This window comes from Urocitellus parryii, chromosome 3 (genome assembly GCF_045843805.1).
Source record: "Urocitellus parryii isolate mUroPar1 chromosome 3, mUroPar1.hap1, whole genome shotgun sequence".
NCBI lineage: Eukaryota > Metazoa > Chordata > Mammalia > Rodentia > Sciuridae > Urocitellus > Urocitellus parryii.
In genome coordinates, this window is record NC_135533.1 from 115,736,792 (window position 1) to 115,808,880 (window position 72,089).

General features: G+C 39.0%; 1 protein-coding gene and 1 pseudogene across 1 annotated transcript; one reads left to right on the plus strand and one right to left on the minus strand.

Moving 5' to 3' along the window:
• Positions 1-19,432: 19,432 nt before the first annotated feature.
• LOC144254010 (UMP-CMP kinase pseudogene) lies at positions 19,433-20,248 on the plus strand (annotated as a pseudogene).
• Positions 20,249-34,104: 13,856 nt separating this feature from the next.
• Positions 34,105-59,220, minus strand: LOC144253734 (testis-expressed protein 38-like). The gene is made up of 5 exons (XM_077796446.1): positions 59,186-59,220; positions 58,007-58,297; positions 48,233-48,453; positions 35,277-35,398; positions 34,105-34,476 (listed from the first exon to the last, which is right to left on the minus strand). The coding sequence occupies exons 1-5, from the start codon at positions 59,218-59,220 to the stop codon at positions 34,105-34,107; spliced, it is 1,041 nt and encodes a 346-aa protein (XP_077652572.1).
• Positions 59,221-72,089: the final 12,869 nt, after the last annotated feature.

The window sequence follows — 72,089 nt, forward strand, 5'->3', positions numbered from 1 at the left end:
CGAGTTTTAAGGCGACAGAGAAGCCACAAACAAAGCACAACACTGAAGCAACACATTGCACCAAAAATGCCCACTCCCACCCATTCCTTAAAAAAGGAAAAGGCAGAGGATAGCCAACTGGTGAATTGACCCAGAGTCACTGGTTCGACACGGGTGCTATTCAAAACAGCAATCTGAGTTAGTTGAGACTGGATCAGGTTTTCTGCTTCCATGGACCAGGTTCCGGACAAATACTCTCCGATGATGTGGGAGGCATTTCTGGAATCATTAAATCTGACAGAGGTTATACATAAATGTGCACGTTGATCAATACAACCCAAATGTACTAGGTCAGACAATTCCTCAACTTGAGCTTGAAGTAGATCTATCCTTTGATTAGCAGCCAAAATCCCAGATAGAATGTGTTGATTAATTCTACTTTGAGATTCAAGTATGGTGGATGTTTGTTGAATAACCTGATTAATAGTGGCAGCAGTTTGTACCTGGCTGGCCATGGCTACTCCAGCTGTAACTGCTGCAGCAGCAGCAAGGCCTGCATTAGTTAACAGCCCACCTATTTCTCTACAGACTTTCATCCAGGCCTCTATGCCTTTGTTTTTATAAGGAGTAATGGCTGCCTTACATTCTTTAGTACATTGTTCAAAAACAAGTTGTTTAATCAAGGGCATTGCTCTATCGGGGTCACCAAAGATTTTTCCTGCGGCGTCCACCATCCTAGCAACAAAGTCTGAGAAAGGTTCTGTGGGGCCTTGTATAATTTTAGTCAAATTGCCAGACACTTCTCCTCTATTTGGGAGTGATTTCCATGCACGGATACAAATGTTATTAATCTGTTCATATGCTTCAGGGGGGTATCCTGTTTGTTGATTAGCAAACCTGCCTTGTCCCAGAAGCATATCCTTATCCCAAGTGGGGCGTCCCGCTGCATGATTTTGGGCAGCCTGCTCTACTGCACCCTCTAGCACAAATGCTCTCCAGTCCAAATATTTGCCTGGGGAAACACAAGCGTGCACCAGACTAGCCCAATCTGAGGGAGTCATGTAAAATCTAGTAAGTCCCTCCACCTGAGTAAGGGTGAAAGCAGCATCTATGCCATAAGTGCGGACGGATTCTGCCAAGGTTTTAATTATCTTAAAGTCTAAAGGCTCATGATACCTTCCCCTGTTATTGTCCTGAAACACCGGGTACGCAAGTCCCATATCTGTATTGACTGTCCTCCAAACTTGCGTATGAAAAGATCTCCCGGAACTTTGGCTCCCCCCCACATACGGGGGTGGGGCAACAGGCATCATATCTTCTTCTAGATTTTCAACCTCCTCCTCCTCAGAATTCTGCTGACCAATATTAGATCCCTCCCCCTTCTTACAGTAGGTTTGTGTGCCTTGTGTCTCCTTTTTCTTCTTTTTCATTTTTATCTTATGTAGTTGCTGCAACAATGTATCAAGGTCCTCAGAACACTCTGAGCCGCTTGTGTCCTCTGGTGTTTTGAATTTGGTCAAGTCTGGATAGCGCCTTCTCCTATTTTTATTTTCAGGCTCTTTTGCCTTCTCACTAATCTTACTCATAATACTCTCTGCCACTTCGCTATGTGACCCTTCAGATTTTTCCTCATGTAGTTGTTCAAGAACGGCCTGACCTTCACTCACAGCTTCCTGGCATTTACCATCTGTTATACACCCTCTAACTAAATTCCAAAGTGGTATAACTCCACCCTGCAAGGTACCTTGCTCATGAGCAAAATCCAGATCTTTTCCTAATTTGTCCCAGCTGGGAATCATAAGACTCCCTGAAAAGGCAAACCAAGGAGCCGCTGTATCAGCCTCCCTCAAAAACCTTTGCAAAGTGCTCTGCTTTACCTTAAGTCCTTTTGAACGTAGCAACCCATCCAGGGCCAACAAAACTGGGCTTGAAGAGGTAGCGCCCATAATGTTTTTCTAAGTGATAAAGAAAGTGAAAGTACAAAAACCACGCTCTCTCTTTATCTACAGAGGAGTGTCCCGCTATTTGCTTGCGGATTCCCACTTACCTGGGAACTTACTGGTGCACCTGACTGCGGAAAGTTCTGGATCCTGGGTTCGAGGAATATTCAGTTCCCCATACGGGCCACCAATTGTCGCGACCCCCAGCCGACAAAGGAGGACACGACTCAGGATTCTTCTTTCAGCAGTTTATTCAGGCCTTGATTCATGTATCATTTGCTAGCGCCCGCACCCCACACACCCAAGCACAGCCTAATAAAGCTCCCCGCATCCCAATCCCAAGCCGCCATGTGGACCTTTCTCATAGGGTGATAAGGAATTGCGCGCCAACTCCCCATATCAGGAGTTGTTTATCACAGGCTACAGTGGAAGCCGGCGCCATCTTCTTCTACAGCTCACCACATGTAGATACTAATTTTGCACAAGTTATAGGAAGAATATAGGGCACTGAAACTTTAAAACTTGCTTATCAGTCTCCTTGAAGACAAGTTCAGGAAAATCCCCCAAGAGAACAACAACTTAATGATGGACTGATGTGCACAGAAGGTAAGAGCAAGTGTGATAAAGGAAATGTAAGCTCAGGTTCCTCTCCCTGGGCAGCCTGCTCTCACTTCCTATCCTTTGGGAAGCATAGTTTCAGTGTAATCTTGAATTTAGGTGTCCTAAAATTTTTGAAAATACAGCAATAAAGAAAAATGGAGAGATGAAAAAATTGTATATGACCCCAAGAAAGCAACAGATATTTTTTTCTCTAATCTTTTATCAGGTAAGACAATTTGTTTTGGAAAAAAATGAAACCCCAATACAGTGTGTTTAAACCATAAAACCAAATCATCATCTCTGAGATCAAGAAGTCCAGAGGTAAAGTTATATAATTTAACTTTTAACTCAACATCTCAACACCATCACTGGGACCTGGACTCTTCTCATCTATCTCCTCTCTCCCCATAGCACGTTGCCCTCTCCTCTCTTCCTTTGCAAGAAGGCAGCAGCAGCTCCATTTACCAATTTGCTCTATATACCTGTTTATACAGATGGAATTCTGCCAAAACTAGAGCTCCATCTATCTTCCTTGATTCTCTTCCAGAGCCCCAACAGAATCATCCCTCTAATGTATCACTAGATAAAATTTGATTGCATGCTTATCCTAAAACAAACAGCAAGAAAAATCAAACATTCATGGCTAGCTAAATTAATCAAAATTCATTTCCTTGCTTGGGGAATTGAACTCCCCTTCTCTGAACCCCAAGGCGTCATAAACAAATGTGGTTTTTCTGAACATAATTAGCATTCTCTCAACAAGGAATAAGAAGAATGTCAATTGAATGGACAACTCTATAGGGTCTGATATCACCATCATATTTTACTATATATACTTCTGTATTTTCCTATCTTTTGTATTCCTAAGGTGAAAATAAATATATTTAATTGGCATTAATTTTAAACATATCTTAATAAAAATTTCACAGAACAAAATGAAGGAAAGTCCAGTAGATTCTGTGGCACTACTGACCTGAATTTTCTCCTAACATAATTCTGACTATGACTCACAACCCATTTTGAAAAAAAAAAATATAGGCATTACACAAGATTCATTAATAAGACTCAATGACATTTGTCTGATGTGCATGATCCTCTACATGTCAATCAATGTGAACATTTCAGCATACGCACAACATAAACCCTATCTTAGTACATACTCATTTCAGGAGTCTATTCTCTTTAATATACCACTTACATTTTGATTTATTGATTTTTTTTAGCATAGCAGTTTTGGTGGAGCTGGTGTTGGTGTGCTTGTGTGTATGCATATACATGTGTACATATGTTATATGTACATATGTAACTATATATGTACAAACAGTGAAATGGAGACCCCTCTCACCTTCTGCATGGGTTATATCAAATATTATGAAGGATCACTTGGTTTTCACAACACCAATAAGCACTCCCCTTCTATGACATGGAAAGATATTATTTGCACAGTTGTTATTGTGCTGTGAGTGCTATAGCTATTTGGTGATTATATTGCTCCTTCTTCTATACTAAGATAATAAACATACAACTAACATTTACATAATGTATAATTTCTTTAGGATTTTCCATGGCACAATAACTTCCTACAGTAATAATAGGTAATAATATTAATAATGGGTAAGAGAAAGAATTTCAATAAAATTTCAAGAATGCTAATTTAAACAAAATCATTGAGCTTGTAAAAGTTTATATATAACATGCCACTCAAAGTGGAATAGATATAATATGATAATAGATACACTATGTTTCTCAAAAAAATATTTGACCAATTATCACTTTTCTTGGAAGTCTTAGCAGGACTAGTATATGATGAAATACATTCCATTCATAATAATATTGTGGATTGTATTGCAAAAAATACACAAAATATATTTGATTTTCACAAAATATTCTATGTAGCTACCTACTTACAATAATACAAAATATCAAGAATTGATATTACCTACTCATCAGATGACAAAACTCATGTTTAATATGTGACACATAATTTTCATGCAAATTCAAAATTAAATGGGTTCAAATTCTACTAAATCTTGTGCTATCATCATTACACTATTAGAAATACAAGCTTATATTTCAATTTTCTTTGTATCTCTTTCTGCAAGTGGGATAGTAATGTGTGCCTTGTAACATACTATAAAAAAAAGAGAGTTACAAGGGTTGGGGTTGTGGCTCAGCAGAAGAGTGCTTGCCTAGCATGTACAAGGCCCTGGGTTTGATCCTCAGCACCATATGAAAATAAATAAATAAAATAAAAGGTATTGTGTCTAACTACAACTAAAAAATAAATATTTTTTTAAAAATAGTGTTACTTCAAATTCACCTGATTTAGTAGTAAATCGCCATTAAATCAATAAGCTTGTAAGCAAGATTTATAGCTATTTACCTAATATTTGGGGCACACATTGATATAATAAATTAATTTTATTCAATGATTTAAAGATCCTATGGCATTTTCAAAAGCCTGTTAAAACTGAAATTAATTCTGTCTTCTTTTCTATGAAATAAATGAACCTAAAATATAGTGAAAATCAGGTATAATTGATGAACTGGAAAATTTGTTCCGACATCACTCTACGTATGAAATGGAATGATTAATACAGACCATAACAAATATAAATGAAGTTTTACTTGTTCTATTAAATCAACCACAGGAATGAGTCAATACCATTTGTCTTGAAGATAAATAAAGATTGAGCCAATATACACTAAAAAAGGGCTATTTATGTTTATAATGTTATTAATTATAAATGTTCTATGTCTACTAACCCATAATTAAATTAAAAATTTCAGCAAAAAATCAAATAAAATATAAAATCTAATCATTAAATATAAGCAATATACTAACTTATGTGATGAAAAAGGAAATATTGCAACAGATACTACAGAAATACAGAAGATAATTAGAAATTATTTTGAAAACTTGTACTCCAATAAAAATATCAAAGGTATTGACAAATTTCTAGAGTCATATAATTTGCCCAAATTGAATCAGGATGATATATACAATTTAAACACATCAATTTCAAGTGACAAAATACCAGATGCCATCAAAAGTCTACCAACCAGTAAAGCCCAGGACTGGACAGATACACAGCCAAGTTCTACAAGACCATTAAAGAAGAACTAATACCCCAATACTCTCCAATTTATTTCAGGAAATAGAAAAAGAGGTAGAACTCCCAAACTCATTCTATGAGGCAATATCACTCTGATTCCAAAAAGACACATCAAAAAAAAAAAACTTCAGACTAATATCTCTAATGAACATAGATGAAAAATTCTCAATAAAATTCTAGAAAGTCAAATACAAAAATGTATCAAAAAGACCACATACCATAATCAAGTGGGTTTCATCAAGGGATGCAAGGTTGGTTCAACATATGGAAATCAATAAATGTAATTCATCACATCAATAGACTTAAAGATAAGAATCATATGATCATGTTAATAGACACAGAAAAAGCTTTTGAAAAAACACAGCACCCCTTTATGCTCAAAATTCTAGAAAAACTAAGGATAATAGAAACATATCTCAACATCATAAAGGCTACCTATGCTAAGGCCTAGGCCAACATCATTCTAAATGGAGAAAAATTGAAGGCATTCCCTGTAAAAACTGAAACAAGACAGGGATGCCCTCTTTCACCACTCTGTATAACATAGTTCTTGAAACACTAGCCAGAGAAATTAGATGAAAGAAATTAAAGGGATATATAGAGAAAAAGAAGAACTCAAACTGGCATATTTGCTGATGATATGATTATATACCTGGAAGAACATAAAACTTCCACAAGAAAACTTCTAGAACTAGTAAATGAATTCAGCAAAGTAGCAGTATATAAAATCAACACCCATAAATCAAAGATATTTATGTATATCAGTGACAAATCCTCAGAAAGGGAAATGAGGAAAACTACCCCATTCTCAATAGCCTCAAAAAATAAAATACTTAACAAAAGTGGTGAAAGATCTATATCAGAACCCTAAAAAAAGAAATCAAAAAAGACCTTAGAAGATGGAAAGATGTACCTTGTTCTTCAATAGGCAGAATTAATATTATCAAAATGACCATACTTCCAAAAGCACTACACAGTTTAATGCAATTCTGATCAAAATTCCAATGACATTCCTCATATAAATAGAAAAAGCAATCATGAAATTCATTTGGGAAAAATAAGAGACCCAGAATAGCTAAAGCAATCCTTAGTAGGAAGAGTGAAGCAGGTGGCATCACTGTACCATACCTTAAACTATACTACAGAGCAATAGTTACAAAAACAGCACAGTATTGGCTCCAAAACAGACTGGTAAACAAATGGTACAAAATAGAGGACACAGACACTAACCCAAAAAGCTACAATTATCTTATATTAGACAAAGGTGCCAAGAACATGCATTGGAGAAAAGATGGCCTCTTCAACAAATGGTGCTGGGAAAACTGGAAATCCATATGCAACAAAATGAGATTGAACCCCTATCTCTCATCATGAACAAAACTCAACTCAAAATGGATCAAGGACTTAGAAATACAATCAGAGACCCTGTGTCTAATAGAAGAAAAAGTAGGCCTTAGTCTCCAAAATGTGGGATAGGCTCCAACTTCCTTAATAAGACTCCTGTGGTGCAAGAATTCAAATCAAGAATCAATAAATAGGATAGATTCAAACTACCCTTGACACATAAGATAGAGCACTAAACACTAGGGTACATAAAGAACTCAAAACCTAGACACCAACAAATCAAATAACCCAATCAATAAATGGGCCAAGGACTTTGAGAGACACTTCTTAGAAGATGATGTGCAATCAACAAACACATGAAAAAATGTTCATCATTACTAGCAATTAGAGAAATACAAATCAAAAGCACTCCAAGTTTCACTACATTCTCACGACAGTCAGAATGGCAGGTATTATGAAGACAAACAACAATAAGTGTTGGCAAGAATGTGGGGGGAAAAGTACACTCGTACACTGCTGTTGGGACTGCAAATTGGTGCAGCCAATATGGAAAGAAGCAGTATGGAGATTTCTTAGAAAATTGGGAATGGAACCATCATTTGACCCAGCTATTCCTCTCCTTGGTCTATACCCAAAGGACTTAAAAATAGCATACTACGGGGACACAGCCACATCAATGTTTATAGCAGCACAATTCACAATAGCTAAATCATGGAACTAAACTAGATGCCCTTCAATAGATGAATGGATAAAAAAATGTGGCATATATACAAAATGGAATATTACTCAGCAATAAAAGAGAATAAAATCATGGCATTTGCAGGTAAATAGATAGCTTTGGAGAAGATAATGCTAAGTGAAGTTAGCCAATCCCCCAAAAAACAAATGCCAAATGTTTTCTTTAATATAAGGAGACTGATTTATAGTGGAATAGGAAGAGGGAGCATCAGAGGAATAGACAAACTCTACATAGAGCAGAGGGGTGGGAGGGGAAGGGAGAGGGTATGGGGTAATTAATGATGGTTGAATGTGATGATCATTTTTATCCAAAGTACATGTATGATGACACAAATTGGTGTAAATATACTATGTACACATCAGAGATATGAAAAAAATGTGTTCTATATATGTAATAAGAATTGTAATGCATTCCACTATTATATATCAATAAAAAATAGAACATTATATCATTTATAGGAAAATGAATGAAATAGAGAGCATAGTGTTAAACAGAGTGAACTAGACCATAAAAGATTGCATGCATATACTGTATGTTTTCTTTAATATGTGGAAGCTAGTAAAAAAGAGAGATAAAATAAAAGGACCTCATGAAAGCCAAAGGGAGACTAGTAAGGTAGAAGAAAGGGATCAGAGGAGGGAGCAGGGAAGGGTAAGAGGTAGCATTGGGGAATGAATCTTATCAAATTATGTTATGTATGTGCACACACCAATATGCAACAATGAAAGTCACTATTAGGTATAGCTAATATGGACCAATAAACAATAAGAAAGTTGAAAAGATTAAAAAAATAAAAACAACAAAACAATAACAACAAAAACAAACCACAAGTATTCCCCTATACTTCCCTCTGTTCCCCTATGGTGATGTTCAAATGATGGCAACAACTGTCAGAAACATACCAGAGCTGTAATAGTTCCAATTCAGTCTTATTTGTTTAAATCTTTTTAAAAAGTTTCACCTTACACTTTGTTTTATTTCATTCCCAGGAAGATCTAGAGTAGTACATAAAAATAAATTGGATTAAAAAAAGAGAGAAGTCTGCTTTGTAAAAGGCTAGGTTCTAAGTGCTTATGCTACTGTGGAGAGGCCTAATCTCAGGGGTATTAGTACATCAGTTCATCTCACATTTCTTTTATTAAATATGTATTGATATTTTTCTCTTCTAATCACTATTTCTGCACTAATAGTTACTGTACAGGAGGTCACTGTTTATTTAGGTAGTTCCAATATGAACCCATGTAATGAAAACAAGGTATTAAATGATTGAAGAATAGTAAGGATAATTGTATCCGTTTAGAATGCTTAGATAAGGTAGGATAAAGTGACTGGTACACTGGGATGGCAGTTAAAAAACATAAAAGGTATGAAGTAAAGTCAACAAATTTAGGCAAAAGTGTATACTTGGTGTTGTGGTCTATATTTTATGTTAAACTGAACTATTGCTGAAACCACTACTACTTTCTAACAGAAACCAACTATTACCGTTTTGTGCTCAATTCTACTAGCTGGCTCTTAAATTTTCTTATTCTTTAAGTAAGGTTTAAAAAGAATTGTCAGAGGCAGAAAATTCTAAAAGATACTAGCTTACAATGCTTCAGAATGTTACATATATGACTTTCAATGATATCAAAGTGCTAAGGATGAAAAAATAAGATGAAAAAGCATTACATCCAAAACTGCACCACGGTTCAACTCCAAGTTCATTTCCTCTGAACCTCATATCCTCTGAACTTCTCAAATGTAAGGTGCATTTCATATGACATTGTAGTATTTGAGTAATCATCTTCCTGGTTTTTCCTTTATCTTAGCCCAGGACTTATAATATTAAACAGCACTCTAATCACAGAATGCTGTGATCAAACTTTCCTGGGATATCAATGCATATCATAGGTTGCTTATTTTACCTTGAAAATACATCTGGGTGAAGAAAAAAGGGAAAGATACAAGGTGAAGGGAACTGGCAGACATGAGGGCATTAATGTGCAAATGTATTAAGACTGCAATCAAAACACAGGACAGGAATTTGAGACTGGACACTATTTAAGATGATCTATACCTTTGTCCTCCCCATCATTAGCATAGATAAGAGACTGTTTTAGGTTATTTTCCTAGGGAATCCTTCCCGATCTCTTAGAACCCCCTTAATATACTATATATATATATATATATATGTATATTTCCTTTATAGCATTTATCAGATTTGTGATTAGTTATCTCTGCACATATATGTGAAAGATTTTTTGAATGATGGACTTTGAACTTCACTAGAATAAGGGTCCCAAATCTATCCTGCTCACTGTGGCCCTCCCTGCTTGGCACAAGGTATGTAACTGATACAAATATTCATTTATTCACTGATTTCCTGATAGCTTTGTCTTAAACCTTTAGCATGTGAGACCAAAGAGCTTCTTTTGAGGAGAAAGTAGCATGTCACAAGCAGAGAGATGCTGATACATTCATTTTTACTTCACGGTACACCTCCTATTATTTGCCCTTATGTTTTGGGTTTTAATGGTGCCCGTTCTATTGGCCACTTGATCCAAAGAGTCTCTACAGAACGGCAGCTCTATCACTCATCTTAGAGGGCAAAAAGAAAAAGAAGAAAAGATAAAAGATAAATAAACTTAAAACTTGAATGATATCAAGTACTTTTTTAAAAAATGGTCAAACTCATTTATAGGGAATCAGAATACTTTCAAGAGAAATAGTGGAGGAGTACAAAAATAGGAAGACCTGAGGGAGGAAGTTTACAGAAAGACCAAGTGGATACTGGTGCTTCTACTTGTTTCAGTTACATGGGAGTATTAGATGAACTCTAGATAGAGCAAAGGGGAGAGGGGATGGGAGGAGGCATGGGGGTAGGAAAGATGGCGGAATGAGATGGACATCATTACCCTAAGTATATGTATGAAGATGTAAATTGAGTAATCATCTTCCTGGTTTTTCCTTTATCATTTTTCCTTTATCTTTACCAATTATCAATTTGTGTACAACCAGAGATATGAAAAATTGTGATGTATATGTATAATATGAATTATAATGCATTCTGCTGTCATATACAACAAATGAGAATAAAAACAATTTTTAAAAGTAGGGCTCCTTTTATCTTCATAGGTTTGTAGTAAATTATACACCCCTGTAAAGCAGGAAGTGGAGGTGGAAGACAGGTCTTCATATTCCACCTTTCAAAGCCATATCAAGGCAACTTGCCAAGGCTCCACTGTGACAGAGCCAGTTTAAACACTTCTTGCCACCTGCCAGAGTTATTTGCCTTTATGTTTTGGGTTTTAATGGTATGTGTGGGCTTGCCTGTGGCTTTGGTGGTTACTTGAATTTATAGTATAATTTCCTGTATTTGGTTTCATATTTTTATGAAAATATGTATGAAATCTTTTAAGGGTAGGGCCTACAGCTATTAAGAAAATAATATACAGGGATTCCAGCACAATGTATGTAAAAGTTAATTAAAACAAAACACACAACAACAACAGCAAAACAAAAACAAGACACATTCTATTCATTGAGAACATGAAAACTGCAGAGTCAGGGGGCATCAGTGATTTAGTAGGTTACTTGGTTTCTTTACATGTAAAATCAGGGACTGGACTCAATGACCTCATAAGTTGAGCTGGTCTGGCTGAACTGTTTTACATGGATTTTCTGACATTATATGCAAAAGATTCCTCCAAACATGCAGAGAGAAGTAATATACATCTGAAAGCCAAATACAGGCTTATACACATAGCAAAAGACAGGTGTGATGGCCCATACCTGGAATCCTAGTGGCTCCGGAGGCTGAAGCAGGAGGATACCAAGTTCAAAGCCAGCCTCAGCAACTTAGTGAGGTACTAAGTTATTGAGTGAGACCCTGTCTCTAAATTAAACACAAAAAGGGCTGGGGATGTGGCTCAGTAGTTGAGTGCCCCTGGATTCACCCCTCATCCCCAGAAAAGAAATAACAAAAGATTTTTAGTTACTGTCAATGTTACTGTTCCTGCTTTATGACTTAGAAAAGATCAACAATAGCTTCTATGAAAGCATGTGCCAGAACTTCCTACCAGATGGGGTACTGGTAGCATAATGAGCTTGTCATCTCCTCCAACAACTTGTGGTGAGGCCTTGACAGACAACCTTACTCCTCCACATCTCCCTTTCCAAATCTGGTCTAGCTGTGCCATTAACATCAAAGACCTAGTGCAAAAACTAATGGAGACATAGAATAAGCACAGTACAAATGTGCAGCCTCTCAAATATGCCAGAAGAGACTGTTCTCAAAAGTGATGGAATGCCATCTAGGTACAAATAAAACACAGTGCAACACAAAAGATGTCATGAAAGATCTGAAAAGGCTTTCCATGCTGGAGGTCAGGTTTGCTGTGTTTTCTACCTCACCTAGAGCAACCACATTACTTTCTATCAGGTTGATTCTCTCAATGAGATTACTGAATGTCTCATTCATACCCTCCAGTGTAAGATGACTCTGTCTGTGGTATGCCACAAGGGCACTGTTTACCTCTTCTGAAGAATTATGAAGGTACAGGATATCCTGGAGTGGAAATAAAGCAAGTTGCAGAATCCAACTACAGATGAAGATTAGGCAAAGTAGAAGAGGAGCACCACCAAATAACCACTGTTATGGAAAGTTACCGAAGTAAACTCCTTTTCCTGGTAGTGACCACCAATTGTCTGTCTCTGCTTTGTCCTTCCCACTCTAAATTGTTCTTAGTTTACTCCTTCTGGAATTGTTTGATCTCAGCTCAACAGGAGGGGAAAGGAATGAGAACTACTTACATACTTTATTCTCTGGTCCTAGAAAGCAGAGCTTTGAGAATTAATTTCTCAATGTTCACCTCACCTGCTGGCAGGAAAACCTGCTGGGGAATTAACTGAAAGTTCCATTAACCTAATTTGTCAGTACAAAACTACTCTAGAAACAATACCAAATACTGAATTGGCTTGTAATAAATAAATAAATAAACAAATAACAGGTAGTGCATTATTTAGTACAAAATTCAATTATTTTTATTGACATCCTATAGAACTGACTGCTACTTAAAACAGTATGATGACTATAGGTTCTAAATGGCATTAAAATTAGGACAAAAATTCTTCTTAGTGAGCTGGGATTGTAGCTCAGCGGTAGAGCACTCACCTAGCACATGAAAGGCCCTGGATTTGATCTTCACCACCACATAAAAATAAATAAATAAAATAAAGATACTGTGTCCAGCTACAACTAAAAAAATAAATATTTTTTCAAAAAAAAAAAAACTTAGTGAAGATTTTCTTCATTCTCTTTAATGTGATTCCCAACTCAATATCCTTTTTTCTTCCCTCTTGCCTTTCATCTTCTGACTTTAGAAAATACCGATTTTCAAGGATATGCTTCCTAACAGTCTCAGAATTTACTGAGGCTTTAAAAAACCACCACTCTGTTTTAATCTGCTATCCATTCATCTAGAGTGATATTTTTATAGTTTTAGGATAATCTGATTATTCTATGTCTTTCAAGATGTGAAAAGGAATTTACTCTACTGATTGATATGCAGGGGAAAAAGCAGAGTGCCCAAGAAGAGACAAGGCATGTTCTGGATCCCAAGATTTCAACATGCATTCCCCTCTGCTTACCTCTTCAGCATGTGAACAGAGTTTTGATGTGCCTGCAGAGGCACCATGGAGCTATGCCCAAATTCCAGGCTTCCAACACAACCCACTGTGGTCCTTAGATAAAAAGTACCTGTTTCAAATTCTCACTCTGGGTTTTATTATCAATTTCTGATGTAGCTGAAGGTGATGGAATGATTTGGTTGCTTCTATTGGTCGTCTTTGAAAAGTGCCAAATCTATTAACACAAACAGAGGGTAGTGTAGACAATAATTACTAGGTCTACTTAACTTTCTGGGAATGTCTTGGAACATTCTAGCCTTCCCCAGAGTGCACCCACAAATTAATATACAGGCATCTCCTAAGAACATATAGTGTGACTAGTCTCATGCTAGGTTCTGAAGGCATCATGGACTTTTGAGGATCTCCAGCAAAAAGCATGGGTTAGAGCAGTAATACCCAGATTTCCTCAAGAAAATAAGATCCTCCTAGTCTACTTTTCAATCTCTTAATGGAATAAACTTTCCTCCCTCATCACCATGCTCCCAGAGAAACTACATAATCACAAGAACATTCCTGAGACCAACTCAGTCTAAACCTGGGAGGGAGTGGTCATTTCCACTGGACTAAAGGGGGTTGGATATTATCAGCCAGCCACATACCCACAGACCTCAGGTGTTGAGTATAACCACTGATCAGAACATTTTTAGTTGATCAGAACATTTTCCTGTTCCCTCCCCACTGCACTAGTCTCTCTCTGCAGAGACTGAAGTATACATGCTTAAATACATGTTTTCCTATTAGTAGGAAAAACTGAGCAGCTTAATCCTTCACAGCTTGTAACTATGACTTAGTATAAATTAGGTCATTAGGAGGATCACTACTGGCAGCTATGGAACTTTATAAAGAGGCAGACTTATTTACAATAGAATGTAATTGGTGAAAGTAAATTGTTTTTCTTGAAATCCGACAACCAGGCATTTATCAACCCTGGTTTTATGAGGAAAAGAAAGCAACATTAAAGAAAAAAGGAAGTAAAACCAATAGTTCTAGAAAGGAGGAATTTTTCAATTAGGAAAAAGTATTTCAGAAAATGATGAGTTACTTAGAAACATTTTCAAGATAAAAGAACTGCTAAGTGGGTGTGGGGTCTATATTATCATAGGTCAGAGAGTTCCTCGGTGGCAGATCCAACTAGAAGTCAACTGTCTAACCCCTTGGATTAGCTCCACTAAATAACAATGATTTTTGTATCTGAAGAAAATTTAAAATCCTTCCTCCTAAGCTCTCTGACAGAGCGCTGGTCCCTTTGGTACAAACTGCCCAATTTAAACTCAGAACTCTGAACTTTGTAGAGAGCATATGGGGCAGATCTAGAAATTAGTGGACAGGCTAGAAAACTTGTCTGTGTTTTGAATAGTCCTGCTTCCATACATATAACTCATCTCCTTAACAACACTGCAAGAGCTGTACCATCCTTTTTGGCCCTTCATAAATCTTTCATGAAGCTGTTACCCACTAAGTGATCAGTTTAGGTCTCTGAATGACTGCAGGCATACACAGCAGCATTAGGAGACCCAGACACATTTGAAAACAATCCCTGGGCACTGAAGAAAAGGGTTTAATTCCACCTCAGCTATTTGTTGCTGCATAACAGTCATCCCCAAACTTTGTAGCTTAAAATAATAATGAAGAACAACTTATTACATCTTGCAATTATGTGCCTATGCTTACTGAGGTGGACTACTACATGATTCTGTTCTATGCATTGTGAACTGGAGATCACACATATGGCCACATTCCATCAATACCAGGCTGAAGCTGAAACATCCAAGATGGGTTTTCATCCTCTAGATGAACTCTTCCTTTGGCCTCTCAGTGCTTGGGAGTTTAAGAGCCCTGCCCAAATTCCTGGTACTCAGAATATTGAGAAGTAAAAACGGAGATGGTTTGTTATGTAGCAATAAACTGAGACAATTCTCCACACATCTTTTTCCTTCTTTTTTCTATTTTCTAACCTACCCATTCTATTCTCAGGAACTGTTTTTTGTCATTATCTCCACCAGCACTATGTTTGCAAGACTCAGCTTTCAATTCTCTTTTCCTTAACTGCTTACTTTACAAACTGTAGAAGAGTAAGTACATGTTGTTTATTAGATATTTTTAAAAGGTATGTAGAGGACCCATTCAAATAGGGAAAGTTGGCATCATGACTCTTATACAGAAAAGTGTGAAAGCCTGCTACCTTTCTGTAGTATCTGCTGATCTCCTTACCATATCACTTTTCAGAAATTCCATGGTTTCCTTGTGTTCATCCAGAGTTTTCTGTATTGCCTCCACAGATAGATGAACACTGTTTAAAGTATTGTTGACGGAAGCCAGGTACAACACTGTGGACTGTTACTGGGTCAGAAGCAGATGATGACCTTTGAACAAAAATAGCTATAAACAATTTTTAGCTCTAAGAAACCCAGCATTGAAGAAATGAAGGAAAAACTCCATTTTTGTATAATCCTGTCAGCAACTATTGGGAATGCTCTGCTCAGGTTCTCTGCACATTTGTTTGTGTCACAGATGATTGCAAAAAGATGCATGGGGCTTTGAAAAAAATGAGATAAACTTTCAAAGCCAGAAAATAGCAAAGGATAATGAGACTCTGCTCCAGGAAAGTGACAGATCCTGGCCTGCAATCACTATATCTCTTGGAGAGGGAGATGGAGCCTGATGGTGGATAAAGTTCAAAGGACAGCAGGGTGGTCATGAGGCAGGGCTGGAATTCAAACAGCCTGGGCTGAACTCCCTCCACACTGATCCTTAGCACATCATCTCATCTCTTGGTTCATCTGTTTCCTGTTCTGCACAAAGAGGATAATCAAAACACCCTTCTTGGAAGGTACTAGATGGTCTGAAAAGGAAGCAGCATTTGCAAAGTGCTGAGCATAAGCTCTTTGTCATATGTGGGGTCATGAAGAACAGCTTTCTGTGCATGCAGAGAAGTAGAAGCAAGTAATTTAATTTACTTGATGTCTGCAAGTAAAATGGTGTGTAAGTTTGAGAATTCTTTTTTAAATTTTCAAATATTTTTAAAATTTTTATTTGATTCCTAATAATTGGGCATATCGATGGGGACGGTGTGACCTGTCAATACATGTATGCATTGTGTAATGATCAGATCCAAGCCATCAGCATGTCCATCACCTCCAACATTTGTCATTTCTATGTATTAGGCATGTTCAAACTCCTCTCCATGAACTACTTTGAAGTGTAGAGTTAATTGCTGTCAATCATATTTACCTTATTGTCCTACAGAACATTAGGAGTTAATCCTCCTATCCATCGGCACTCCAGTACATGTTATCCATCTTTTCTCTGTCCCTGTGTCCCCTACCCCTTCCCATGCTGCAGTGTGGTTCAGGAATTCTTGAATATAAGAGTTCAGGATAGATTCAAGCGAAGAGGTAGTACCCCTGTGGCTTACTCATCTGTCTCCCCAGCTCAACTGTGAGATCCCCGGCACACAGTAGATGGCCCCAGGAACTCTGCCAGATCCATGAGTAACCAGCAACAGTGACAGCTTCAGGACAACATTTGTGTCAGCATTTAACCTCCATCAAATCCCAGTCACTGCCAACATTCCAGGTTGCAAAAGAGACCCACATGCAGGATGCCTTCAATTCTGTACAAAATGGACAGCAAATTTATTCCTCCCTGTCCCTCTTTCTTTTGCAGGCTTTTAGCAGGAAGATACATTTCTACTGTTTTGGCCAAACAGAAATTGTGGTCCCATTTGTTTGCAGACACTAAACAGCTGTTTGCTATGGTATCAACATTGTTACAAGAAATCACGGGGTAACTGCTTTTCTTTATACCAACCAATGGCACAGAAGCACTCCTGTCCCCATTTTATAGATGATAAAGCTGTATGAGGTCCCGTTGTGAGGTGAGGGGACTACTCTCTTCTCCAGTGATAGATGTTTTCAGATCTACATCTTTCCTGCCATCCTGCTTGGTCAAGGTCCTCTAGAACCTCTATATGGGAGATATGAGTTCTGTCCCAATTCTACAGAGGTGGGAGTTGAGGCTTGGAGATACAGAAAACATGGCAGGGGTGGGATTTGGAAGTGGAGTTTTTGACTCCAGAGAGCCTTGGATACTGACTGTGGGCACTGCCTTCAGGAAGATTGGCATGCCCATCTTTAATCAAGAACAGTAAAGAATTAGTCAAGACTATCCAATACTCTAGTAGCAGCACTCTCAATGAAGCAGATGAATATATTTTATTTGTCTGGTTGCTTATGTCTATGTCTATGTCTATGCCTACCTCATTCCAACAAGCATATGAGACAACTTCTAAGAATATGCATAATAACAATACAATTCTAAGTAAAACAGTCTGGACCAGAAAAGTACAAATGAAAATAGACACTAGAGACAGCGAACCAATATGAGATAGGCGAAGCATATATTCTTACACACATAACAGTTTTATCTCTAAAATTCCTGGTGGCCAGAGAGAAAAAGGAAATGTTAGGTCTATACTTTTTGCTTATCCCCATGACAAAAAACAGAAACAAGATAAAACAGATTTTCAAGAAGTGACTTCTGAGGCTCAGTGCTAATGGAATTTGTCATGCACAGTTTGCAAAAGTTGATTATGTTTAAAAAGGCTGGGAGCCTCTTATGCAAGAAAATGTGACTGGGCAACATGAACATGTAAAGCAATTTAATTCTAAGAAGCACTTCTACATTATGGAATAGTTTGGGGAGCTTTGGTGTAATTGAGAGAAGTCCAATAGGAAGATGGAATGATGCTAACTGCTTGAAACCCTGACACTCCCCAGATCCCAACAGACTTCCACTCCCTCAGCTGGAGCTTCTTGGGCCAAATGCATAGTGGCATTTGGGGAGAATGTAGCAGTTAGAAAGGGGGATGGATTCCCTGGGGCCTGGGCTTCTCCTCTTGGATCTGGATCTCAGGATTTCCCTGAGATCTGCCTGACAACTACCAGCATTGGGCATGAGAAAACTTGGCTGTCCCTGAGTGATTTGGGCAGGACCTTTAAACATCTTCCTTCTATTTTGCCTTCTTATTCCTTTTATCATTCTCTTTCCATTCTTTTCCCTCCTTCCTTCCCTCATTCCCTCCTTCCTTTTTTTTCTACCAGGGGTTAAACCCAGGTACACTGAGCCACTGAGCCACATCCCCAGCCAGAGAAAGGGTGTTGCTAAGTTGCTTTGGACCTTACTAGGTCACTGAGGCTGGCTTCCAATTTGAAATCCTCCTGCCTCAACCTACTGAACCACTGGTGTGCACCATCATGCCCCTCTCCTTTTTTTCTTGGTCTTCTCTTACATCTTTTCTATTTCCTCTCTCCCCAAAATTACATTTTCCCTCTCTCTTTCCTCCTTTTCATTTTCTCTCCTTCTTTCTTATCTCTCAAGCTCTCCACCACCAGCAGCTATTTTGCTCATCTCATTTTTCCCTCTTTAGTCTCTGTTCTATTCTCTCTTCCCTCTTTCCATGTGTTCCTCTATTTGCTTTGCCTGCTTTTGCTACCTCCTCAGCTCCCTGCTCTCTCTCTCTCTCTCTCTCTCTCTCTCTCTCTCTCTCTCTCTCTCTCTCTCTCACACACACACACACACACACACACACGTTTCCTTGAGGACCCAGAAGATCAGTTTGTGACTTTGCTCTGTATTGAAGGCACAGTGTCCTTAGCAACCTGACAGCAACCAAACCAAACCAACAGGGATGACAGAAAATGAAAGTCACTCACCAGGTGAGACTCCAGGTCTCTGCTGCTTCAAGCCTGGAGTTGTCACAGGTGCGAGGTAACTTGAGGCCCTCATTTTGGTTAGCTGCAGGGGACTCACTCCTCTCCCAGAACCTGCCAGTGTTACCCACATTTCTGAAAATGTTAGGAGACTGGAAAAAGCTGCTGCCTCTGTGGGCCTCCTGATATCCTCTTAGGCTAAACTTGTCCTGTTGGATTTTCTGGAGGCCAAGACTCTGCAAAATCTGGCCCGGGCAGCTACCTTTCTCCACCGGCTCCCGCCCTGCCCGGTTCCGCCCTGCCCTCGCCGCGCTGTCGTCAGAGACTCGGTGTATGTTGAGGCACTGCTGAGGCCGGTTGCTGCACGTCCTGGGCCCAAGCTCCCCGCTGCTGGCCCGCCTGCCACTTCTCTGCCCTCGCAGCCTCATGAAGCCGCTGGTCGTGTTCGTCCTCGGCGGTCCCGGCGCGGGCAAGGGGACCCAGTGCGCCCGCATCGCCGAGAAATATGGCTACACCCACCTCTCTGCAGGAGAACTTCTTCGTGAAGGAAGGAAGAACCCAGATTCACAGTATGGTGAACTCATTGAAAAGTACATTAAAGATGGAAAGATTGTGCCAGTTGAGATAACCATCAGTTTATTAAAGAGGGAAATGGATCAAACAATGGCTGCCAATGCCGAGAAGAATAAGTTCTTGATTGATGGATTTCCAAGAAATCAAGACAATCTTCAAGGTTGGAACAAGACCATGGATGGGAAGGCAGATGTATCTTTTGTTCTGTTTTTTGACTGTGACAATGAGATCTGTATCGAACGATGTCTTGAGAGGGGAAAGAGTAGTGGTAGGAGTGATAACAACAGAGAGAGCTTGGAAAAGAGAATTCAGACTTACCTTCAGTCAACAAAGCCAATTGTTGACTTATATGAAGAAATGGGGAAAGTCAAGAAAATAGACGCTTCTAAGTCTGTTGATGAAGTTTTTGATGAAGTTGTGAAGATTTTTGACAAAGAAGGCTAACTCTAAACCTGAAAGCATCCTTGAAATCATGCTTGAATATTGCTTTGATAGCTGCTATTACAACCCCTTTTAAAGGCAATTTTAATCTTCAAAATTACATCTCAATTAATGACTAGAAAATACATAGCAAGACAAGACAAAGTAAATTTTTATGGTGTTTTTTCTTTTTGATTTGTTTTTGGTCACAGGAGTAGACAGTGAATTCAGGTTTAATTACTTCTTAGTTATTATGGTGCTCACAAAACAAAGAAGGATATCGGCTAGTTCTTTGTTTTTATTAATGACTGTCCTTTTTATAGTTTGTGCCTTCTGTGAGCAAAATTTTTTAGTATGCATGTACATCCCTTTAGAAATTACAACATATTAGAATTAAGGATTCCCACTTCTTTTCTTGCAGGTTTTAAATTTCTAACCTCTTAATTGAATTTGTGGACCAAATTTCAAAGGAATTATTTTGTGTAGTCAGTTCTTGTACAAGGTGTTTGGTAAACAAACTCATAAAATGGATTCAAACAACGTTTTAGTATTTATGAAATAACTGACCATTTCCTACAGTAAGATGGGAAAACTTAGGCTTTGATTTACTTCAACTTACACAAAGTTGTATGTCAGGGCTTCCAGGGTTTGGGTTGGGGGCAGGAGGGGTTCAGAGCCTGGAGGAATTGTCAGTTTTATTCTGACATAATCTGAGGATATGGAGCAAGGATCACATCTATTGGCTTGTGTTCCTTATGCTCAATTGTACAGTGCTGTTCATTTAGTAAACTGATCTTAAAACAATTCCTAGCAATGGAACCTTGAAATGCATGTGCTAGATTTATACTAAAATGATTCAGTTCTCATTTTAGCAATGCTTCCAAGTCTTTGGGGTTTTTTTGAGACTAAATATAGGGATAAGATAAATTGTAAAACAACCTAATGATTAAAGTTTCCATTTGCATTTTATTTTCTGAAATACTTTTTCATAGTTACTTGTTTTAAAAGATTTTAAAAATCATTGCACTTTGGTCAGAAAAATAATAAATTTATCTTACAAATGTTTGATTCCCTTCCTGGCTAATTTTGATTAGTAAATTTTGGGGTGGGGAAGGTACATCACATTGAAGCATTGAAACGCACAAAATTTTTAAAAGGCTCGAGTCCATTCTTCCTTTAAAATCTCTGAGAAATTTTTTTTCTCTTTCTCTCACTAATGCTAAGTAGTAACCATGGTTCTCTCTCTCTCTCTCTCTCTCTCTCTCTCTCTCTCTCTCTCTCTCTCTCTCTTTTGGGGGGGTGGTAGTACAACTTGGGATTAAACCCAGGGGTACTCTACCACTGAGCTACATCCCAGCCCTTTGTATTTTTTATTTTGAGACACAATTGGTGCCCTGGCTGGCCTTGAATTTGCAGTCCTCCTGTGGCAGCCTCCTTAGTAGCTGGGATTACAGGTGTGTGGCACCATGCCTGGCTCCTTAGTTCTTAATAGAGAGTTCTTAAATGTTTTTCATTTTCAAGACTTAAATTACTTGGTATCCAGGGTTAAATAAGGCATGGAATTTTTTAATAATTAAATTTTATATTTAAAGTTATTGGGAATAGTGAGAACGAGTTAATGGCTATTCTTATAATAGAATCATTTATTTCTATGCACATTATGAAACTGACTTACTGATGAGAAATTTTTCAATATATTTGCCATTAGAAAACAAAGTATCCCTTAATATAATATAATATATTGGCCACCAAAATTTATGTTGATATTAATCTTGGTTTCTTGGAAGAGATTGTAGTTTTTTCTAACACTTTAATCCATCCAATACAGAGGGCCTTTATTAATGGTTTCATCATACCACTGTATTGTGAAGCAAAGGTAAAGACTAAGGTTTTGAGAGCATTCCTAGTCACACAAGTAAATAAATCTGTCAGGTGGGAATCTAAATATTTATACCAACAATTGTGAGAACATCCATACAGTTTTGAAGACTCCTGAGACTAGGTGTTTTGCCTCCTTTCATCAGGTATCTTTCTTTGGCATTTGAGAATAGAAACCAAGAAATATGGTAATTACTAAATTATGAAGCTTTGTTTTTTGTTTGCTTTTAAGTAGAAAAATATGTTGGCAAGATTGAATTTTGTAGTTGATTGAGATACATCTGATTTCACTAGTTTGGTCATTCAATTTGTTAAAGATATAGTCACTAAGACATTCTTTAGTTTCTGGAAAGTCCCTAATTTGAGCCTTACTGTGTTGCTGTGTTTCTTTAAATTATTTCCATTCTGTGATGTTGAATGTGTATAAGTTATTTAGTAAAATAATCCCAATAAATTTTGTGCTAAGGAAAAAAAAAAGACTCTGCAAAATCTGAAGGTCACATGTTTTGATGATTTCCAAAAACAGTGGACCTGATGGAAAGGTGATGCATATGATGTCCTGGTGCTCTTTTTTCTTTCTCTCTTTCTTCTGTTTGTGTTGAAATCTATATCATACACAGGAAAAGGTACAAATTGCTTGAGAGAATTTCACATATCCTCATCGTACTCAACCCAGGCTGCCATAATGAGAGACCACAGATGGAATGGCTTACACAAGTGAGATATGTTGTTCACATGATTCTGGAGGCTGGAAGTCCAAGGTCAAAAGCCCAGGGCTTGCTTTCTGGTGCAGACTCTGGCTGGAAGATGGCTGCATTCTTGATGTATACTCAAATGGACATGCCTTTCCCTCCTGTGTCATGTGGCAAGAGAGAGAGTGTGAGCCCAAGAGAGTGGACATATGAGTCCTCTGCTGTCACCTCTTATAAGGACACTTATCCTATAGATCAGGCTCTAGGAACTCATTTAACCTTCATCACCTCCTAGAGGCTCTATTTCCCAACACAGTCAAATCAGAAGTTAAAGCATGAACACATGTATTTTTATAGTGTGGGAGGGAACAAAACTAGGCCATACTGTCACTCACTCACCTACACAGATCACAAGAATCTTTCAGCAGGCTTCCTATGCCCCATCAATGCTGCTTCTCCCCCAAAGTTACTTCTTTTTTCATAATACATGAGTTTTGACAGTTTTTGACCTTAGTAGAAACAAAATGATCAGCTTGGGCTATTTTCCATTTCTGGTTTCTTTTCCTCATCATGAAGACCCTGAGCTTCCTCCGTGTCCACACATTTGCCCTTCAACTCTTTCTTCTCTACTTCCTGTTCCCTCATCCTATTTTTTAAGGAGTAATACTCTATTGTGTGATATGACAATTTATCTTTTCACCTCCTGATGGGTAATTAGATGGTTCTACTTTTACGCTATTCTGAGTAGTGGTGTTATGGATATTCTTGGACAGGTATTTTGGTTAAAATGCACAGACATTTCTACATATGTATGAGTAATAAAATCAGGAAATTAAATGATCAGCTCACAGTCTATGAGCTCAGCTTTTTAAGCCACTGCCAAACAGTTTTACGAAGTGGTTGAAGCAGTCTGCACTCCCAGCAGTGTTTTGGAGTGTTCTACTGGTTCCATATCCTTCCAGCACTTGGCATCAGTTCTTTTATTTTATCCATTCTGCAGGATGTGTGGTGCTATGTCTTTGTGATTTTAACTTTCATTTCTCTGAGGACTAAAAATTTTGGGTTATTTTCATAAGCTTATTGACTACCAGAATCTCACTTTGGTGAAGCAAAAAAAGTCTCTTTCAAATGTGTTCCTCAAACTCCCACCTGCTGGATTTGCCAGGGAGTCCACTTTCTCCCTCTGGAGACTTTTTTCTCTGTAGCAAATTGTCCAAAGGGTCTATCTTGCTTTCAAAGCCAGGAAGAGAATAGGCTCATCTACAAATGATACAGTTGTACTTCTCAGTGTCCACCAGGGGTTGCTGTTGGAAAAGTGGCTGGTGCAGTTTGGTGCACACATTTTCTCTGCTAGGAGGATGATGTTCTGGGTTCTTCCCAGGCAACAGCACTGTTCCTGGTATGAGGTCTCAGATAGCCTTGTATAGGTTCCAGCTGCCCATGAAGGTGTCACTGGACAGCTGTCCACCAGGGTGTCATTAAGCACCAGAGTTTGGTGGTTGTGTTTTGACCTTGCAGTCAAATTCAGGCATTGGTACTGGAGAGTCTACCCTTTTTCCCAAGCACCCAGATATTACCAGCTCTCCAGTAAGCTCCATGCCAACCCACAAAGCAAATTTATTTATTGTTATTTATATTTATTTACTGGGTGCTGGGGACTGAAGTCAGGGGCACTCAACCACTGAGCCCTAGTTTCAGCCTTATTTTGTATTTTATTTAGAGATGGGGGTCTCAACAAGTTGCTTAGTGCATCACTTTGCTGAGGCTACCTTTGAACTTGTGATCCTCCTTCCTCAGCTCCATAGGTATGTGCCACTGCACCTAGATGACAAATTTATTTTTGCTCAATGAGAGATTTAGGTGGGAATATAAGGGCAATCTTGTGTCCACAGGTCTATGCACCTGTCCTCAAAAAATGAATGTCCACTCACCTTAATCACAGGGTCTGATTATGTGGCACTTATATGATCCAAAATTTACCCCAGGAGGTGGAGGTTAGTTCACTTAGAGAAATGACTGGTGGGTCCTTTCAGCCCCATTTTGTATTTTATTTAGAGAAGATCTAACTGAGTTGCTTAGCACCTTGCTGTTTATAAGGCTAACTTTCAAATTTCATTCCTCCTACCTCAGCCTTCCAAGTTGCTGGGATTATAGGCATGTGCCACAATGCCTAGCACTGATTAATTCTTGTACACATGTGTAACATAAGTTGTGTCTACACAGATGTTTAACAGTGCTATCTATGTATGTATCAATGTAAAATACACTTTGATAGTAAAACAATCTTTTTTATATGAATGAAATTCATAGTAAATACATGTATATTACTGTAAGTGAACTGAAGGTGTTCTCCTTTTTTATCTTTTTTTAAAACTTTTTAGTTACTGATATTAAATATTTATGTGGCATACTTATTCTCAATTATTGAAATTTTCTAAACTCAAGGAACCATACAATTAAAAAGTATTTCAAATTAGGTTTTAAGATACTGTTCAAGGGCTGGGGATGTGGCTCAAGCGGTAACATGCTCGCCGGGCGTGCGTGCGGCCCGGGTTCCATCCTCAGCACCACATACAAACAAAGATGTTGTGTCCGCCGATAAAATTAAAAAAAATAATAATAAATAAATATTAAAAATTCTCTCTCTCTCCTCTCTCTCTCTCCCTCTCTCACTCTCTCTAAAAAAAAGAGATACTGTTCAATATTTTTAAAAATAGTGTCTTTAGGGAAAGGAATCAGAAAGGTGGTGGAATAGGATTCATTCCAGTGCTCACTCCCTGGAAGAAACAATTCAAATAACTATCCATATATAACTACTATAACAAGAGCTAAGAAAACAAGCAATAGATTATACTATCTGGGTATAGTACAGATACAAGAAAAAAAAATGAGTCGATAATTCCCACAAGTATGAGAAGGATATTTTTATATTACCTGTGTCACCCCCATTTGGAGAGGAAGAACTACTTGGACTTTTCCACAGGACCCTAAACCAGACATACAGCAGCTTAACCCCGGATGAGGTAAGCCTCAATGGCCCCAGGTTGAAACACTGTACTGAGCCTCTAGACCCAGTTTCCCACCAGTCTCCAGGCCTGCATAGCAGACTTAGTATCTAGTCTAATAATGTTTAGGCCAGACAGCGATCCCAGATTCTATATTATCTTCACTGCCAGGACAGATTCAATAGTTAAGCTCTGACTGTTCCAGAATTCAAGGCAAACTCAGGAACTAAAAGCAACATCTTAGTCCCCCAAACTGGATTTGCCCACACAGTCAAAATTTTCATCAGTACTATTTTTGCTTTGTTAGATTTTCAGATTAGCACCTGTTAACCCTATGTCCATCTTAGTCCTTTTAGATACAGTATCCAAGTGTATCCAGCATCACATCAAACCAATAGACCCAGTGACCTGGATGGTTGCCATGGCACCAGGGTCCAGTTATGCTTCAGTATACCCAGGGTATAGACTCACCATAGTTCTCAATGTCAGGCTGAACTACATAGACTGAGGCTAAAAAAACCCCGTACAGACCGAGGCTCCTGGAACACTCACATAATTCTGGTGCAAGTCTTGTCCCAGTAGTATAAGGCTCTAGGCAAACTCAGTACTAAGTCAATTTCTATGGATCCAAGCTTCAGAGTGAAAACTTAAATTCTAGATCATCTTCTGTAGACTTAGACATCAAGTCCATCCTCATGACCCATCTAAGGAGATACAGTCAACAAGTCCAACCCATGGTCCTACATTCAAAACCTGCCATCTGCTAACAAAAATGAACAGAGCAGCCTGTTTAAGAAATCTAAAAACAAAATCTCTTCCCCAAACTCCCACTACACCACACAGCCTGGCAGAACCTATGCACATGCTTGTAGGTATTTTCAGGCAACATCAGTCTGTAAATTCTGAAATGAGCTTCTCCTTCAAAAATATAGATATTATATTAACAATATAAAAAAACATTAAAAATTGAAGCACTATACCACTCAAAACACAAAAATTTCACAGTAGGTGACTCAAAAGAAATCGAGATGTGCAACCTAACAAAGAATTAAAGCCAATCATTTTAAAGAAATTCAGTGTACTTCAAGAAACAATAACAATTCAATGAAATCAAGAAAATGATAAATGACTAAAATAGTATTTTAACAGAGTTCAATAAAAAATAACTGAAATGAAGCCTGGAGATGAACAATACAGTGGAATGTAAAAATACAATAGAAAAATCAATAGCAGAATTGATAAAGAAAAAAGAATTTGTGAACTCAGGTTATTTAAAAATACATTAGAGAGATAAAGAAACAGGGGTGGATAGAAAAGAAGGAAGCTTATGAAACCTATTGGAAATTATTAAATAAATATTTAAATTAGAGGAGTTTGTGAAGCAGCATAGAAAAAAAAAGGCAGAATGCTTATTTAAAGAAATAATAAGAGAATATTTTCCAAATATGGATAAAATATCCAGCTATAGGATGGTAAAAGTTGCCAATAACATGTACTTCAAATAAGACACCAAGACATTATAAGAAAACTATAAAAAGAAAAGCACAAACAGTGGATTCTGAAAGGAAGTAAAAAGAAGAAAATAACATCGAAGGGAGTATCAGTAAGAGTGGCAGCAGACTTCTCAGCAGAGACCTTACAGGCCAGGAGAGAGTAAATATCTAGAACTTGTGGCATCTTCCACAAATCAATGCCCCTAATCATAAACATAATGAAAATTAAAACTAAAGAAAGATATCTCTTCACACCATTAGAATGGCTGTTATAAAAAGATAAAAGACAAGAATTTTCAGAGAGGAAATGGAGAACAGTGAACTCTTATATGCTATTGGTAGGAATATACATACAGCCATATGAAAAACACTGTGAAGAATTCTTGTAAAATTAAAAATAAAGAGGCCATATGCTCATATGTAATTTAGCAATACTCCATGGAATCAATCAATCTACATACCTACCTACCTGTATATGGCTCATGTATTTTGAGGAGATATGTGTATTTCCAAGTTTACTGTAGCATAGTACAAAATGCTCAAGACTTGGATGAAACCAAAGTATCCACCAATTGAAGAATGAGTAAAAAATGTGGGACATATACAGAATGGATTTCTACTTGACTTTTTTTTCCTTTTTACAGAAGTCTTGTCATTTGGGACAACATGGATGGATCAGGAGGACATTTCTAATGTAAAGAAAAGCTTGCCCAGAAAGACAAATATTCACAATCTTATTTACATGTGAAATCTAAAAACATTGAATGAATAAGGAGGGGGAATTAGTTAGATGTTGGTCAAAGGACACAGATTTGTAACTATACAGGAGGAATAGGATGAAGAGGTAGGTATGTTCTACTACATAGTGACTAAATAAAATTTATTATAATCTTATAAATTGCTGTCAGGAAAATTTTTTTGGAAAATTGTGCTTTGTTAGCTTCATGGTTCATTTGCCTCTTTTGTGCAATTAATTTATTCATTTTGTTATGGCTCATCTTCCTTATGAGAATATAAACCCCAGATTATAAAGAGAATTTAATTTTCCCCCACTTTTTTTTTATTCTCAAAGACTAGAAGAGTATGTGATATAGAACAGGTACTCATCAATGTTAGATGGAATGATGAATGGAGGTAGTAAACAATGAAAAGTATGGATAGTAAGAGAAAGAACCCATGGGGGTAAAAGCACAATTCAGGATATTGTATCCATAGAAGATCATACAGAAACATTATACTTATTGAAATTTCTTTGATCATTTCATTTCATTTCTGAGCCTTATCTTTTATTTTTATAAAAATAAAGGAATTGCACTGATTTCTATGCTCTCTTTCAGTACTATAATATCATTTCTCAATTCTTTGTTCTACTACCTGGAAGGTATAATTCTTCATTTGGTGAAATGATTCTCCAATGGTAAAATAATTTAAAAACACTGAAATATTTTGTAGAGTATTGCAATAAAATTAGAAGATATGAATATAATTAAGTGTATCTAAATTAGTAGCAGTAAATGTCTAGAACTTATGGAGTCTTCCACAAATCATAGTTAATTGAAAATGTTACTGAATGAAAACATGAGTTAAGTACTTTCAAGCAGTGTTTGATGCTAATCTTATAAGAAAGATTAAATTCAGTGATGGGGTCTAAAGCCCATCCATACAAAATAGAATTGCACGAAGGTTTTCCTAAAAGATAAGAGGGAAATAAGAGGAAGAATATAAATTTGCTTCAGGTTTGATAACTCATTTCATTTCCTGAACGGAATTAAATAGCACAAGTTAATTTCATACAGTCTGATTTATTTTCAGGTAGGAAGACCCAACTCATTAAAGAGTATGCAGGAAGGAAAAAAAAGGTCAGTCCAACTTATCTTTCCTCTCTGAGAAGAATGGTGTTTCAGGAAACATGCTGAGCATTTTGTTGTTGTTGTTTGCCTTATGAAATAGTCTGGAAAAGACATAGGAGGAGTAGGGAAAATGTTATGAAATATTCAGTAGGAGTTTTCCTGAAAGATGACATCAGCGCTAGCCACACATTAAGTACTGATTTTAGGTGACACAATATCTTATGGGGGTGACCTGGGGCTATAGCTCAGTGGTAGAGTACCTGCCTCTCACGTGTGAGGCACTGGGTTTGATCCTCAGCACCACATAAAAATAAGTAAAGATATTGTGTCCATCTACAACTAAAAAAAATGTTTTAAGAAATATCCTACTGATCCAGAAGTTGGGGGAAAATGATATGGTTCATTAGGAGATGAATTCTAGATTAAGCCATCATTCATAAATTTCGCACAAGACATTCAGTTTTTTAAAACTATTTTTTTAGTTGTACATGAACACAATACCATTATTTTTATTTGTATGTGGTGCTGAGGATAGAACCCAGTGCCTTCCATATTCCAGGTCAGCACTCTACCATTGAGCTACAACCCCAGCCCAGACTTTCAGTTTTAAATAGTGTCAATTATTGGAGGTTTTCTTTATGGAGCAAATAAACATTTCTATAACAAAGTCATAATTGTTTTCATTGATTTCATTTAAATAATAATGATTTAGTTTAAAAAAATTTCAAGGATAATATTGAGGTACTGTCTTACTAATATAATATTTCTTATATCTAATGAATGGAGTGGTCAATGCCTTCTCTTTAGCTCCATATATATGCTTATAAAAGTCAAAGTACTGACATAAATGAGAACATATAAAGAGTATTATGACCGTATGTATGGTTCATATGCCAAACCTAAAGGCAGAGACTTTATAATATAATCTATTGCAGACCTTCATTGATATTTCTGTATTGCCCATAATCACATTACTAGTTTTTTATTTTATTTTGTTTTTATTTCTTCCCCTTATTTTCACATGTTCAGTGGGCACCCCTCCACTGAGCTACATCCCAAGCACTAATTTTAAAAAATTGTGACGGAAGAATAGCATCATGATGCTATTACTTACCAAATAGAGAAAAATAAATGCTAAACAAATACATGATAAATGATAATTCACTGTATATATTTTGTACTTCATTCATTTATCCATACATTAACGTGCAATTTTTTAAAATATTTAATTTTTTTAGTTGTAGTTGGACACTACCTTTATTTTATTTTATTTATTTTTATGTGGTGCTGAAGAGAGAACCCAGGGCCTCGCATGTGATAGGTGATCACTCTTATCGCTGAGCCACAACCCTAGTCCTAACATGCAATTTTTAATGTCTATATTTTTCTTTGCTAACTTGGTATAGTACCACAGTTAAATATGTACTTCTTTGTTTATTTCTGTCTCCTCCAACTTTCAACCTTACCCTCCAGCCCATGTACTTTAATTCATGCTTCAGAGTATTTAAATTTAAAATAAATGTTACCACTGAGATACAAAATATTTTAATTGCCTTTTGGCTACAGACAGCATTTCAATTTAGGCTATTTTATTATTTTATGCTTGCAGTCATCCTCAAAATGTACGTCTTACTTTTTAAATAAAATAAACAAAATTATAAACCTATGTTTTAGAACCCTATATCTGTGGTCTTGTTTCTTTTTCTACTGGTTTTACAATTATGTTTTATATCTTCCATGTCTTCATTCTGTGTTTTTTTTGTGTGTGCATGTCTGTATGAGTGTGCATGTAAATGCAGGAGCTTGTAAGTGCTAAGTATAGGAGTCATTGTACACATAGCTAGTTCATATGATTTTCCTTAAAACAGATGCATATTTAATTCTGCTATTGTGACTCAGAGTTCCAGGAATTGAAAATACAAGACTGCAATTTCAAAGGATGTAATGATTACAAGCTGAATTATGGCTTTTTTAAGGGCTTATCAATTTCTGACTTCCCACTTTCTTTAGCTTATAGCTACTTGGGTCTCAACTTAGTTTTTTTTTTTTTAATCTTAGCTGTCAAAAGCAAAGCATATCCTGTTTTTAAGTAACTCTCTCTCTAGAGTCAACATATGTCCCTAAGTGAAAAGCAAATCCGTAGAAGACTCACCACTCCAAACTTTCCTTCAGCGCTGGTATTTTATTTTCTTAAAGAGATTTTCTAGTTTTATACCTTCAAAAATAAAGTTTTCACATTTTACTGCTTTTAAAGTTTCTTTTTTCCTCAGTTGAAACTTTTCTCTGGATTTTCCATAAAGTATGTTCTAGAACCCTTTCTCTTGAAAGAATATGGGTGTGCATTATGTGTATGTTTGCAGAGAGAGAGAGAGAGAGAGAGAGAGAGAGAGAGAGAGAGAGAGAGAGACTTCTTTTAGGGTAAATCTTTAAATATTTAGAGAAAAATTGAAAAGATAGAACAAAATTCCACTCCAATGGTGAGATACTTCACTTTTACCTTTGTCTTTCATTTATTTTATGTTCCTATTCCAATATGCCTGCATAATCTTAGATTTTTTAAAAACTGTGTTAGCTTAGCAATATAGTATTATCCTTTTTACTACTGTTTTCAACTTAAATAGCAGAATGTTAGCTTCAACAGAAAAGAGTAAAAATCAAATTTTTATTTTCACACTCAATTTAAAAAAAAAATCTTCATTCTGGATACATTTGCTTCAGTTTATGTCAAACATTTACAAAATATAGAAAGGCAAATTTAGTGTCAGTATGACTGGTCATTTTACTACCATAAAATTTGAATTGTTTTAATAGTACAGACAATTCACACTATTAATAAGCATGGTCAGAAAGTAATATTAATACTTTATTTACAGATTTCAAAATTAAAAAGCTATAAAATGTTTTCCATGATACTGTAGGATAAAATAAAAACTTACTACAATAAGGATATTTCTGTATTGGCAGGCATTTAGTTAAAATCATTTATTATCTTTTGAGTAATGGGAAGAAAATCTGTATTATGAAATCACTAACCAAAAGAAGGCTAAAATATGCCTGGTAATGTGAAATAAACCTCAGAACAAAAACTACTATGTGAGATAGAAGGCATGTTACATAATGAACAGAATGATTCAATAAGTCTTAACAATCCTAAATTTGCATGTTCTCCCCAAAAGTTTTAAATATTTTAAGCATAATTGATAGATCTATAAGCAAACTATTTAAATTCAATGACAAAGATGAAGATTTCACCAGCACTTGTTCATCAACCCATAGAAAAATTACACAGAAATTCAGCAAATTCATAGAAGAAAATGACCTTTACAAAACCATCAGCTATTTACAGAAAAAAAATCCCACCAACAGAAGAAAGGGCACTTCTCAAATGCACACAGAATATTCAACAATCTAGACCACAGGTAAAACAAACCTCAAATTGTGTCATTCTGGATATCACACAAAGTATGTGTTCAATAATAAGGGGGCTGGTGTAATAGGTCAGTGGTACAGTGCTCACATTGCCTACTTGAGGCACTGGGTCTATTTGTGGGCAACACACACATGTACATACACAAGAAAGAGAGACAGTTAATGCATAAAATCCCTACAATTTGGCAATAAAAGAGCATAACTATAAATAATTCATGAATTCAAGGTACAAATAGAATTTTTAAAAATTTATACTAGGTTGAAGGTATAAGTAAAATCTATGGAGTGCTTTTATATAGTGTTGAGAGAAATACGTGTAGCCCTAATGTTTCTATTAGAATGAAAATAGTTTTAAAATAATTAACCGGAGCATTCACATTGAAAAAAAAAGAAAACATTAAATCTGTGGCAAAATATTACAAATATAAAGCTCAAATTAGTAAAACAGACAAAAGAAGATGAATAAATAAAATTCAATGTAAATCTGGATATTAAAACAACCCTCATAATTGATAAATTTCTAACCATACTGATTGAAAGGTAGGGGACAATATTTGTCAATATCTGGAATAAAAGAAGAGGCACCTTCAATGACCCCACAGATATTAATATGAAAATGATATAATACTAGATAACTCTTGATCCCTAAATTTGACAATTTATGTAAAACAGATGAATTCCTGGAAGTAGGACTTTATCTATTAGTCATTTAAAATGACAAGGTAATTTTGAACTGACAACCCTCCTTCCTCAGCCTCCCAATAACTGGGAGTACAGGTATTTGCCACCATGTATTGCCTGTGTCTAATTTTTAAATCATTTTTTTATAAATAATGTGTGAAATTATATAAAGAAAATAAAATCCCCTTTGTATTGATATATATGAATAAGTACATCTTGCTAAAAGGTCCCTGTAGTATAAGTAGAGTTTCCTGCTTGTACTGGTGGGTGAATTCCTAGTGACAGGCCTGTGCAGCCAAGGGTGCAGGTGCCTTGGGTTTAGCAGGCTCTACTCACAGGTATTCAAGCAGACCACAGAAGCTCACCACCAATTTTGTTTTGCAGGGTTCAGGGGTGCTGAGTATGCTGAATCCAAACGCCAAAATCTATCTCTGAACACTGCACAGAGGCTTGGTGCTTGAGTGTGCGCAGCTAGTGCGTACATATCTCTTGTGTCAATGCTATGGGTTCTCCTTTATGCTAATAAAAGTTTGGAAAAAGTAGCAACACTATTGGTCCAAATTTATTAACTGTCTCTGCAGTCACGTCCCCTGAGGGCAAACCGAACTTCAGGGCGGAGCACTTGAGCTAACCAATAGCAAGTGTCCATTTCCCTGCCACCATTAGCACAGCTGCTGCTGTAGCTGTGTCTTGATCACAGTAGCAGTTGTGGTCGCTCCTGCTGAGGTAGCCTCCCACCAGTCACAGCAGGGAGTCCTGCCGCCTTGTGGAGTCCCACTGCCAGCTGCCACACAGGGAGCCCGCACCCCCCCCCCCCCCCCCCCCCGCCACAGAGCCGCCACAGCAGGGAGCAAATGCCACCAGGGCAGGCCGGAAGCCACAGTCTCTGCCTCCAGAGCACAGGAACATTGGAGCTAAGGCCCTTTGGGACCCCGCCATAGCTGCCACCAGAGCACAGAGCCAATGGCACTCCTGCAGCTGCCGCTAGAGCAAAGGAACGTTGGGACCAAGGCCGCCGTCCCCTCCCCCGCCGCCGCTGCAGAACCGTTGGAGCCAACGCCTCTTCGGGAGCGCAGGAACCGTTGCCGCTTCCAGAGCCCCAGAGCACGAAGCCAACGCCACCAGAGCACAGAAACTGTTGGGAGCTAAGCGGTGTCCAGAGCGTAGGAACCGCTGACGCCACCTCACCGAGCCATCTTCGCCACCAACCCACGATACTGCTGCTGCTGCTGCCGCCGCCAGAGCCAGAGCCAGGAGCCAGTGCCACCGCGGTTGGTTGCCGCCACCATAGAAAAAGGTCCACTGGAGCCAAAACCGCCTCCAGGACGAAGGACCGGCCACTGTCGCTGCAGGCGCCTTTAGAACACAGGAGCCAAAGCCACCTGCTGCCTCCTGAGCCTCTGCCGCTCCCACCGCGTGATCACACGCTCATTCTTGCTTTGTCTCTCAGGGGTGGAGACCCAGCAGAAATTGGAGAATATCTTGAAGAAGGTGGTAGGTGTTGGGACCTACTCGAAAAGGGTGCAGGTGTATTGGGTGGGAGACTGAAGTTTCTCTAGAGGTGCCACTTGGTGACGGAGCTGCCTTGTTAGAAGCCGGCTCACCCTTTGCGGGTGTCTACCTCAGCAGGGCTGGAGGTGTGGCCTGTGAGTTTGGGGTTGGTGGGGCTAGAAGCAAGGTATACCTCTGGCATCTTTATGATCTGTGCAGGGGGCTGGGGTTGTGTCTCAGTGCTGATTCCGATCCTCAGTACCACATAAAAATTAAATAAAGGAATTGTGTCCACACCTACAGATATATATAATCTATGTAGGGTCAGATGCAGCGTGAGGATCATTCAGGTGGGAGGCATACCTTGAGGTGTTTGGGTGGGACCCCGTTTTGTGATGGAATAGGTGTGTGGATCTCAGTGAGGGAATGTTAAAGGAGAGACAAGCTCCTGGGGACAAGCAGGCCTATTGAGGGAGGATGTTTAAAGGATTTACCAAAATTGTCCCAGGCTTCAGCAAAGGAGAGAGTTTCAGTTTGGGAATATAAAGACTGCGTCCTGCACCTCCACATTCTCAGTCCTTAGAGCCATCTCCAGGAGGCCCCTACACTGAGGATCCAGGGTCAGAGTCTGTGGACTGCTCTCTTCGCAGGGAGGGTCTCCTCACCTCTGCTTCCCCACACAGGAGGATGACAGGCTTCTGCTGCTCCTCTGTTTTTTCACTCTCTCTTAGGCCAGTCCAGAGCTTAGCCTGACCTCTGGAATCATTACCAACCACCACATAGGAACCTGTAGATGTAGGGGGTGTTTATAGTTGTAGGAGCTAAGGAAAACATTTTCACGTCTGGATTGTGAGTATGTGGGTGCACACACATGGCTGTGTGTGAAAGGACATATGGGTGGAGTGAGAACATATATGCATTTGTCGGGAGATGTCCAGTGTATATCTAGATATTGTGTGTATGTGTATCTGTTTGTGTGAACTGCTTTTGTGAGTCAGTATTTGTATGAAGCATGAGTATGTGTGAATCGATAAGGTATGATTGTGTGTGTGTGTGTGTGTGTAACACTTCCCTTGTCAACTCCCCATCACTCAGCCTGGCCCACACTGCCATGTTTGCATCTTATGAATTGTCAGCCCAAGATTATGCATGGCTGCAGACCTTGTGGGCCAACCTGCTCCTTGTGTGTGCATAGGTGTGTTTGTGTGTGTGCATGTGTGCATTAGGGATTGAAGCATGTAGTGGAAGCACTGAGCACAACGAGGGAGCCACTTTCTATGTGGGGGCTGACTGCCCTCTAGGGCAGCCTGGAGACTGGAATCTGTTGCTGCCCTCTGTGCAGGGAGCATGGGTGTGTATGTGTCTCTATGTATGGATTTTCCCTTTTTTGTTATGAATCAGATCCAGGGCTGTTTGTATATCCTAGTGTTTTCCAATAAGGAAATGTACAAGATATCTGGGATCCCTCAGAATGGCCCAGATTTTTTCTGATTAGCCCTGTGTTTGTAAGGAAATTGCAGGTTAGTCCAAATGAGAAAGGCAGAGAATGGCAGAGAATTGGCACATGGGAGAGTGTCAACAAAGCTTCTGGGAGGGCGCTGGTTCAGGTTCTCCTCCAGCTTTTCTACCAGCTTCCTCAGAACTGTACCCTAATTTCTTCCCTTCTCTAGGACTCAGTTTCTTATATGCATGATGAGTTTGTCCTGTTGTCTCAGTCAGGTCCTTGCCAGTGCAGCTTGGTTTAGAGGACAGGCTGTGAGTTGTGCATTGGCCCTAGTGGCCAGAGTTCTGGGCCTCTGTCATGAGATCCAAAAGGTTTAGGATTTGAAAAAGCCTTCTGTGTGGCTATAGGCTGAGAGCTACTCATGCTCAGAGAGATCTCTTGTCACCCTGCTTGGTATCTGGGAGGGGCAAGGGCCTAACCTTGTTACTTTGGACAGATCTGTTGAACTCCAGATCTGGAATCACAGTTGCAAATTTGTGGTGCTTTCTATATGCTGAATTGCTGGGGGCCCTCATTCTAGGAATAAGAGTTTCCATTTACCAGTGAATAGTATGCACCATACCCTTGAGTGTACAATAGGCTTATGATTTGGGTAGTTTATCCCCATTTCACAGAGAGGTCAACTGAGGCTCACAGGGGGCAATGACTTGTCCAAGAGCATCTAGCCAAAAAGAGGCAGATTTAGGACTTATTTCCCAGGTTTGTCTGACATCAGAGCCAAGCTCTTACCCACTGCCCCGATACCACAAATGTTTCCATCCAAACTCACACATCACCACAACCTTGGAATGTGAGGCAGGCATAATTTGTAATGTATAGATTGGAATCCTGTGGCCCTGAGAGAGTAAGCAATGATCCATGGACACAAACTCAGTGGAGGGGAACTGATTCAAATTTGCAATCTTTAAGCTTTCTTTTGAATATGGTTTCCCTAGGGGCTTGGTTAAAAAAAAATCTATGTCCCTCAAAGCAGACCTCCTCCATTCTTTTGTTCCTTTACTTACCTCCTTGACAACAGACATCTATTCCAATGACAGAGGGCCAGTTTTCAGTGGGATAGAATTGAAAGCTCTTGTTCAGAAATCTGAGCACCAAATCAAGTCTTCCCTCTTTCCTCCCTCTAGATTTAGAGGAGCTGTTTCTCTGACTGTCAATGTCTCACCCTTTTTTTTTTCTGGAAGGTGTGTCTTAATCAGTTTCCCTAGATAAGCCAGGCAAGTTCCAAGGTTGACCTGAGCCTTTGCAGCCACTAAGGGATTGGCATAGGGTATGAGGCTAGAAAATATGTCTAGTGCGGACCTGGAAATCCATCAGGACCAGGACCAGTGAAGCAAGTTAAGAAGGTACTTCAGGATCAGCCAGAGCTGTATTCAAATTCTGGAGGTTTTTAAAAATTTTTAATTTGTTCTACTTAGTTGTACAAGTAGACAGTAGAATGCATTTAAAAAGCAGAATGCATTTTAATTTACTGTACAAAAATGGAGTGCAACAGTTCAATTCTCTGGTTGTACATGGTTTAGTGGGGTAATGATGTCCCATTTTATTCCACCATCTTTCCTACCTCATAATCCCTTCCCACTATCTCCTTTGCCCAATCTAAAGTTCTCTCATTCTTTCTATGGCCCCCTCCTCTATAACAGATCAGCAACCATTATTCAGAGAAAACACTTGGCTTTTAGTTTTGGGGGATTGGCTTACTTCGCTTAGCATAATATTCTCCAGCTTCATCCATTTAACTGCAAATGCCATAATTGTATTCTCTTTTAATGCTGTGTAATATTCCTTTGTGTATATATATACCATAGTTTCTTTATCCATTCATTTATTGATGGGCATCTAGGTCAGTTCCACAGTTTAACTATTGTGAATTCAGCTGCTATAAACATTGGTGCGGCTATGTCACTATAGTATGCTGATTTTAAGTCCTTTGGGATAGCTGGTTCCATTCCTAGTTTTCTGAGGAATCTCCATACTGCTTTACAAAGTGGTTGCACCAATTTTCAGTCCCACCAGCTATGTATGAGTGTACCTTTTTACCCACATCCTAACACTTATTATTGCTTCTATTCTTGATAACTTCCATTCTGACTGAGATGAAATTTTAGAGTAGTTTTGATTTAAATTTGTCTAACTACTAAAGATGTTGAACACGTTTTCATATATTTATTGATTGCATGTATATCTTTTGAGAAGTGTCTATTCAGTTTCTTAGCCCATTTATTGTTTGTTTGTTTTATCTTATTTTTTTAATTCTTTAAATATACTGGAGATTAGTACTCTATTTGATATATGTGTGGTAAAACTACGCTCCCAAACTGTAGGTTCTCTCTTCACCTCAATGATGGTCTCTTTTGCTGAGAAGAAGCATTTTAGTTTGAATCCATCCCATTTACTGATTCTTGCTTTTATTTCTTGTGCTTTAGGACTCTTGTTAAGGAAGTTGGGTCCTAATCCAACATGGTGAAGATTTGGGTATACTTTTTCTTATATTAGGTGTAGGGTCTCTGGTCTAATTCTAGGTCCTCGATCCACTTTGAGTTTGAGTTTTGTGTGTGGTGAGAGATAGAGGTTTAATTTTATCTTTCTACATATGGATTTCCAGTTTTCCAAGCACCGTTTGTTGAAGAGGCTATATATGTTTTTGATGCCTTTGTCTAGTATGAGATAACTGTATTTATGTGGGTTGGGTTTTGTGTCTCTATTCTGTACCATTGGTCTACATGTCCATGTTGGGGCCAATACCATGGTGTATTTGTTACTATTGCTCTATAGTATAGCTTAAGGTCTGGTATTGTGATGCCTCCTGCTTCACTTTTCTTGCTAAGGATTGTTTTGGCTATTCTGGGTCTGTTATTTTTTCCCCTATCAAATGAATTTTGTGATTTCGTTTTCAAGTTCTATGAAGAATAACATTGGGATTTTCGTAGGAATTGCATTAAATCTGTGGAACCTTTTGGTAGTGTGGCCATTTTGCCTATTCAAGAGCATAAGAGATCTTTCCATATTCTAAGGTCTTTTTCAGTTTCCTTCTTTTGTGTTCTGTAGTTTTCCTTGTAGAGGTTTTTCACCTCTTTTGTTAAATTGATTCCCAAGTATTTTATATTTTTTGAGGCTATTTTGAATGGTGTAGTTTTCTTAGTTTCTCTTTCAGTGGATCACCACTTGTTGCCACTTTGCTGATTACTTCTAGTAGTTTTCTGGTGGAGTTATTTTTTTCATCTTCAAAATATAGAATCATGTCCTCAGTAAATAGTGATAATTTTCAGTTCCTCTTTTCCTATATACATCCTTTTAATTTATCTTGTCTGTCTCATAGCATTGGCTACAATTTCAAGGACTAAATGTTGAATAGAAATGGTGATAGAGAGCATTCCTGTCTTGTTCCTGTTTTTAGAGGGAATGCTTCCAATTTTTCTCCATTTAGAATGATGTTGGCCTTGGGCTTAGCATAGATAGCTTTTACAATGTTGAGGTGTGATCCTATTATTCCCAGTTTTTCTAGGGTTTTGAACATGAAGAGGTGTTGTATTTTAGCAAATACTTTCTCAGCATCTATTGAGATAATCACATGAGTCTCATCTTTAAGTCTCTTGGTGTGTTATATTACATTTATTGATTTCCATATGTTGAACAAAGCTTCTATCTCTGTGAAGAACCCCACTTGATCGTGATGCACTATCTTTTTAATATGTTTTTCCATGTGATTGGCCAGGATTTTATTGAGAATTTTTGCATCTGTGTTCATCAGGAAGATTGGTCTGAAGTTTTCTTGTTGTGTCTTTGTCTGGTTTTGGTACCAGGGAGATGGAAGCCTCATAGGGTTTCCTTTTTGTCTATTTCATGGAATAATTTGAGGAGTATTGGGATTCATTCATTTTGGAAGGTCTTGTAAAACTCAGTTGAGAATCCATCTGGTCCTGGGCTTTTCTTGGTTGGTAGGCTTTTGACTGTGTCTTCTATTTCCTTGCTTGAAATTGATCTGTTTAAATTGTGGATGTCCTCCTGATTCAGTTTGAGTAGATCAAATGTTTATACAAAATTGTCAAAATCATCAAGATTTTCTTTTTTTATTGGAGTATCAGTTTTCAAAATAATTTCTAATTGTCTTCTGTATTTGAATTATGTTCATTTTCATATTTCCTTTTTCTTCATGAATTTTAGTAATTAGAGTTTTCTCTCTCCTCTTTATTAGTGTGGCTAAGGGTTTATCAATTTTATTTATTTTTTTCAAAGAATCAACTTTTTAAGTTTGTCAATGTTTTAATTATTTCTTTTGTTTCAATCTCATTGATTTCAGCTCTGATTTTAATTGTTTTCTGCTTTTACTAATTATGATGTTGATTTGTTCTTTTTCTAGAGCTTTGAGATGTAATGTTAGGTCTTTTATTTATTGAATTTTTATTCTGTTGAAGAATGATCCCAATGCAGTGATGTTTCCTCTTATGTTGTATTGGTGTGGTCATTTATCTCTAGGAATTTTTTTATCTCCTCCCTGATGTCTGCTATCCATTGCTGATTTAATAGCATATTATTTAGTCTCCAAGTGTTGGAGTAGCTTCTATTTTTTATTTTATCATTGATTTCTAGTTTCATTCCATTATGATCTGATAGAATACAGGGTAGTGTCTCTACTTTTTAAAATTTTCAGTGAGTTGTTTTGTGGCATTATATGTGATCTGTTTTAGAGAAGGATGCATGTGCTGTTGAGAAGAAGGTGTATTTGTTGGATGATGGATGAAATACTCTGTATGTGTTTGTTAATTCTAAATCATTGATTGTATTATTGTGTTCTATAGTTTCTTTGTTTAGTTTTTGTTTGGAAGATCTATCTCATGGTGAGAAAGGTGTGTTAAAGTCATTCATTATTATTGTGTTGTGATCTGTTTGCTTCTTAAATTGAGAAGGGTTTGTTCCATATATATAGATGCTCCATGGTTTGGGGCATAGATATTTATGATTGTTATGTCTGTTGATTTATGGTCACTTAAGTAGTATGCAATGTCTTCTTTGTCTCTTCTGACTAACTTTGGTTTGATGTCTACTTTATCTGGTACTAGGATGGAAACTCCTGCTTGTTTACTTGGCCCATGTAAGTGATATGTCTTTTCCTGTCCTTTCACCTTCAGTCTGTGGATATCTTTTCCTATGAGATGAATATCTTGAAGGCAGCATACTGTTGGATCTTTTTGTTTTGGATCCAACCTGCCAGTCTGTCTTTTAATTAATGAGTTTATGTCATTAACATTCAGGGTTATTACTGAGTCATGGTTTGTATTCCCAGTCATTTTGGTTTATTTTGGTTTTTAACTTAGGTTGGTTTCTCCTTTGATTGGATTTTTTAGTGTTGTTCCTTCCTTCTCTGATTTATATTGTTGTTTTTCATTTCCTCATCATGGAATATTTTGCCAAGAATATTCTGTAGTGCAGTCCTTTGAGTTGTAAATTGTTTTAATTTTGGTTTATCATGGAAAGATTTTATTTCATCATCAAATCTGAAGCTTACTTTTCCTGGGTATACAATTCTTGGTTGGCATACGTTTTCTTTCAGATCTTGGTACATGTTGTTCCAGGATATCTTAGCTTTGATGGTCTGGATTTAGGAAATCTGCTGAGATCTGAATTGGTTTTCCTTTATATGTAATCTGAAACTTTTCTTATGGCTTTAAAAATTCTAACCTTTTTTTATATGCTTGGTGTTTTCATTTTAATATGCTTTGGTATAGATCTGTTATAGTTTTGTCCATTTGGTGTCCTTTTAGCCTTTTGATTTTCCAATTCATCTTTATGTTTGGGAAATTTTATGTCATTGTGTATTCCTTTGGTGTGTATCTCTGTACCTTTCTCTATCTTGATAATTCTTAGATTTGGTCTTTTCACATTGTCCCATAATTCTTGGAGGTTCTCACTCATTGCCTGAGTTTCTGTCTTCCAAGTGATCTATTCTGTTTTTGAGGCTTTCTATTGATTTTTTATTTTGTTTATTATTTCCTTCATTTTAAGGATTTCCATTTTCTTTTTCTTTTTTTTTTTTCAGAGTCTCCTTTTCTTGAAGTAATCTTTTGCTACCTATATTTCTTCTTTTATCTCTTTGTTGGAGTGGTCAATTGTTGACTGTATTTGCTCTCTTAATTCATTCTTTGCTTCACAGATCATTTTAATTATCTACACTCTGAACTTCTTCTCTGACATTTCATGTACTGTGAAATCAATGGAATCTCTTATTGTATCAGCTTGGTTTGTTTTGGGAACTTTCTTCCCTTGATTCTTCGTATTGTCTGTATGTCTTCCTCTCCAGCAGTGTGGATTCCAGGGTTGCTCTGCTCCAACTGCATGGTAGGTTGGAGTTGCTGTTGTCTGCTGCTCCTCTCTCCAGGTGGTAGGCAGGCTGGGGTCATTGTCATCTGGTGCTCCTCCTGGAAACCTTTTGAATGTGTTTTTGTTTTTTTGTTTTGTTTTGTTTGTTGTTTTTGTTGTTGTTTGTTTGTTTTACTGAGGGTTTTGTGTCCAACATGAACTTTGTTCTATTGGTACAGCAGTGAATCAGACAGGCTCAGTGAATCAGAACCTGCCCTCCTGGTTCTGACATTCTCCTGGAAGTGATAGATCCTGGAAGATACTCAAGAATAATTATGACAATAATTACAGGAGACATCCTAAGACCACCAAATGGGTATAGCTGTGTAGGTTAGTGGTAGAGCATTTGCCTAGCATGAAGGAGGCCCTGGATACTATCACCAGCACAAGGAAAAGAAAGAAAGAAGGCACAAAGAGGAACACAGGAAGAACTGCACATGTATTGGACATCAGAGAAGGCTTTGCTGAGGGTGTGATAAGAAGATACATGAACGATAAGTTGGCTTTTTAGGTGGAGGTGTGAAGTAACTGGAGAAGAGGGAAATCCATTCCAGACAGGAAACTGTATGTGCCAGAGGCTTTATTGCTTGGTGGAGTGTGGTGAATTTATGGAACTGAAGAAGCTAGATCAGAGAGGAAAGGAGAACTGTGCAGGCTGTAGAAGAAGTGGGATATTTACTCTTACCCTAAAAGCAAAGGGGACAGAATTGGTAACACCTTGGGAATATGGAAGGAAGAGAGCATAAATGAGATTGATGGATCCCTAGTTGTACCATCTTGAATAAGTACCTGTCTTTACCTTCACAAGTGTCAAAATTTGGGTTTAATTGTAATGGAAGTGAAAGTTACTCCCCTACCAGGGTAGGCCATGTGAAAACACCAACCATGTTCCCCTGAGCTATTCCAGGGCAGGGTTATGGCTTTTCTCTCACACAGTGAACATTGGACAGCCCTGCCCTCAAGAAGTTTCTGACCAAGTTGTCAGGGAGTCAACAGCTCCAAAGTACCATGTGGTTCAAACCTTCTGTGGCTCCAACAATCTCTCTTTTCTTTCTTCTACCAGTGTCTCTTGGGCATCATGCATCCCTGTGGGTGCTCTCCTTTATGTGATTCTGTATCTCTTTCCAGCTTCATCTCCCTCCTCAACCTTCATACACCATTGCCTTCTGTGTATGCCAAAGTCCCCAAAGAACTGTGGACTTTGGCTAATACTGCTTCTGCACTCAGGAGTGCCTTCTACCACATTTATAGCACTGAATACATCCTCATCCTCCCACATAGTCAATACCCCAACTCAGTGGCAAATAGTGCTTTCTATGGATTTTCCAGAACTCCATGGTCTCCACTTGGAGGAGACTTGGAGACCTGTCTAATACAACTCCCATCAGATATTGGAGTAATGAGGTTAGGATTTCCCCACTCACCACCCGAGAGTTGCTGTAGCTCAGGGACTTCTTTACCATCTCCTGAGTCATCTGGATTCACATTTGACCAGCTCAGAGGAACATTTGCTCATGAAGCCAAGGGCAGCCTCCAAAGTAGCTTGTACCTCTGGTCCTAGCTTGGTGGCTTGACATTATTTAGTTTCTCCTATTTTCTTCAGTAGCCAGAATTAGCATAGATTAAGCTAGGTGCTCCAACACACCCATCATCCTTAGGTGGAAAACAAAAAAAACCTTGAACAAGCCCTCCAAGCGCCTGAAAATTCTCACCTGCCACTCCTATGTGTCTCTTCCCCCTTTCCTTTTCTCTCTCTCAGGTATTCATAAACATTCTTTGCTCACTTCCTTTAGTTTTGTGTTTGAGTGCCTCTTAATCTCTGCCTTTCTTTGCTTGCTTTGTTTTTCAACATAGCAATATTATCACCCAACATATATTTATTTCTTGTCTGTATCCACTGGAATGGAAATATTATCACCCAACATATATTTATTTATTGTCTGTATCCACTGGAAACCAGGGGAAGTAAAGAAAAGAAGGATATAAGCAATTCAGAGAGTGAAACTTCCATGAAGGGATTGAAGGAGGTAGAATGAAAGAGACAATTAAGGTGTGCAAAGAGTGATAGAGTTCATCCATAAAGTTTCCCTTGAAGTGTGGACATGAGAACAGGGCCTTATGAGATGATGAGGCAGTCATTGCAGGTGGATGCAGTGAGATTAACTGCAATGATCCCGACCCAGTTACAGGCCAGCCCACCTAAACTTATTAATGCTCTACTGTATTCCAAACAGCACAGAACAGGGCTGATCTGATCTTCATAAGTATAGGTGTGAGTGAACAAGAGTAGGAGGCTCTGTCCCTGCCTCAGGAGGAGTTTCCATCAGCTAAGGCAAGCCTAAGCCAGATTTGCACACAATGCAAACCAATGAGTGCCGCAGTCTGGCTGGGCACAATTCAGGAGCCACTTGTCAAAAGAAACAAACTTTATTTTTAAAACTACAAACGCCAAACAAAACAGCTCCTCAGGAAAAACCCTCAGAGCCCAACTGCCACCACCGGCTTCCACAAGCCTCTCCCACACACCAACCACCACCTCCCACAATCCTCCTGCTCTTGAGGCCGATTGGCTAGGTCGCGTGGGCGGAGCCAAAGAAGTCCCCCAATGAGCAGTTCCGTAGTCTGAAGGGCAGGGAAACAGCCCAATGAACATGACCGCAGAGGAGCCAATCAGCTAGATGTTGCTGGGGCCACTGTGAGCCAATCATCAGCTGGCAGCTTGAAGGGCAGGGAAACAGCCCAATGAGCATCACTGCAGAGGAGCCAATCAGCTAGATGTTGCTGGGGCCACTGTGAGCCAATCATCAGCTGGCAGTCTGAAGGGCAGGGAAACAGCCCAATGAACATGACTGCAGAGGAGCCAATCAGCTAGATGTTGCTGGGGCCACTGTGAGCCAATCATCAGCTGGCAGCTTGAAGGGCAGGGAAACAGCCCAATGAACATCACCGCAGAGGAGCCAATCAGCTAGATGTTGCTGGGGCCACTGTGAGCCAATCATCAGCCGGCAGCTGGAAGTTTTCTGGCAGCTGGAAGTTTGCTGGGGCCCCTTTGGCTGTGGCTCTCAACAAATGAGTGCCTTGACAGAGGTTCTGCTCATGCCGGGAGCAAGTGAGACAGATGTCCATGTCCATCAGATTTACCTATTTCCCCAGTGGTGAAAATGATAGTGTCATCGGGGTTGAGGGAGGCAACGTGTATTGCAGGATTCAAAAGAAGCCTGTAGAAAAACTCATCAGCCACAATTCCTGGTTACTCTGGGAAGTAGTTCCATGCGGTTGGAGCTGCCATTAGACTTTAGGAAGCACAGGGTACCTGGAGTTTGGGAGCATATTGGGAAGGACAGCCTCAGCTTTCCTCTGGGAAAGGAGGATAATGCCTACCTGATTCTGATAAATCTAGGGCACCTAGAAACCAAGGTAGACAGAAGGAGCACATGTGAGAATGGTAGAGGACTGACTGATAAGAGTGCCAAGAGAATTTTCAGAGTAGTAAGCACCCCGAGCTCCCTCAGGTTCAGCAACCCTCTAGGGAAGGGTTGGCACACAAAGAGGGTTGGTCGTGAGAGGGGAGGGTATGAATCAGGGCAGGCTCACCGCATTAGGTGGGCCATGGCACATGCAGAGCAGAGAGAGCCCACAGGCAGGGTTTGGAGTGGCCAGCCCAACCCACTAGTAGACTCTATTCCACTCTGGACACCTGCCCTTTGAAATGCTGTTCGAAATGAGAAACATTCTTCCAAAGCTATCTCTATTTCTTACCGACTCTTCAGCTCAAAGTGAAATAGGTGAAATGGCTAAGCACAAAAAACTCAAGTGAGCTCCTCCTTCCAAGGCATCCCTGCAATTCATAGTGACACATCTAGAATGGACCTTCAGTACTAGCAGATAATGGCTATTGACCAATCCTCTCTCATCTCTGCATCTCATAATCTTGGTCAGGGACAATCTCTTTCTGAATCCATAATTCTCAGCATTAGGTGTAGAAGTGTTAGAGAGAGTATAAAGAAGTGAGTTCTTAGGTGCAAAATCACTGGAGATTGTGTACCTCATACAGTTTTTCTTTGGAGTTACTTAGTTACTTAATGTAATAACTGATCCTGTTTGCACAACATTGAAACCAGGGCTTCATACATGCCAGGGCTGCATTCTAACCACTTCCTAAAACCCAGGCCACCCCTGCATACAGTTATTCATACATCTTTCCTGTGCTTCTGGAAGATCTGCTCCATTGTGCTGACAGGCTGTTTACAACAAGCCTTAGAGCAAGAATCAAGGTGTGTAGAGGGGTGTTTGTTGTTATTCTTTCTACCCTAGATGTTAATTGCTTCTTATTGTCTCTTTTTCAGCCTCTGAGTTCTGTCTTTAACATGGAGAAGGTGAAAGACCAGAGTGCAGAAGAAATCAAACAGATGAAAATGTGTTGTGTGAAACCAATCGGAATCCAGAAAGTACTGGGGACAATTGTGTCTGCAAGGACCCTCGGCTTTGCAGAAGGTGCACAGGATTGCTTCCTGTTCTCTGGGGTCCTCTCATCTCTCCGATCTATACATCATATCAATAATCTTACACTTACTCCTTCCATTTAATCAGAGTTAGTGTGAATACTGGAAGGAGACATTATATACTATCTGTACTGTAAGTGATGACTTATGATCTGTATTAATACCAGATAGTTGTTTTAGAAGCAATATGTTTGCCATACACTGATAACTGTTTAAAAAAAAAAGTGGAAGGCCTCTGTGACCTGCACACAAAGGTGAGCAGAGGACTGGCTTGGGCACAGTTCATGCAGACTTGATTGGTTTGTTCCCACACAGTGGGTGGGAGAGGGGTTTCATCAGCAGTGATGCCGCCTGCTAGGCAAACACATTAGTGACATAACATATTCCACCAGCTCTAGTTGGGTCCCAGAATTTCTGTATAAAATTGACTGAAACATCAGTTTGAGTCCTTCTGAAAGTATTCCTATTGAATGGTAGGATTTTAGGTGCAGAAGGGTGCTTGACTTTGGGAAGGGACCTAAGTCTGTAATATGAGCAGATGCATTTCTTTCCATATGGTCATAAGGAAGGCACTAGAGTATAAGGGCTTCGACCCCTCCTTTGACAAGAATGATTTGTTTTGGAAAAGCAATGTAGCCTTCCTTGAAACCTTTGTTTTAGGCAATAGAATGACAATGGGAGGCCTGGTCCTAACCTTTTGTGTTCCATAATATTGTGGTAACTCTCTTTGGGTATCAGCTTACCTAGTAACAAGTATTCCCAGACCAGGTTAATCACACATCTCTCAGGAAGTGAAAGATCTTCAATATCCACTTCCCATGCTGCTGAAGAGCAGTGCCTATGGGGACCTTTTCTAGGGGATTGCACACATGGGAGCTCCAGTGATGGGTGGAGAGAACTGAGCTCCTCCACAAGTATTGTTTCAATGTGTCTTTTCCCAGCCACCCTCCAAATCTCATTGTATTGGTGAGACCTGTTCCCCCATCCTAGAGAGGGAGGGCATTGCCCACTTAAGCCCATTGAGATGCAGTGACTCTGACTATTTCCAAAACATTTACTGTTATAACCTCTGCAGGGGCACTGATCTCTGTGTCAATGTCAATTACTTGAAGTTGCTCCCTTTTCTAATAGCCCTGGTACCTAAAGTTTTCAACTTCAGGGAGCACAGGCTAAAACTCTAAAGAAAAAAGTATGCATTGTAACCTTCACCCCAAGAACTAAAATGGGAAGGAAATGGGATTGTACATTCCATTCCACTTACAATGGAGACAGGAGTAGGTGGCAGAGTGGTTCAGCATGGGAGGAAGGTTCAGCATGCAGAGGGGTGGATCAAAAGGTATCTCCTGAAACATAATCAGGAGTGGGGATGTGGACTGGCACTGTGGCATTGAGTTAGATAAGAGCTGCTGTGTAGTCAGCAGAGTAGCTTGCAAGGGAATAGGAGCCTGTGCCTTGGCGCTGCTTCCTCTGATAGCATAGTGCCTGTCTTCACAGGTGTCCGACTGCCACAGAGAATCTGGAATCTCTACTTGAATGTCATTTTGGGAACCAGCCAGGGAAGGGCCTGTGTTGATAGTTGCATTCATGCCACATTGCCGTCCTTTGTTTCTCCAGTACAGTGGTCTTAAATGAAGGCAGTGGCTCTCAGCACTTTCATTTCTAGGCATATTTCTTCGGTTTCCCCTTCTAGCACAGAAAGAGAATTCAGCCCACAGTGATCACAGAGTACAGCCCCAGAAATCCATAGTATCCTGGCACTCCCACTGAGGTTGAAAAGAAAATAGGCAATCTTACTGACAGCTGTTGCTTAGAACCTGAATTTTTCTCATTCGTCTCTTTGACTTGGCTCATTCATTTATTCATTCCTTCCCACTCTCCTCAAAGATGTGCCTCATAGTCTTCTGATTCAGTCCAATCTATTTTGGCAGGGAGCCTGAGAACCCCCTTTCACCTTTGACAAATAAGGAATGCTAGGTGTACAGGGGGCCATGACCTACCTGGACTCTGTCAGACCTTCTTGCTTCTAGTCCCTGACCTATCCCATCTTTCAGACTGAGAAGCCTCACTAAGGGCAAGGTTTTTGAGGAAGTCAAAGCTCTCCACTTGATAAGGTCTCCTGGTATATCCAGCCTAATATCCTCTTAAGATTAGGAGCCATCTTTTTCATAATTTTTAAAGGATTTATTTCTATTTTTGTAAAATATTAGAATTTCTATTTAGCCTGGCCATATTTTAATGTTTTAAACTCTCTTGGAATGCCATTTTGTGAACTCACCAATGTCTGGCTTTCTCTGAGCAAATAACAATGGTGCCTCATAAATTCTATTTTTTTCTGGCCAGATAATGACCTCTCTGAAACTTTAGTAGTGCCTCATAAATTCTGATGTTGGGATCTAAATTTACTCCCTAAGTACTTAACCATTTAGTCCTTTAACCTACTACCTGCCTTTGGGTTACGCTTGTCAAAATTCTGTTATGTGTAAGTTCTCAATACACCCTCACTTTTTTGCAACTTTCTGTGCTATAAATATGTGCTCCTAGAGAGCTGCAGGGTTTTCTTCTACTTCCATAGTTTTGGGGAGAGACAACCCCAGCCGATTGGAATTACAAACTTGCTGTAATTTGAATTAAATTGGAGTTGGTGGTCTAGACTTTACATTCTGGTTTAACAATTGGAGGCCCCAGTAAGATCAGAATGCCAAAATCCTAAAGCCCAACCTTCACTCTGGAACTCCAGGTGCAACCCTTGAGACATTCTAAGGCCCCCAGAGTGAGCCTTTGTTTTCTCAGATTGCTGGAGTGAACTGCCACACTAAAACAATTAGCAAGCAATTGGTGGGGGAGGCCTCCATAGTTAAGTGGTGTGCTTATAATATGTGGTATTTGGATAAGAGAGATCTCTTCAGAAAATAGAGAAGTGTCTGTCAAGGCACATAAAACTCCTTTTTAGGACAGTAGTGAAATGACACTCTCCCCTCTGGTTTGGTAAAGAATTCCTCTTGAAGGACAGTGAGGTCCCTGACCCAGTACGCACACCTGTCTGGGAGCATTTTCAACACATTGCACTGCTCCCTTGGTTTTGGTACCTGATTCTTATTTTATTGTGTCTTGTTCTGTGTTCTTTATGTTTTTCTGCCTTCTGTTGTGTGTCTTCTTTTGTAAAAACTTAAGATAATTGAACATCAAAATGGGTAATAAAGGAAGTAAACCTGACACCACTTTGAGCTGTGTTTTAAAAAACTTTGATAAACATTACCCCCTTTTTGTTAAGCAAGACTGTGATTATCACATCACCAAGAATTGGCTCCGAACTTTCTGTGAGGCAGAATGGCCCTCCATTGGAGTTGGCTGGCCCCCTGAGGGCACCTTTAATCCCCAGGTGGCATGGGCTATAAATAATGCCACTCTTGGTAATCCCAGCCTCCCATATCTGATAAGTTATATTCTAACCTGGGCAGAAGCTACAACTAATCCATCCCCATGGATGAAGGTTTATATGGTCCAGAATGGACAGGGAGGGCAAGCCCTTATTGTGACTAGAAAAACTCCCTGGGAGTCCTCAACCAAGAGGGTGATTAACCTGGCTTTTGTAACTTAGTTGGCCCCAGACATCCATAAAAATATTCAAAAGATAGATAGCTTTGCCAGGAAGAACAGGTCAGAGCTATTGGAGAGAGTCCAAAAGGTGTTTGAAAATAAAGACAGCCAGGATGATCTACTGATAAAGAAAGTAAATCAGGCCACAGTGGCTGTGCTACAGTCTCCCAAAATTTTCAATCCCAGACAGATGAAGACTGCACACAGCAGAAGCTAAAGACAGACTCCCCTCTGAATAGATCAAGTGTGCTTATTGCTGGGAATATGGACACTGTAAAAATAAATGCCCCCAACATAATCAAAAATACTTTCCCCAGCTGCAGGCCAGAGCCCCTCAGCCAAAACCAGCTCTAACTTTAGAAGAATAGGGAGACCGTGGCTCTTTCAAACTAGTCTCCTGAGAGACAATGGTAACCTTCACAATTGGGAGCCAACCTGTAAATTTCTTAGTGGATACAGGGGCTTCACATTTAGTTTTGCAGAAGCCCCTAGGACTCCTCACTAATAAAACTATGGAAGTACAAGGGGAAACAGGAGAAATTAAAATTTATAAATGGACCACTGACCGAACTGTTGATGTAGGACAAGAAACGGTGACTCACCCTATCATTGTTATTTCTGAATGCTCTTTCCCATTTCTGCGACAGGACCTTCTAAGCAAACTTCAGGCAACTATACCATTTTTCAGGGGATATGCCTACACTTCAACTGGGGAGTCCTACAAGAGCCTTAACTGTAATATGCTTATTAGTGAGGAATATCTTCTCTCTCAAAATCATATCCAAGATCAGAAGTAAAATGAAAAAAAAACTATCAGTTCAAGAAATCCCTACAGTTTGGGCTGAGGATAACCCTCCTAGGTTAGCCAAGCATGTGCCACCAGTCATAATACAACTAACATCTGGAGCTATGCCAACTCAGGTTAGACAATACCCCATCAGCTCTGAAGCCAGAGAAGGAATCAAAACCCATATTAGATCTCTCCTAGAAGAGGAATTACTAATTAGATGTCAGTCAGCTAGGAACATCCCTGTGCTACCTGTCCAAAAGCCTGGGACTCATGAAGGACTTAAGGGAAGTAAACAAATGGGAAGAAACCATACATCCAACCATCCCAAACCCCTATACGTTGCTCAGTCTGTTGCCCCCAGAACATAGGATCTACACTGTATAAGATTTGAAAGATGCATTTTTCTCCATTCCTTTGTCAAAACTGAGTTGGCCCATCCTTGCATTTGAATGGACTGACCTGGAGCAGGGGATATCACGGACAACTAACCTGGACTACCTCAGGGACTTAAGAGTTCCTCCACTGTCTTTGATAAAACAAGAAAGATTTGAGCCTCTTCTGCAGTGAGTACCCCCAAGATAACCTTGCTTCAATATGTGGATGATCTTTTGCTAACACCACAGGATGAAAGGGACTGTTGAAGGGCAACGTAGGGCATATTGAGGACCTTGGCTCAATTGGGGTATTGAGTCTCCAAAAAGAAAGCACAAATCTGTTCTCCTCAAGTTACTTATTTAGGATATGAACTGATGGAAGAGAAAAGGCTGCTGTCCCAAGAGGCCATAATGAAGATCCCAATCGCAACTATTAAAAAGCAGGTTAGGGAATTCCTAGGGGCAGTCAGGTACTGCCACCTTTGGATACCTGGATTTGCTGAGATTGCCAAGCCTCTATATACTGTAACTGCAGGAGGCAGCTCACCTTTAGCTTGGACTAAAGAAAATGAAGAATCCTTTAAATATCTAAAAAAGGCTTTGGTACCGGTTCTTGCCCTAACCCTCCCTGATATCTCTAAGCACTTCCATCTGTATGTTCATGAGAAAAGGGGCATTGCAAATGGAGTTCTAACCCAAAATCTAGGGCCATGGAAAAGACAAATTGCCTACATTTCAAAAAGGCTTGATATGGTAGCATCAGGGAGGACCCATTGTTGACAAGCCATAGTGGCTACTGCACTCCTGGTGAAGGACCCAGACAAATTTACTCTGGGCCAGACTCTGTGACTGCCATGCATGCAGTGGAAGATCTATTGAGGGATGCCACAAATCACTGGATGACAAATGCCCACCTCACTCAATAACAGGCTCTCCTCCTAGATAAGGAGAGATTAACATTTAATAAATTCCTGGGCATCAATCCAGCAACCTGCTGCTGCACAACAACCTGGAAGAGCCAATTCATGGCTGCTCAGAGATGCCGGATGTCATCCAAGGTATTCGACTAGACCTGACTGACATTCTCCTCTCTGTCAGAGATGCAGACCTTTACACTGATGACAACAGCAATGTCCAGGATGGAATAAGGTATGTGGGAGCAGTAGTAGTTATGGGCCAAAAAGGAGTTATGCAGGCACAGGCTTTTCCCAAGGGCTCATCAACCCCAAAATGAGAAATCATTGTTGTAACGCAGGCAGAAGGAAAACAGGTTAACTTTACACAAACAGCCACCATGTTTTTGCTACAGCGCATGTGCATGGACAGATATATAAACAAAGGGGACTTTTAACTTCAGATGGTAAGACCATCAAAAATAAACAGGAAATTCTTCAATTACTAGAGGCTATCTGGTTGCCAGATAAGTTGGCTATCATCCACTGGCCTGGACACCAAAAATGATGTTACCCAGAGTAACAACTTGGCCAATCAAATGGCCAGGGAAATAGCCCTTGGAGAGCCAAAATACCAGACTATTCTAAAACTCTCCAATTTTCCAAAATTTTCAGTTAAAATTGGGGAGGAGGCCCTTTCATATACTACAGAAGAAATAAACTTATACTCCTCAATGGGGGCCCAAGAAAACTGTCATGGCTGGTGGAACCTCCAAGATGGAAAAATCTGCATACCTAAGCTACTAGGGAGAAAATGGTGAAGATCTTCATCAAGCCATGCATTTATCCCCCCAAGAAGATGTCACAATCTCATTCTATGGCTTCTGGGATATCGAGGGATGCTTCAAGATATCTCAAATTGTTGCATGACATGTGCACAGGTAAATGCTAAAAGGAACCAACTTCCACAAGGAAGCAGGAGTTAAAAGTATTGTACCTGGTGAATTTGTGGAATTAGACTTTACTGAAATTAAACCTGGATTATGTAGATATAAATACTTGTTAGTCTTTGTTGAAACTGTCTCTGGCTGGGCAGAAGCTTTTCTAACCTGGTTGGAAATGGCACAAACAGTAGATTAAAAAAAAACCTAGTAACTGAAATTGTTCCTAGATTTGGCCTTCCTCTAATTTGGGGGTCTGACAATGGCCCAGCCTTCATGGCCACATTATCTCAATTGATTTCAAAGGCCCCTAATATAAAATGGAAATTAGGCTGTATATACCAACCTCAAAGCTCAGAGAAGGTAGAAAGGATGAATAGAACACTGAAGGAAACAGGGAATAAATTAATCTTTGAGACTGGTGGTAACTGGGCTAATCTCCTGTCTTTTGCCCTACTGAGGGCCTATTGCACTGCTTATCGTGGAAAAATTTACTCCTTATGAAATAATTTATGGGCAGCCACCACCTATGGTTCCCAGAATACACCTAGATCTGCTGGAAGACATTCCAATCTCAGAGGCACTCAAAGGGTCACAACTATTCATGGATAAGATCTTTCTTCAGGTTCAGGCTGCTCAGCCTGTTGGACCAGATCACCTGATCATTCCAATCCAGCGATGCTGTGCTGATACAACATTTGAAAACTAACAGCCTCCAAACCAGGTGAAAATGCCCTTATATTCTGATTCTCTGCACTCCCACTGCCATTAATGTTGCTGGAATCCTGCATGGATTCATCATTCTCAGCTCAAGAAGGCACCTGCAGAACCTGGAGGAGAATCTAGCTGCCAAAGGTAGAAAGTGACTGAGCACCGACCCTTTAAAATTAAAATTTCCAAAGGTTAATGTTTTGTCATTAACTTCTTATTGCTTTTTCTTGTTATTTATTTATTTATTTTTGTTATTTTTATTTCTTAAACATTATGCTAATAATTTTTACCTGTTGGAATATATATGCATCCTTGGGTTGTAGCTATGCTAGCCTCAACCAATCTTGCTCCCCTTTGTAGCCTAGGTAGGACTTGCTGTTACAGGATCCCTACTAATATTAAATTTTACTTACTCCTGTCAGGATCCAATAATTGGCCCTATCAGATGGTACAAAGAAAACCAATAAATTTTCTGTCTGGTATTCAGGAAGGGACCATGGAAAAATTTTACAGACCAGTCTCAATGGGATATAAATTTTGGAATGTATAAATACTCAGCTCATCCTCAAGATTCAGGACAATATTCTTTTATTAAATTTAAAAAGGGGGCCACAGTGGATACTGTCTATTCAAGTGCTACTTTAAATGTGGATGTTTCTGTGAGCCCCCTAAATTCTACAAACAGTCAAACCTTTTGGTTACAATTGGCTGTTGATAATATGAACAAAAGTTTCTTCTGCATACAAGCAGGAATTTCGGTCCATCAATTGTTAGCTAATCATCTTATGGGCCTGTCTATAAAATATGATGACTATGTTAAGGTCACTGATGATAGCCTGTGTTCCACACAGAGTCAGCCTTTCCATCTTCACTAATTGCCCAAAAACATTGTTTATGCATAGATTGCACACTTCCCAAAACCCCACCAAATTGTTCTATTGAACAAACTATCTCCCTTCTCAATAGCAAACGACTTCCTATAGGATGGGCTTTTCTCTGTAATAAGATGATTTTCCAGGCTTTTCCTACCAATTTCTGTGGGATCTGCTCTATTGGACGGGTCTTTCCCTTACTGCCATCCCTGGCATCTCCCCACCAAGCCATCCGAAGTCTGCCCCCCAAATGCAAAGACAATTTAACCCACCTGGACCCCCTAGACTTTGCAATTTCAGCAGCTTTCTTTTTTGCCAGTTCTGGATCTAGTGGTAGGAATACAAAGAGAAATCATGAAATTAGCCTGTAGTTTTAGCAAAACAGCTAACCTTATGGCACAATTCTTAGTAGAAATTAATCAAGGGATGAAAGGGCTCTGAATCTCAGTACTACAAAATAGAGCAGCTATTGACTTTCTTTTTCTGAGATATCATTTGGGCTGTCAACAATTCCCAGGCATGTGCTGCTGTTTTAACATTATCAATTATTCTAATGTTATCCAACAACAGAGGGATGAAATAAAAAAGGAGATCAACAAAATTCAAATTGAAAACTCTTGTCCAGGGCTGGGGATGTGGCTCAAGTGGTAGCGTGCTCGCCTGGCATGCGTGCGGCCCGGGTTCGATCCTCAGCACCACATACCAACAAAGATGTTGTGTCCGCCGAGAACTAAAAAATAAATATTAAAAATTCTCTCTCTCCTCTCTCACTCTCTCTTAAAAAAAACAAAACCAAAAAAAAAAACAAACAAAAAAAAAACACTTGACCTCTGATCAGAAATGTGACCCAAAATAAAACCTCTTTTTTAAAAAAAAAAAAAAAAAAAGAAAAAGAAAACTCTTGTCCAGGCTTGGGAAACTGGTTTCCATAGTTAACTTCTCTTGTAGGTCCTATAATTTGTATCCTCTCCTATTAGTTAATTGTTCCATGCATTATTAACTATGTGCTCAGGCTTGCAGGACTACAACTTAATTCTATTATGCACCATCTACAGTATTAACATATAATTGACATTACTAATTCCTCCCTATCATAGGTTTGAAAAGGACACATAAGACAAGGGGGAATGATAAATCCAGCCCAATTCCCTCTTAAGATCAGGAGCAATCTTTCACAAGTTATAAAAGATTTGTTTCCATTTTCTGTAAAATATTAGGATTTCTATTTAGCTTGGCCATATTTTGATGTTTAAAACTTGCTTCGAATGCTTGCCCATGACTTGAACTCACCCATGCCTGGCTTTCACTGACCAGATAACGACCTTCTCTGAAACTTTAGTGATGACTCATAAATTCTGATGTTGGGATCTAAACTTGCTAAGTGTTGAACCATTTAGACCATTAACCTACTAACTGCCTTTGGGTTATGCTTGTCAAAATTCTGCTATCTGTAAGTTCCCAAGACACTGCCCGCCCTTTTATGGAACATTCTCTGCTATAAATATGTGCTCCTAGAGAGCTGCAGGGTTCTCTTCTATTCCCATAGGTTTCAGAAGAGACAGCACTTGACAGTCGGAATTACAAGTTTGCTTTAATCTGACATAAATTGGAGTTGGTGGTATTTTCTTTGTGTCATGGTTTAACACTCCCATGTATTTTTCTGTTTGGGCAGAATGTGATCTGTGCCATAAGCCAATTCATCCTTCAATGTCTCACCCTCAGATACCTGACCATCTATTCTTTCCCCATTTTCCACTACTGTTGCCTGTGTCTCATTCCAAGTCTTCAAGACCCTATGCCTAGATGACTGTGTTATCTTTCCAATAGTTTTCCTGCTCCCATTTCTCCCCTTCTACATATATTGTGCTCACCAGCTGAGTCCTCTTAAAGTTCTGCCCATCTTTTAGGGAAGCAGAGCATACTGGTTCAGACATAGACTCTAAAACCTGTCTGCAGTTTTCATCTTCAATGAATAAAAATAAATATTATGTTGGAACTTGCCTACAAATGCTCCAAAATTTCTCATATTTTTTTCTTTGTTCTTGATGTTAGTAATTCGTAATCCTCCAGCATTGCACAAACATGGACTAGAAGCTACCTGATCTTCTTCCTTCCAAGGGCTCATCACCTAGTCTGCCTATTAGGTCACTGTACATGCCTCTATTTTCATTGCCAATTACAATTTCATGTCCAAGTCTTTTCTAGTTCGAATATAAGAAGCTATTTTTTTTTGCATTTCATGAACTTTATTTCAGGTATGGGTACTAATTATCAAAATAAAAGTAAAAGTAGCACACTCTGTCAGATATTATACCTACTGCTTTCTATCCACTATTTCATTACACCCATACTCAAATAAACTCAAGACCAGTTTGTAAGTCTTGTGATTAGGGTTATTAATCCCTCTCAGAGAAGAACTCTTTTTGCACTGCCTCCAGCATTACTTAGTGTTTATAGGGCTGACACAAGTGTATCTCTGCCTTTATAACAAACAAACATTATTTTTCTTTTTCAATATCCATGTAGGCTGGTGATTTTAGGCTATCCTCTCCTGCCCTTTGTTTTAAGACAAAGTTGGTCCAAACTTAGCTTGTTCCTATCTATTCCTAAGAATTAGCTGAGATAACTCAGTTGTCACCTTGGGGATATTTGTGAAGACCTCTGATTTTAGCTTTCCTCTATGAGTGGTGTCCCTTGCCAGGAGGGGTCTGAGTCTGGCTGATCTTACATGGCTTCTCTTGGAAGCAATGGAGACAATTGTGTCTACAATGACCCTCCCCTTTGCAGATGGTACACTGGAATGCTTCTGTTCTCTGGGGCCTGTGCTTTGGCACTGCTTCCTCTGATGGCATAGTGCCTGCCTTCACAGGTGTCCAATTCCCACAGATAATCTGGAATCTTGACTTGAATCTCAGTTTGGGTAAAAGCCAGGGAAGGGCCTCTGTTGATAGCTGCATTCATACCACATTGCTGTTCCTTGTTTCTCCAGTACAGGAGTGGGCTATAAGTGAAGGTGTCAGCTCTCAGCACTTCCACCCATTGCTGCACAATATCCTCCAGTTTTCTCTTCCAGTGCAGAAAGAGAATGCAGCCCAGAGTGATCACAGAGCATAGCCCCAGCAATCCATAGTACAATAGCACACACATTGAGTGTTGAGAGCCACAGCCGAAGGGGCCCCAGCAAACTTCCAGCTGCCAGCAAACTTTCAGACTGCAGCTGATGATTGGCTCACAGTGGCCCCAGCAACATCTAGCTGATTGGCTCCTCTGCGGTGATGCTCATTGGGAAACTTCTTTGGCTCCACCCACGCGACCCAGCCAATTGGCCTCAAGAGCAGGAGGATTGGGGGAGGTGGTGAGGCTTGTGTTTGTGTGAGAGGCTTGTGGGAAGCCAGTGGTGGCAGTTGGGCTCTGAGGGTTTTTCCTGAGGAGCTGTTTTGTTTGGCCTGTGTGGTTCTAAAAATAAAGTTCGTTTCTTTTGACGTTTGACAAGTGGCTCCTGAATTGTGCCCAGCCAGACTGCGGCATTGAGGCTGGAAAAAAAAGCAAGCTGACTGACAGCTATAGCTTGGGACCACAACTCTTTCTTATTCCTCTCCTTGACTTGGCTCATTCATCTATTCATTCCTTCCCACTCTTTTAAGAGACATGTCTCATAATCTTCTGATTCAGTCCAAGCTAGTTTGGCCGGGAGCCTGAGAGATCAATTCACCTTTGATAAGGAATGCTAGGTGAACAGGGACCAGGACCTACCTACCCAAACTCAATCAGGCCTTCTAGCTCTCAGTCCTGGACACATCCCGTCCTTCTGACTGAGAAGCCTCACTAAGGGAAAAGTCCTTGAGGAAGTCAAACCTCCCCACTTGACAAGGACTCCCATGTATTATTTCTCTTTGGGCAATGCATGGTCTGTGTCTTCAAGGAGTCCTTCCTTTACTAGTGAAGTCTACCTCTTAAATTCTGAGCTCTTCATGCAGGCATCTCGACAAAGGGTATTCCCCTATATTCAAAGGACAGGAGGGGAGGGGTACTATGACCAGGAAAGCCAGGTTCCTGATTTGGGGAATCCATCAGTTTGAGGCTTCTTACCAGTCCTATGGCTTTGGAAAGAATAAACTCACCCACTCCTTGTTCAACAAATGGGAGTCCTCAGAAGGACCCAGTCCCATTATTACCACAAGTTGAGGTCACAAGTTCAGACACTTGGAATTACAGGATTGGCAATTGGGGAGTGGATGTCAGTTGATGGAAAGAGGAGACTCCATCTTGTGACATGTCATGAGCATAGTTGTCTTCCATCAAAGAATGGTGCCAACACAGTGCCAACTTCATAAGGAAAACTCACAGAAGAGCCCCCAGGAAAGTATCCTCACACCCTCAGGAGTTTGTATTTATGTGGTTAGAAAGCCATTTCTGGATAGCTGCTGCTGCTGCTGCTTCTCCTTTTTTTATTTTGAGTTGTTGATGGTCCCTTTTTAAATTAATTTTTTGATACATTAGGCTCAGAATCGGAACACAGTGCCACACACATACTAGGCTAGCTCTCTACCAATGAGCCACAATCCCAGTCCTCTTCATGGATTTTTCAGAAGAGAGTGGGGCAGAGAACATGGTACATATTGGACAGACATGCACTCAAGAAGTTTCTGACCGAGTTTTCAGGGTGTCAAACAGCTCTAAAGTACCACCATGTGGTCCAAACCTCCTTCTGTGGCTCCTCCAATCTCTCTTTTGTTTCTTCTAGCATGGATGATGGCATCATCCATCCCTGTGGGTGCTCTCACCTATGTTATATCTCTTTCAGCTTTATCCATTTCGCCCATCCTTCATACACCATTCACTTCTGGGCAGGCCAGAGTCCACAAAAAAACTCTGGACTTTGGCTCAGACTTCTCCTTCACTCAGGAGTGCCTCTAGCCACATTTCTACCACTGAACATATCCTCATCCTCCCACATGGTCAACATCCCAACTTGGTGGCAATTATTGGTTTCCATGGATTTCTCAGAACCCCATTGTCTCCAGCTGGAAGAGACTTGGAGACTTGTCTAATAAAACTCCCATCAGATGCTGGAGTAATGGTGTTAAGACTTACCTACTCACCACTCAATCCTCAAGGGTCGATATAACTCTGATACTTGCTTACCATCTCCTGAGGCATATGGATTCAGTTTGAACCAGCTCAGTCAGAGGGACATTTGCTCATAAAGCCTAGGGCAGCCCCCAAGTAGTTTGTACCCCTGGTCCTGGCTTGGCTCCTTGGCACCATTTAGTTCCATTTTTCTCAGCTAGCCTTGACAGCATAGATCATGCTAGTGTGCTCCGACTTCCCATCATCCTCAGGTGGAAAACCACTATTCTTGATTATGGCCTCCACATACCTGAGCATCCTCACCAACCACTCCCATGTGTCCTTAGTCTCATTTCTACTGCTCTCCCTCTCCCTCATTCTTCTAGAGAGGCCTCCTTGCCTTTCCACAAACATGGTGTATTTGTTCCTTTTTCAGGGGATTTGCAAGGGCTCTTCCCCCTTCCTGGGAATCTTTTCTCTCAGATATTCATAGAGATCTTTTACTCACTTACTTTAGTTCTCTGTTTGAGTGTCTCTTTTTCTCTTTCTTTGCCTGCTTTTTTATTATAGCATTATGATCACCCAACTTATATTTATTTCTTGTCTGTATCCACTGAAATGAAAACTAGTGAAATTAAAGAAAGATATAAGCAATTCATAGTGTGAAACTGCCATAAATAGATTAAAGGAGGTAAAATAAAAGAGACAATTAATGTGTACAAAGAATGATAGAGTTCATCTATGAAGGTTCCCTTGAGGTGTGGATATGGGACATGAGTCTTAGGAGATGATGAGTCAGCCAGTGCAGATGGATACTGTGAGAACAACTACAATGATCCTGAGTCAGATAGAGTCCAGCCACCTTGACTTTTAATCATCTACTATATTCCAAAGGTGCAAAACAGAGCTCACCTTGCTAAGCCATGAGACAAAGATCACCAACACCAATTTAAATCAAATTGAAGCAAACTTGTTATTTCGACCCTCCGGGACTGTCCCCTCCTGAAATCTGTGGTAATAGAAGACAGTGATATGGCTCTCTAAGAGCACAGTTTTATAGCACAAAAAGTGCCCAAAGAAGGGTGTCTTGAGAGATAACAGAATTTTGACAAGCATAATGCAAAGGCATTTAGTAGGTTAGTAGTGTAAATGGTTCAGTACTGAGGAAATAAATTTAGTTTCCAACATCAGAATTTATGAGGCATCACTAAGGTTTCATAGGGTTGTTATCTGGTCAGGGAAAGCCAAAATTTATGAGGTATCACTAAGGTTTGAGAGAGGGAATCCAAGGCACAGGTGATTTCAAGTCTTGGGCAGCCATTCCAAGCAAGTATAGAAATCACAGTAATTTTAGTAAAGCAGAAATGAACTTTTTATGCCTTTTTGATGAGATGGCTCCCAATCTTAAGAAGGAACTAGGCTGGGTTTATCATTCCATCCTTGTCTTATGTGTCCCTCTCAAATCTTTGGTAGGGTAGGGAAAGAGCTCTAAAGAAAATTTAATCCCTCAGGTAACAGTTCCTAATTTCTCAGACTCAACCAAAATTGGCCTTCCTGATCTGACCTGACTGGATTTATTACTATCTATTTCTGGCTTCATTGTTGTAAGAAAAGGGGCACTGATCATTCTGGCTTCTTCAAAGCTGAGAGGGGGCTATGTGGAGTGAGACAACATTGCAGTTAAGGTCAGATTGAAGTCTGGTTGGAGAAAAACAGAGTGTAAAGTCCTGTGTGAATAGGTGCTTCTATGAAAGAGAAAAAAAAACATGAGTACTGAACAAATATTGCTGCCTTTGGAACGTGTCAATGAATATCATGAAGATGTCAGAAGTTAATATTTTTTTCACGAGGAAGTGTGGAGATTGAGAAGCTGTCCCCTTAATAAGGCCAGAGTGGACAAGGCATTTTTATAGGAAAGTAAATCTTTAACATCGTTAGAGTTATCAGGAATGTAAACACAACATTTAACTTTCAATGTTGTGGATGTCCACCCCCATGAGATGTAGTTAAACTACTCAATGTCATCTGATCTTGTAAAATTTTTGCTTGTGTGACCTCTGTGTCTAGTAGAGAACCCTTTATTTCTGTTGCTTAGGGCTGGAAAATCATACTAGCAAATATCAAGCCTACATGTGTAGGTTAGGAATATCTGTAGGCCTTAAGTTAACTAAAAACTTCTGACTCTGGCAGTTCCTCTTGATAGTCTTTTTTGATAGTTATCAGGCATTCCTGCCTGAGAATCCCCCTTTTAAGCCTCCAATATTACTTATTTTGGGGGCTAACATAAGTGTATATCTTAAGTTATATTTAATTATTATTATTTATCTTTAAATACCCAGGAATGGCTATGTTCTGGTTTTAACTGTTTTTGCTAGGTGTCTAAGTTGAAGCAAGTTAAAACTGACTGTTTTTTCTATCTAAATAAGAGTAAGCTGAGTTTCCACTGGAGTCACTCTTGGGGGAACTTGAAAGCAATTTCTTAGTCCTGCTAGGACTACATTTGCACTAGGAAGGGTCCAAGTCTTATTGACCATGTGGCTTCCCTTGAAAGTACCAGGGATGTCTCCCTTCTCCAATAACCCTCTACTTCATGGCAAGTACATCTATTGGCTTTCAGTTTTCCAGGGTTATCATTAACCTCCCTTATTGGGAGGTTATGTGGCCCAAAGTTGCAAAGCTCTCTAAAGAAGTTCCCTGTTCCCTGGGTTTACACTGACTCAGAGGGAAGAACCAAATATTGTTTTTTGGTCCCTTTTAATTTAACTTTAATTTTAATTACTTGATCTTAGACATCTAGCAAGTCAGTCTCGCCAGTCTTAAATTAAGAATACTTAGCTTTAACTTTAATGTATATAACCTCATATTAATGGGGTCTGTGCTATCTTATCTGTTCCGTAAGTGATGAATAATTATCTTAAATTAACACAGGTTGTGTGTTCTTGAAGCAATACCTCTGTAAAACATTAACAGGCAACATTTAGACAGTTTATAAGGAAAATACAAAATAAAATTAACAAGAATAAAAACATATTTAGTTTGTGTAATATCTGCCTTGACCTTCAACTGGGTTATATTACAATCCCTATTTGGGATCCTAGTAATCTTAACAAGAAAAATCAATCTTTTCAATACAACTTTAAATGAAGTGAAGTCTGGCCTGATGTGGAGTCATTCTGACATGTATTAAGATGGGAGGCAGAGCCTATCTCAGATAAGGTGGGGTTCTTTATAAATCTTTATAAGTCTTAAGTAAACTGGTTAAACAACAAGACTTCATTAATAAACAATGTTGTGGGTAAATCAATGCCTTAAGAAATCTTCATTTTTAACATACATATTAAACTTTGGTTTATATCCTAAAAAGAATTATGACAGGGATTTGAAATCCAGGGCTTTAATGAGTATCTGAGTCATGTCAAGTGTGAAATCTAAGGCATGACATTTCCAAAATAGTTAACCTTCTGATCATCTGCATTGCCTGTATTACATTCATGAAGTTATTTAACTCTCATCACAGACATATTGTCAGAGGTTGTATACCCCAGGGCAGGTATTACCACACTGATAACATGGATTTCATCTTGCTTATTATGTGGAAAGCACACAAAAATTTTCAATGCTTGGGCTGGGGATATAGCTCAGTTGGTAGAGTGCTTACCTAGCCTGCACAAGGCCCTGGGTCCAATCCCCAGCACCACCAGAAAATTTTTTAAAAGCTCAATCCTTTTATTGAGATCACTGATTCTCAGAGTTGGGACATGCCATTTGGGAAAACCAAACTCTCTTAGTGCTGGGTCACTTATCAGTCCTAGTCCCAAAGCTGATTAGAAATGGGACAATCCTTTAGGGATACTTGATGCCATTTTAATTATGTTGTCTCATAATTTATATTAAATCAATTATTATTGCCATTGACTACATTGGGGATGACTACTTACCTGAAAGCCTGCAGTCTCTCAGTGGAAGTCAGATTAGTGGTGTCAGCCAAAGAGCCTGGCCAATTTCAGTCCACAGACATCACCAGACACTCCCATACTCTGTACCAAGGTAAGGGATATTAGTAAACATCCTTTGCCTCTGAGGAGCTCTGGTTGAGCAGGAGCAAGACATGGGACATAATCTGACCACAGTGTGAGAAGACTGCAAGGAAGTGAAAATGCTGAGGGCTGTGCTCTGGGACCTTCTTATGCAGGAGCTAGGCAGTGGAAAACTGTGATGTGGGAGTGAGTGAGGATGTGGTACTGTGGTCACAGGACACCATCTAAGCACATCATAGTCCATAAGAGAGACATGTTTTTCAGGAATAATTGTACTTATTAAATAGCATGATATGGTGGTGATGAGGGAGTACATCATTCACAGGAGAATCAAACAGATGAAATAAAACTGCAAGGAAATTTGCCAGTGTGTGGAGGTCCTTATATGCCACATTGAGGCAATCAGTTCCTTCCATGATTTGCAGTTGTTAGAAATTTTAAGCAGAAAATACAATCGATGCAAATTACCCTTTAGAGAAACTTCCCTGATGTCAGTTTCAGAAAAGTTTCTGAAAACATAGGGTCAACACTCAAGCTTTTAGGCAGAGACAACAAAATTCTCAATAAGATCCCTAAAGCTCAGAAAATAATACCAAGAGTCAATAATTAGGATGTCAAGATATTAAAAATCTTCACAGCAAAGGAAACACTTAGAAATGTAAAGACAGAATCTACAGAATGAGAGAAAATCTTTTCTGGTACTCTTTTGAGAGGACAAAGAGCTAAAATATAAAAAGAGCTCAGAAAACTTTACACCAAGACAATTCAAATAACCCAGCTAATGAATAGACAATAAATAAATAAATAGACACTTCTCAAAAGAAGAAATATAAATGACCAACAAATACATGAAAAAAGTGTTCTATACATTAACCATTAGGGAATTTGAATCATAATTATATGGATAATTTATCTTACCAATGAGAATGGCAGTCATCAAGAATGCAAAGAATAATTAATTCTGGAGACCATAAAAAAGTGAAAAAGGAACACTTTTACATTATTGGTTAGATTTCAAGTTAGTATATCCACTATGCAAATCAGCATGGAGTTTCATCAAAAGACTAGGCATGGAACCATCATATGATCCAGCCATTCTACTCCTCAGTATTTATCCTGAAGAAATATACTCATCATACAATAGTGCTACATGTGTACCCATGTATATGGCAGTAAAATTCACAATAGCCAAAGTATGGAACCAGTGTAGGTGTCCATCAGTGGATGAACAGATAAGTAAAATGTGGTATATATACAAAATGGAGCTTTGTTAAGCCACAAAAATGAAAATATGAAATTTGTAGAAAAATTTAATAGAACTAGAAACCATCATGTTAAGCAAAATAAGTCAAACTCAGAAGGTTCCATTCTTTCATATGTGGAAGCTAGAGAGGAAAAAGGTAAAGAAAGGTGGTGGTGGATCTTCTAAAAATAAGAGAAAAAGGACCAAAAGTGGAAGATGGAGAGGGAGGGGAGGAGTACTGAGGAATGATATTACCCAAACTGTATTGTTATATTGTGGGGATGTATAAATGTGTAACCATAAATTTCATTATTTACAATTATAATTCAGCAATAAAGGAGAAAAGCAAGCACCATGGGAAAACACAATTACTAACAAATTGCTTTGAGAATGTCATATCTTAATAACTTAGGTTTTCTACCAGGGACTCTATACATATATAAAATGTTATTGAAAATTTTCCTAAAATATGTGTTCCCCCTAAGACTCTGACACAGTGTAAGTATTTTAAGTTTTGTAAAATAAATAAGTAAACATTTTAAAGCAGAGGGGAAACTTTCCAAGTCCAGCAGAACAAGTTAGGAGGTGTTAGGAGGTTTGATCACTGACAAAGAGGTCTCTGGAGGTGGAGAGAAGTGAGAGATGCTTAGCAGAAAGAACACATAGGGGTGCCTCTGTACCTCTATGGACAACCAAGGAAGGATAGTGATGAGACAAGGAGGATTTAGACCTCATTTACCTTCATGTGTGGAGACAGGGAGGGAGAGCATACAATGAGTTATAGGGACTTTAAGAGGTTTTGAGTACACATGGTCATCCATTTGTATTGCAGTGTAGGAGCTACTGTTCAGGTTGAGCATCAGAGCATCAGTTCTGGGCAGTGTGGAGATAATAAGACCAGGAAAAGAACAGAACACAAGGAGCCACTCCTGCTGACAGAACAGGAGAAAAATCATCAAAGTCAAGTTGAGCTACATAAGGAAATTCCACATTTGTTCCTGTGTTTTTTTCAATCACATAAGTTAAATGGGTTCATTAAGCAACTACTGTTCATATTTGTGCTCCTGGTGTCATTCAGATTAAATTATTTAATCATGTTTTTTCAAATATATTTTATATGTATATGTTTTTCTCCTTATTCATTTACTTGATAAGATTATGTGCTCATATCCATAACTGTTATTGTGGACTGGTAGTTTCTTTTTTACTTCGTCCAATTTAGAAAACTTCATACAGATTCAACATATCGTTAGGTATATAATTTATGGGAATGTGCTTTTGCAGAAAATGTCCCACTCTTCTGAAGTAAAATTTCTTTCCTTTTAATTGTTTGGGATAATATCAATATAGCTACAGCAGCTTTGTGTTGGTTAATTTTCCTACTATATAATTCCTCAACAATGCTTATGGTTAGCTTCTCTACATGTTTTTTTCAGGGCATATCTTTTTATCTAATATATCAATCCATGTGCATTTCCTTGAGAAGTATTTTTTGTCACATGAGACACTTACTGAAGTTGACTTTGTAACTACATTTTTTATTTCATTTTTACTTTATTGCTTTAATCCTCCTTTCTTGCCTTTTAATTTTTTTCCTTCATGAATCAAGTCTTTGTATTGTGCCATTCTATGTTTCATTGGAATTTACTTTGTGTTCTACGGTTTAGAAAGATTCTTAGAATAAAAACATGAAACTTTGGCTTATTGCCCACATTAAGTGAACACTCTTGCTAATTTCCCTATGATTCCAGAATTTTACTAAAGTTCTAAACTGCTTTCTTCTGTGATAATTATGATTGCTACATAAAGTGTACATACTCATGATCTACAAAAATTATAATTGCTTGTATTTAAACATCAGTATCATTTTATATTTCTATTATGTCTTCCTTATCCAATATTTCCATAGTCTTGTGCCATTACTGTGTGCAACTGGCAGAGCTCCTTTAGTTTAGCACTAAGAAACTGCTGAAATTTGAATGTATCTTTTTAGCCCCAGAAATTCAATGAATGTCAGTATGGACACATAATGACAACTACATGCTGGCCTGTATATAACCTTGTTATGATGAAAACTTCCCTAGAGCCCAATCAGGCTTCTGTAACTTTCTAATGTGTAGAAAACTATCAGATTTTTTCCTTGGAGATTTTTTAATAACATTTGTTTTTTAGTTGTAGTTGAACACAATACCTTTATTTTATTTAATTTTATGTGGTGCTAAGGATCAAACACAGGGCCTCACACATACTAGTCACAATCCTAGCCCTTGGGGATTTTATTACAAAGTGACATTTTCTGTCTTAACCCCAATGCTCAAAACTGACACTGTCCTGTAACAACTCTCATTCCTCCACTGTGGGTTCTGGATTTTGATCATGCCATCACAGTTGACCTATTTATTCATGGCCTTTGAGGTTTCAGGAAAGTTGAATTTGCAGAAACTGATTTATTATTGTGGCTGAGAGGATGTGAATACATGTGTGTTCCTTTCTGAAGTCCCACCAAAACTGTTTCAAGAATTTCAAAAAGTGCTCACAACAAAGGAGAAATCAGAAATAGAATGAAGAGTGACAGAGATCTAAAGCCAGATTTCAAATGGACCATTTAATGGACTTGCTCTTAGAAAATCAAATATCCAGAGTGCACTAAGAATCATTTCGAGCTCAAGCTTCTCATAACCCACCAAGCAGCCTTGCATGTTCCACTGCCTTCAGATATCAAGAGCTACCACTCCTTATTACTGGTAGAGTGCTGGGCCAGTTCCAGAGTGGACAAAATATTGGTGAGCCCTGGCCTGGAAGAAAGAGGACCAAATGCCCCTCAGTTGGAACCAGTATCCAAGAAGGGTGCTCTTCACACCTTTTTTTTTTTTTTTTTTTTTTGCCCCTGCAGAGACTCAAGTGCCACCTTCAGGGTGGGGGTGTTGTAGTGCCCAGTGTACCTGGTGTGGTTACTCCCACCTGAGAGAACCTCCTGACCCAGGCAGGTGGTGCTGGCCAGTGGGTCACGGTAGGGTTCAGGGCCCTGGAAGGAGCAGAATAACAAATAGCCCAGATGGGTCACATGCAGCCACAGACCAGTGCTGCTCTTCATCTGGGTAAAGTTGGGGTCAGCTTGCCAAGGACACCCTCCTGGGGCTCAGTGTCTAGTTCCCCTAACCCCATGCCAGAAGAGCTGAACTGGTGCTTATCTTGAACATTCCTCTGGGGTGGCCAGGACCTGAAGCTCCTCTACTTTCCCCAGTGTAATCATAGTGCTGTTGGTTCACCTGTCTGAGACATCAAGAGTTATCTAAAGAGCAGCTGGGATGCTATAGCATGCCCTAAGGAGGACCCTTGACACCCAAGGCCCAGAAGGACCCACAGAAGAAAAATCAAATGCAGTCTTCTACTAGGGCCTGAAATCTCCAGGCCTTTGAATCCAAATTTCCTGGATGCAGCCTTTTCCACTTTGAATGTCATAGTTTTCAATTGTTTGTCATCATTTCACAGGAGCATTTGTGAAACAGGCATTTCTTTAAGAAGAATCAAAATCAGTATAGGAGGTATTTGAGCAGGAAAGAATGTTGGGGTTGTCAATAGAAGAGACTTTCTGGAAGCTAAACTCTCAGTATCTTGTTTCCTGATAGGAATTGCTGAAAGGAAAACCATCTGGATGGCTGATAATTTGATGACTTTTCTTTTCTTTTTGGCAATGAATAATGAGCACAGGGGTACACTTAAAAACTGAGCCATAGCCCCAGCCTTTTATTATTACTTTTATTTAGATACAGGTTCTGGATAGGTTTTTTTGTGCCTGCCTAAATTTATGAGGCTGGCTTTGAACTGGCCATTCTCCTATCTCATCCTCCCCAGCTGCTGTCATTAAAGACATGGTAGCACCAGAGACAGTGGTGCACACCTATAATCCCAGTGGCTCACACCATTGCTTCTCTAATACCTAAGCATTTAAACCAACCTAGATGCCCTTCAACAGATGAATGGATAAAGAAAATATGCACAATGGAATATTGCTAAGCCTTAGTCACAAGCTGAGGCAGGAGAATAATGAATTCAAAGCAAACCTCAGCAATTTAGAGAGTCTCTTAGTAACTAAGTGAGACCCTGTCTCTAAATAAAATATAAAAAAAGGACTGGGGATGTGACTCAGTGTTGACTGGGTTATTTGTTATCTTATTGTCTAATTTCCTGAGTTCTTTATATATTCTGGATATGAGGGCTCTATCTGAAGTGTGAGGAGTAAAGATTTGTTCCCATGATGTAGGCTCCCTATTTACCTCTCTTATTGTTTCTTTTGCTGAGAAAAAACTTTTTAGTTTAAGTAAGTCCCATTTGTTCATTCTTGTTATTAACTCTTGTGCTATGGGTGTCCTATTAAGGAATTTGGAGCCAGACCCCACAATATGTAGATCGGAGCCAACTTTTTCTTCTATAAGACGCAGAGTCTCTGATTTGATATCAAGCTCCTTGATCCATTTTGAGTTAACTTTTGTGCATGGCGAGAGAAGGGGATTCAGTTTCATTTTGTTGCATATGGATTTCCAGTTTTCCCAACACCATTTGTTGAAGATGCTATCCTTCCTCCATTGCATGCTTTTAGCCCCTTTATCAAATATAAGAGAGTTGTAACTTTGTGGATTAGTCTCTGTGTCCTCTATTCTGTACCATTGGTCCACCTGCCTGTTTTGATACCAGTACCATGCTGTTTTTGTTACTATTGCACTGTAGTATAGTTTGAAATCTGGTATCAATATGCCGCCTAATTCACACTTCCTGCTTAGAGTTGCTTTTGCTATTCTGGGTATTTTACTTTTCCATATGAATTTCATGATCGCTTTATCTATTTCTACAGGAAATGCCATTGGGATTTTGATTGGCATTGCATTCAACCTATAGAGAACTTTTGGTAATATCACCATTTTGATGATGTTAGTTCTGCCTATCCATGAACAGGGTATATTTTTTCATCTTCTAAGATCTTCTATTTCTCTCTTTAGGGTTCTGTGGTTTTCATTGTATAAATCTTTCACCTCTTTTGTTAGGTTGATTCCCAAGTATTTTATTTTATTTTTTTGAGGACATTGTGAATGGGGTGTTTTTCCTCATTTCCGTTTCAGAAGTTTTGTCGCTGATATACAGAAATGCCTTTGATTTATGTGTGTTGATTTTATATCCTGCCACTTTGCTGAATTCATTTATTAGTTCTAGTAGTTTTTTTGTAGACCCTTTTGGGTCTTCTAGGTATAGAATCATGTCATCCGCAAATAGTGATAGTTTAAGTTCTTCTTTTCCTATTTTATGCCTTTAATTTCTTTCATCTAATTGCTCTGGCCAGTGTTTCGAGAACTATATTGAATAGAAGTGGTGATAGGGGGCATCCCTGTTTTGTTCCAGATTTTAGAGGGAATGCCTTCAATTTTCTCCATTCAGAATGATGCTAGCCTGAGGCTTAGCATAGATAGCTTTTACAATGTCGAGGAAAGTTCCTGTTATCCCTAGTTTTTCTAATGTTTTGAACATAAAGGGATGCTGTACTTTGTCGAATACTTTTTCTGCATCTATCGAGATGATCATATGGTTCTTATCTTTAAGTCTATTGATGTGGTGAATAACATTTATTGATTTCCATATATTCTACCATCCTTGCATCCCTGGGATGAATCCTACTTGATCATGGTGCACAATTTTTTTGATGTGTTTTTGTATCCGATTCGCCAGAATTTTATTGAGGATTTTTGCATGTAGGTTCATTAGAGGTATTGGTCTGTAGTTTTCTTTCTTTGAGGTGTCTTTGTCTGGTTTTGGAATCAGGGTGATGTTGGCCTCATAGAATGAATTTAGAAGAGCTGCCTCTTTTTCTATTTCCTGAAATAACTTGAAAAGTATTGGTAATAATTCTTCTTCAAAGGTTTTGTAAAACTCCGCTGTATACCCATCCAGTCCTGGGCTGTTCTTGGTTTGTAGTCTTTTGATTGCTTCTTCTATTTCATCCATTGATACTGGTCTGTTCAAATTGTGTGTATCCTCCTGACTCAGTCTGGGCAAATCATATGACTTAAGAAATTTATCAATGTCTTCACTATCTTCTATTTTATTGGAATATAAGTTTTCAAAATAATTCCTAATTATCTTCTGTATTTCTGTACTATCTGTTGTGATATTTCCTTTTTCATACCTTATGTTAGTAATATGAGTTCTCTCTCTTTTTCTCTTAGTTAGCATGGCTAAGGGTCTGTTGATCTTTTTTTTTTAATAGAGATAGAGAATTTTTAATATTTATTTTTTAGTTCTCGGAGGACACAACATCTTTGTTGGTACGTGGTGCTGAGGATCGAACCCGGGCCGCACGCATGCCAGGCGAGCGCGCTACTGCTTGAGCCACATCCCCAGCCCCAAGGGTCTGTCGATCTTATTTATTTTTTTTGAAGAACCTACTTTCAGTTTTGTCAATTTTTTCAATAGTTTCTTTTGTTTCAATTTCGTTGATTTCCGCTCTGATTTTAATTATTTCTTGCCTCCTGCTCTTTTTGTTTTGCTCTTCCTTTTCTAGGGCTTTGAGATGAAGTGTGAGCTCATTTATTTGTTGTTTT

Coding starts and splice junctions, on each gene's coding strand:
- LOC144253734 (XM_077796446.1), bottom strand. CDS start 59,220: ATGGATTCCCCAAATCAGGAACCTGGCTTTCCTGG. Junction 48,454..58,006: donor TTGGACACCTGTGAAGGCAG/GCACTATGCCAT, acceptor CTGTGAAGACAG/GCACTATGCTATCAGAGGAA. Junction 35,399..48,232: donor CACCTACTCCTGTCTCCATT/GTAAGTGGAATG, acceptor CTACATCTACAG/GTTCCTATGTGGTGGTTGGT.